The following is a 72,089-nucleotide window of genomic DNA, read 5'->3' as shown; positions in this document are numbered from 1 at the left end:
GAGAAGGCCTGTAGCTCAGCATTCCCCAACATCTTCCAGCAGAGCTGGGAATACCCTTTGTCTGGAACCCAGGAGGGCTGCTACAAGTCGTCGTTATTCCTTTTCTTAAGAGACAATGGAGTGTACCTCCAGGGGTGAAGTCAAACAGCTGTGCTAGCAGCACCAAAGTGACAAGCCTGGGCAGTGTGTCTGGAGGTCCTGGGATGCCCAGGTGAGAAGACCTCCTTCTCTGCCTCGCTGATGTGGTCCAAAGGAAAGCAGAGCAATACATTTAGCACCGGCTTGGCTGCAGGAATCATACAAGGTGCCTTCCAACCATCTTAGGGACTCCACTCCAAATTTGTGTAGGGTTTACTCCTTAGCTTTTTCTTCTTCCGAATACATCCCGCAAGACAGCTCAGGTTTAGGATCAGGGTTTTCCTTCTCTTAAACGGGCTCCCTTCCCAGGTGGTGGAGCCCCACCTGCCCACTGCAAGGTAAGCAACACTCAATGAAATACAGCAATCTGATTAGTTATGAGGCAGCTTCCTATGCTCCTTCTTATCTTACTTAAAATGTTCCTATGCTGCTCTTCATTTAAATGATCCCAGAGCAGTTCACAGCACATGAACATAATGCAATAAAATCCACATAATAGTAGACTAGTTTCTTCACACTCACGCATCTCTCACTATCCTCCATCCAGGCTAGCAAGAAGCCTTCTCATAGTTCAAGGAGACTTTCCAGCTAGGCAGAAAACTGTATGGACCTGTGAGGGGTTGGGCCCTGGGGAGAGTCCCACGGGCCAGGAAGAGAGGCCTGGGGAGCCACATTTGGCCCAGGTGCTTGGCATTCCCCATCCTAGCTTTGCATGTTTACCTCGGTAGGCCAGCCAAATGCGCAGTTAGCAGGAAGGCATTTCCACAGGAGGTGTTGGCAGCAGCAGGTATGGCAGCCGTGTGCAGCATGGCAAGGGGGCACATGGCCTTGTGAAGCCCCACACATATTTTTTTCAATGCATGAAAGGCAAAGTCATGTAAACTATAATAGGCTGTTCCTGAAACTTCCTACCGATTGGTAAGGAGAAGTGAAACAATATTTTAATCACAAAAGACAAGGTCAAAAATTGTTTTTTGTAGGGAGAGTAACAAAAAGGGCTTTATGCTTTGATAACCAAATCCAAGCGTGTTAATGAAGGATCTAAAATCACAACAATGTAAAATGGAAATGATACACTTCCTCTTGATGAATGGGCAAGAGCAAGACCCACCCCAGCTTATGGAGACATTAACGTTTTCTCCAGCATTAACACAAGAGACTCTTGTTTGCAAGCTACTGGAAAAAGGAGGCATCATTTAATGTCTGTCAGCGTGCGTCACACTCCACCGCTAACATCTCTATCCAGATGAAATGGTGTCGAAGGCTGACATAACATTTACACTTGTTCATGCCAAATTGTTTTATTTCACGCTACAGAAAAAGGAGCTGCTTTGGGATAACATTGGACTGACATTTGCATGCAATCAAATGCACACTTGGCAGGCAGGCTGAGTCAGAGCGCCAAGAGAAAGTGTCTCCTTAACAGAAGGAACGCTTGCAGAGCAGAGGCATGTGGGAACCCATGGACACCAGCAGGCTAACGTGGTTCACTTGCCTTAGGGCTGGTTTTGGGTTCAAGGTGGGCTCTAGGCAAGTGTTGTCTGCTGACTACTCCCAAGATCTTCTTCATCATCATAATCATTATTTACTTGTACCCCGCTCATCTGACTAGGCTGGCCCAGCCACTCTGGGCAGCTTCCAACAGAATGTAAAAGAACACATGGTGCGTCAGACATTAAAAGCTTCCAGATACAGGGCTGCCTTCAGATGTCTATGGAAGGTCATCTAATTGGTTATTTCTTTGACATCAGATGGGAGGGTGTTGCACAAAGTGAGAGGGCATTCTACTGGTGTCCTCCTGACATCAGTGCCCCATCACAGGCATACAGGAGCTCTGGAATCTGACACGCACCATTTTAGATCTACCACAATGCCAACTGGTCCTGGTTTTGTCCCCACCCTCCTCCCTGCTGAGTTCTACAAGGGCCAATACTGAGACTAAGGAGGAAGAAGCTGACCAGCTGCTAGGCTGGTTGTAAGGAATAAGACAGGTAGGTGAAAGCTGGCTGAGAGCAGACTGAGGTTAGTGGAGCAGCGCCCCATTTTCCCTAATGGACCAGCCTCCACTCTCTAACAGTGAAGTCTTTTGAACCTTTCTGTGACCTCATAGTAGCTCAGCCAATGGCCGTATAGAAATACTAATGAAGGTAAATGAGGAGTGTGGGGGTGTCCAGGGGACCCTGTTCTGAGTTTTCTAAGGAAAGAGTGGGATGTAACAACTATCATCATCATCAATGGAAGAGTGTACACCACAGAAATAACCAGGGCCACCTATAGACCAAACAGCAAAACAGAGTAAGAGCATTTCTTCAACTTTTGAATACTTGCAGACCATTTCACAATCTGCTGCATGAATTATCCCCATCAGATAAGACAAAAAAATTACAGACTAGGTTCAAAAAAATCTATATTTATTCATGCAAATTGAACTGTTTATACCATTTGTTTTGGCTGTTGCTGAGACAGTTAACTTATGAAACATATCTTTGAGCTCAGTGTTGCCTCCCTCACCTCCCAGCCTGGTGCTGGAAACAGTTCCCTGGGTCATCTGCCTCTAAATCTGGCCCTATTGACAACCCCTTCAGACGGATTGATATTTTTGGAATAAGCCTCCCTCATAATCTAGAACATGGGTTCTCAGATATTTGGAGCCTGGAGTCACCTTTGCAAATCTAAGAAACTGTTGTGGGCACCACAAAACACCCATTTCACAGATGAAAAATAGGTCATGCTCAGAACACACACACCCCAAATAAAGCTGGCAACACACACCATAAACATACACACAACAGGCAATCTCCCAACCAAATGGCAAAATGCAACAACAATAACAAAAGCCCACCAACAATTTTAAAGCATTAAAGATGGTATGGCAAGGAGGCCTTGGCAGGCACCAAGGAGGAGATGGTGGTACCCATGGATGCCATGTTGAGAACCCCAGAGCCATCATCCCTTGCAGCAATTTGATGGATTCAAAAATCAAGGGAAACTTTTGTAATTTTTGCAGATTATGAGCTAAGCCTCCAGGATAGTAGCGCTGCTCACTACTCTGACCTCTGACCAGCTAAGAGCCATCTGCTGTTTAAGTGGATTGTTGGGTGAAGGCCAGTCTCCTTCACACCTTGCACCATCCAGCCCTGAAGTGCTGGAGCTCAGGGACTCACCTCAGTGCTGACCTCCTGACTATAAAATCAGAAGCAGAGATTCAAGGTGGAGCAGAGATCAAAGTGCTGTTTCCTGTGTTTTGCCATGGTGGAGTGGGGAGGGGGAAATATTTTCAGTCACTCCCCAAAACCCTTGCTGAATTATTTTCTCTGTTCTTACAGGGCGGGGGGGGGAGAGAAGAAGCCAAAAACATGCCTGCATTTCTTTAATAGGGGATACCATGCCACAGAGACAAGCAGAAAAGGATAAATCAGCAAGAAAAATAAACCAGTAGGCAATTTTTCAAATATATCTGGACATAATCAGCAAACCCAGGAGTTCTTGGATGAGACCCAGTGTATAACTGTTAGATATTATAGGCAGTGGAAGCTGGAATTGAAAATTAAACTGTTGATACCATAATGCCTTTATACACATCTATCATGTGACCAATATTCTAGAGTTGGAAACAGTTCAGAAAAGGACAATGTAAATGATCAAAGGAATGGAGCAACTTCTCTTTGGGACTTTTCATCATCATCATCATCATCATCATCATCATTTATTACCCCGCCCATCTGACTGGGTCTCCCCAGCAACTCTGGGCGGCTTCCAACCAAATATTAAAAACAATACAACAATTTCAGTGTAGAGCAAAAGCAAGTAAGTAGCAACATGACAGAGGTTTATAGAATTCTGCAAAAGTGGAAAAAGTGAGTAGTGAAAAGTTCTTTTTCCTTGCTCAGAAGACTAGAACTCAGGGCCTTCCAATGAAGCTGAATGTTGGAAGATTCAGGACCAATAAAATAAAATATTTCTTCATGCAGCGCGTGGCTAAAGTATGGAATTCATTACCACCAGAGACAGGTTGAGTGGCTTTAAAAGAGGATTGGACAAGTTCATGGAGGATAATCCTATCAGTGGCTACTAACCCCGATAGCTATGTTCTACTGAAATCACAGTCAGGCACAGGGCTATTGTCTTGCTTGCAAGCTTCCCTTTGGCACCTGGTTGGCCACTGTGAGAATAGGATACTGGACTAGATGGCCACTGCCTTGATCCAGCAGGCTCTTCTTCTGTTCTTGTGGGATGCCCAGAACTAGACACACAGTGTGCTTTGTTTGAGAGGCATGGCTTGTGTTTTCAGCTAGAGGACACAAAAGCATTGTAAGATACTCTACTGAAGGAGTTACCAGATAAGTTGATTGTGTCATCTGAGCCTAAGCTGTAATAAAAAAAAGTTACATAGAGCTGGAACGCATTTTTCATCTAATGCAGTTAAATTTTATACCATTTGCATCTCTTGGTTGTATCCATTGGCAGTTCTTCTGCCACACAGATAGCATTATTGAATATTTGCAACACTTTCTGTTTTTGCTGGTCTTGTAAACGTTCTTCTCTGAGATGCCAAAAGTAAGCTACTTTCTCACCTTGGCAAAGTATTGGGGAGATGCATCAATCAAGTGGTCAGGAAACACTAACAAAGACAACCTTGACTGACCCTGAAACAAATAAGGTATTGCTCTTATCGAGGGGGAAATTCCGTTTGAAAGTGGAATGACATCACAGCCTCCCCACTGGGTATTCTGTATCTAGAAACCAAGAGATTTAAAGCTCCAAACCTTTGCCAGCTTTGCTGTGAGTAAGTCCATTGAACTCTATGAAATTTACTCATACGTACACAAGAACTCCATTAGTTAAATACTCAGACATCAGAGGTTTTATCAGCATTAGGTTTTGTCAACCTAATGTAATCTGTAATCCTTAGCTGGTTAAAATTATAGGTGGAGAGTTGTATCCAATTTTTGTTTGTTGTTGTTGTTGTTGTTGTTGTTGTTGTTGTTGTTGTTGTTGTATTATCTGTACCCTACCCATCTGACTGGGTTCCCCCAGCCACTCTGAGCAGCTTCCAACAAATATAAAAGCATAATAAAACATCAAATATTAAAAACTTCCCAATACAGGACTACCTTCAGATGTTGTATGGTTGTTTTTTTTAATCTTCTTGGCATCTGAAGGGAGGGCATTCCACAGGGAGGGCGCCACTACTGGGAAGGTCCTCTGCCTGGTTCCCTGTAACCTCACTTCTCGCAGTGAGGGAACAGCCAGAAGGCCCTTAATGCTGGACCTCAGTGTCCAGGCTGAATGATGGGGGTGGAGATGCTACTTCAGTACATGCAAGTGCATTTGTTCCTTGCTCTTGAATCTTCTCCCTAATTGTCCATACAAGATCCACAGGACAGGGACCTTTATCTTGCTTATGTCGCTCTGCCATGTGCCAAGTACATTTGATGATATTGTTACATGCCACCCTCACCACCACAGTGGTGCCAGATTCCAGGGGTTCCAGGTGCTTACCCAGGGTCTATGTTTCCTTTGGAAATGAGGCACAGTGGACTGAGGTGTCTTTATAATATAGGGTTGTATTTACACATATATACAACCTTAGTCTAGGTGGACGGAGTGCAGAGCATTCACATGCTAAGAGGGTCTGGCCTTTTCCATAAGGGCAGCTTTGGATTCAAAGGCAGCGCAAAAGCCATGCTCTTTGTCTCTTTGTTACCACTTGCCCCAGCCAGCCCACCAGGTCTTCAGCCCTCTTCAGCCTCCCCACTTTGCCTGGCAGTCTTTGCCCTCCTTGATGGGCCATCACTGGCCTTTCTTCTCCCAATGACTCCCATTGAGCAGGCTTGGCTTGTTAGCATAACTAAATCCAGGGGGCTTGGCACAGTTTAATCAAACCTTGATTAATTCTATCATTTACTAAATCCAGGAATTATGGGGAGGATCTGGCACCTCGGAGTTTAAGAGATCACTGCCCCCCACCAACTTTATAAACAATGCTCCATCTGGAACCAAATTTAGGACTGTGTGGGTGCTTCTCCTGCACGGGTTGCCACAGGGTACCATAACTATGACATCGTGCACATGCAGAACAGAAGGTGGGAGGTGGGGGTGCCAAATTTTGAGCTCACACAGAGCACTGCTGAAATTTGAAAGACCAAGTCTGCCCTTTCCAAATAGACACTTATAACAACTGCACTTTCTCTCAAAGCACTGATAACAGTTAAAGTAAGAGGAAGTGCCTGGACAGAGATAAGTTTAAGGAGTTTTTCACTGCCTGGTTGGGCAATCTGGCCAGGTGCTGAAAGAACTGGGCAAATGAAATAACCAGGTGAGAGTCTCCTTATTTATTATTTCAATCCTCAACTGCCTCCTTCTCAAAACACGAAGAAGCAAAGAGACCGCAAGCAGCTCACTGAAAACCTGGGCTGCCTTCCAGACACCCTGGTATATCAAACTTCTCACCAACCATTAGTGTTTCCTTTCCTCCCTGCTGGGCATGTAGTAAACAAACGTGAGGTTATCAGTATCTGTGAACCAGCATGATAACCCTAATCTTTTTTCTAGTGACTCAGTGGCTACACATCCAAAGTTTGGTTTATTTAAGGTGTTGCTACATAAAAGGGGTGCATTTTATATAGTTTTGTTCCAAAATCATAAAAAGTAAATAATTAAAATATTAGCTGTCTTAAAATTTTGAAACAGAGTTCCAAAACATGCCAAGAAATATACAACAGACCGATTCCTTTATATAATTTCCCCACTCAGTAAAATAAAGGGTTGTAGCCACTGCAAGTCCTACTCAGAGTAGATGCTTTGAAGTTAGCGAACATGGCTAACTTAGGTTTATGAAGTTCACTGGGTTTGCTCAGAGAAGAACTTAGTTGGATGCAACTGGAAATTTGCTGCTGTCAATAGCTTCAACTTCTACAAACCCACCAACAGGAACAGAATGTGGTCTTTCAAATTTCAGCGGGGCCTGTGCAAGGCCAAAATCCAGTGCCCACACCTCACCTCTTGCCTTCCATCCCACTCAATTCACTGTATCATGGTTGCAACGCCCTGCCGTGTCCCCTAGGCTCAGTGCCCAGTGCAGCAGCAGCAGCAGCCACGTTGCCCTAAACCTGCCTCTGCCACTAAGACACGAAGGACCTGCCTTCTCTGTTATAGACCTGCACAGTCAACTTTCGTAGACACATAGAATCATAGTGTGGCTGGGACCCCAAGGATCATCTAGTCCAACTGCTGCAGTGCAGAAATCCTGCCCACGGCCATCCCTGGGGTGGGGGGTGGGGGGCACTGGAGCCACCAACCTTCTGGTTAACAGCCAGGTGCACAGACCCATTGCTCCCCCTGAGGTCTTCATCTGAGATACCTAGAGCTGTGCCAAAATTTATGGGGGGGGGGAATCTTCATGACACTTCTGAGAAATATTGGGGAAGGGGTTCATTTATGATGTACCACCATGGGATGGCAAGGCTCCCTTGCTCTACCACTTTCCATGTGGCTGAAGAAAGCAGCAGCAGAGGGACTTCTTTTTTTGAGGATGGGGGTGGGGTGTTGTAAGGGCAAGTTGTGGCAAACTGAACTTAAAACTGGAACAATTAGAAACTGAGAAAAACTGAAATTGACATATCCATCCATCCCCAGCTGTGAAATGCTGCCTTCATGTCCTGCTTACAGGCTTCCTCAAGATATCAGGTTACCACTATGGGAGACAAGATGCTCACCTAGATGGACCTTTGGTCTAATTTAACAGGGCTCTTCTTGTGCTCTTATAGCCCTCCTGTAAAAGAGAAGAACAACCACCAGAAATTATTGAGAAGTTTTTGGCATCTGTCTGTACAAGAGACAATGGAGTGCACCTCCAGTGTTGAAGTTAAACCACAAGAGAATCTGCTGTGGCTGTAGAGACTGGTGTTTTTGCATCACCCAAGTGACTTCCCCGAGGTGCAAGCCTGGGCCATATATCTGGAGTTCCTGGGCTGCCCAGACAGCATCTCGGCCCGCTCTCAACCTCGATGATGGGGTCCAAAGGAAAGCAGAACAATACATTTGGCACTGGCTTGGCTACAGGAGTTGCCAGAAGGAGGCTTACAATGTGCCAATGCAGCCGTCTGGATTGTGTAGGATTTACTCCTGAGCCTATTCTTCTCCTGAAGATGTCCCACAAGGCAGTGGGATGAGGCCAAAGAGTTTAGAATTCCATGTGCAAGGCACCACTATGGGGAAGGAGACTTTCATGCGCCCTTACACCATGTATCCTACCTCATTCCATGACGATAGGGACCACCATCCCTAGTGGATGAGGGCCTCATCCACTGACTTTAAAGCTGGAAATCTGGGGATATGAAGAAGGGACTGGAGAAAAGGTATGGCTAACTGGCTGAAGTTTGTACCAGGAGTACATCATGCAGCAATGTTGCAGGTTCCACAGTATTTATTGATGTGGATATAAGAGGGGGGAAATGCGGCCATTTATATTTCTGTGTACCCTGTGGAGCAGGGAGAGGAGGACCTGAGGTTTTCCAGCTGCTTTTGGATTCCAGCTCCCTTCAGCCCCAGCCAGCATGGCCAACACTCAGAGATGATGGGAGTTATAATCTAACAACAGCTTGGGGTTCTTAGGTTCCTCACCCTACTGTAGAGCAGTGATTGTTGGAAACCAGGATGGTATAGGAGACATCTTGTCTGATTCTAGTCAGACTTGATGCAAGGCAGTTTTGAGAGTTTTCTCATGGGAAAAGCTGTTATCAACTTCTGGTCTAAGCTAATAGCCACACTGAGCAGGTTATGCTGGCAACCAAGCTAAAGAGTGTTTGTCCCTCTCAGATGGACATATTTCTGTACCTCCAGAGCTGACAACTCACTTAGGTTGCACAAACAAAAATCCACTCAGGGAAAATATTCAGGGGCCCAACAGGAAGAATGAACTTGGTCCAATTTTTTTTTCAATGAAAACAAACCCATCTCACAAAAATCAGCATAAGATTCCTGTTCAAAGCCTGCTGTGTACCCGTCAGGGCTGCCCAGTTGTTGACTGTCCTTGTGACTCCTGCAACTTTAGTACAGTTTGTTTTGTAGAGATTAACAGATCGTATTAGCTACCTCCATGCCAAGAAAAACATCCTTGCTAGGGTGGCAATGTGTCCTACTTTACGGAGGACAGTCCTCTCTCTGAAGATGTTCTCTACAAGACTGGTTTAAAGATAAAGAACCCTAAGAAGGGAAGCAGGTGTAACCTTGAAGTTATCAATAGTGAAAACCTGCCCAGCGGAGTGGGCCAACATGCTGCTCGACTGATCACAGTCTTCCCACTAGGGTGAGATGTTTTTCTATTTAAATTATAGCAATTATTGCTGACTTTAGAACTCCCAGCCCCGTGCCACCCCACAAAATTTGATGGGTTGCTCTCTTGGAACAGTCCAATACAGCTGCTGCTCTGGAAAGTAAGGGAAAGCAATTCCTTCCCAACTTTATGTTTGCTTATTTACTTAACAAGATGTATACACCACTTACTGGAACAAAATTCCTCTAAGTGGGTTTACAAGACACTCTAAAATATTAATTTAAAATGTCAATAAAAACAGCAAGCCTTAAAAGAAAGTTCATAGAATCAGAGTTGGAAGGGACCCCGAGGGTCATCTAGTCTAACCCCCTGCAATGCAGGAATCTCAGCTAAAGCATCCATGGCAGGTGGCCACCCAATTTCTGCTTTAAAACCTCCAGTGAAGGAGATGCCACAGCCTCCTTATATTAAAGAATATAAATACAGTGGTACCTCGGGATGCGAACAGGATCTGTTCTGGAGCCCTTTTCACATCCCAAAGCGAACGCAACCCATGTCCGCACGTGCGCGGGTCGCAATTTGGCGTTTCTGTGCATGCACGTGACTTCATTTTGATGGTCTGCGCATGCGCGCGGAGCGAAACCCGGAAGTAACGTGCTCCATTACTTCCAGGTTGCTGTGGAGTGCAACCTGAAAATGCCTAATCTGAAGCGTATTCATCCTGAGGTATGAGTGTACATAAAACAAAAGTTGTAATTTAAAAACACTCAAACTTGCAAAATCACACGCCTGGGCTTGCCAGAGGGAAAAGCATTTAGAGCAGGTGCTGAAAACAAAATAATGAAGGCTTCTGCCTAACATCAGTGACCAGGGAGTTCCAAAGTATAGATGCTGCCACACTAAAAAAAAAAAAAGAATTGATTTCTTGCAAGTTGGGAATGAACATTCTGTGCTCGTGGCAATTCTTCAAGCAAACTGGTCTCAAGCTGTTGGAGGCTATATCCACCACTAGTAACACTTTGAATCTGATCCAACAACAGATCAGTGGCCAGTGCAGATCCCTGAACATGTTATATGCGGACAGGTTCTTGAGGCAGCGGCAGCAGACTAGGCATTCCTTGCAGGCCAGATCTGCTGCCCCTGTGGATCCTGCGCCATCTCAGGCAGTCGCCTCATCTTGCCTCATGGGTGGGCCAGCCTTTTCACTTGCTTGTGGAAGAGGGAAACTTTGGAAGGAACTTTTAATGAGGACCATTTTGGAACTCATTTGGAAGGGCACATCTCAACGGTTTTACAGTCTGCATTTCCACGCTTTGCTTTGCCGCATATTTTGTGATTTTAAATCTGTGTTGGGGTTCTCTTACCAAAGAGCGCGTGCCCCAAACTTGGATTTTGGTATCCAGAAATTCTCTTACTTTTATCTTTTTCTCAAAGCAACAGTAACAAGAGCTGTTGAAAGTCGTATTTTCCCCAGAGGCATTATGGGAAATTAAAAGGGGCACCCCTCAGTGGAACTACACTATGGCGTCACTGTGAGATACTGACAGGTTCGAGGCCTGTCTTGGATTTGTGGTGTGCCAGTTAATAAGAAGCAAGGGCTGTATGTCTGCAGCCATGGGTTGGCCCAGAGGAGACAACAGCTCCTCTCCCTTCTCCAGTGCCCTGAAGGGGGGTATTTTGTTCCCTGAGCTTGAGCCAGATTCTGCCTCTGTTCACACACTCCATTGTGGAGCCTCTGCTTTTATTTGACTAGCTAACAGGATTCTTCCCCTCCCTTTTGAATGGCCTTTGGTTGGGTATTGACAAGATGTCAAAAGCTTCTTGTCCTTTATTTGTGCCAGTGAAAAGAGGAATTACCAGGAGTATTTATCTAATAAAATATCTTTCACCAGGGGACCGTTCCATTGTATTTGCAAAGCAGGCCTCAAGGTCCTAATCAGCTTTTACACATACCTTGTTGAAAACGATACATAGAAAAAGGATGTATAACCTTGAGACTTTAACAAAGGAGATTTAAGTTCTGTGAGGGTGCAGCTGCTCAGCCATCAGCCTGTTGGCAGAAGGACCACTTAGGGCGTTTGGCCTTGTGGCTTAAGAAACAAGATGGCGTCATCTGGATGTCAGCTTCTTCCACACTGAAGAGAAGAAACGGAAAATAAGAGTTACCACCCAATTTCTATTTTTTAATGCTTTTATTCAGTTGTGCATTTATAGCAAAAAGCACCACAGTCCACCTCCTGCCACTCACCCCACTGAGGAAGAACCCGTGTATTTTACAAATTAGGTTGCGCTACAGTCGTCCATGTGGAGATGGAGCCTGCTACCTTGTTGCATTACCAGGCAGGAAAATAATAAAAGGACACCATATTTCCATAAAATTGTTAAGAGTCTTGAGTTTGACTAAAATCAGAGCAGTATTGCCAGGTTGGGATTTACCAGAACTTGATGTGGCATCATTAGGCACAGTGAAGACTGGTGACCCCTGGACCTGGTGGGGTGTCCAAGGGGGCTACTGGAGACAAGGGTTAGTCATAGCAAACTGCATGATTGATTGACTGTCCTGTCCAAAGCTGTGATTAGTCACAGAGGAAATGGAGAGAAAAGCCTCCAGAGAGTCTCTGAAGGATAGGAAATTTAATAACATGACCGTGGGGAACACAGAAGTACTGGGATGCAGGGCTGGTTTTTGGAGGTACAGAAAAAATGCTGGTAGGGCTCTGTCACATCAGGTGTCTTCTAAAATTCAGATAGTTGTTTATTTCCTTGACATCTGATGGGAGGATATTCCACAGGGAGGGCGCCACTACCTAGAAGGCCCTCTGCCTGATTCCCTTTAACGTCACTTCTTGCAGGGAGGGAACGGCCAGAAGGCCCTCAGAGCTGGACCTCAGTGTCTGGGCTGAGTGATGGGGGTAGAGACACTCCTCCAGATCGAAGCCATTTAGGGCTTTAAAGGTCAGCACCAACACTTTGAACTGGGAGCTTTCCCTGGTGAGGTAATTTTAGATTCTGGACTTAATGGTCTTACATTGCTCCCTCTTTGGATGCTAAGGTATATTACTTCCCTTTCCTCAAAATGTGGGAAGCCAGTCCAGCTGCTTTGGGCAGCCCTCCTGCTCCTTCTGGGGGTGTTCCAAGGGCCAGACATAGAGGCCAGGGACTGCCTTTGGCCTCTGTGCCTGCTGTAAGCCCCTCTGCCACCACAGGCCACCCCTGATCCCAGTGTTTCTGAGTTTTCCCTGAAAGGAAAACTGGGCAGAGTGGTGGTGGGGAAGTCATGTATGCCCAGACGCCAAGAAAGTATCAGAAGGCCTGGCCTGATCCTGTGCCTTTAACTCAGGGTGGTTAGACCCTAATTCCTTCACCACAGGATCTGCTTTCATTCTTCTTCTTCTTCTTCTTCTTCTTCTTCTTCTTCTTCTTCTTCTTCTTCTTCTTCTTCTTTAAAATGTTTCATATCCAATACAGATACCAAATGGGATAAAATTCCCTGTTTAGAATGCTTTTCTTGAAAGAGGAAAGTCTTCAACAGACACTGGAAATACAACAGAGATGCAGCCTGTCTGATATGTAGCAAGAGCAGGGATGTCAATTTCAATTCTCTCATTTTCCCAATCTTAAATTCAGGTTTCCGCATTTTTTAATTCTCATGAAAATCATCAGCATTTTTGTGCTGGTGGGTAGTAAAATGAACACATTTTCTTATGCAGTTTTGAGTAATGTACACATTTTTGCAAGCAGCTTCTCATAAAATAATGCATTTCTGCATGCAATTTTCACGAATATATTCATAACATATGCAATTTTGTAAACATTGGTTGAAGAACTGCATCACAAAATTTGAAGAACGCGAATTTCACAGAATGGCTGTCTCTTGGTTCACTTATTGTTTATATTGCATAGATATATTGTGTAGATAGGTAGGAAATAATTGAAATAACATTACTCTACTAGAGTTAACACAATTGATTTATTAATTGTTTTGTAATCTTGATGCAGCTTTGCTTAAAGTATGTGCACACCTTTCATATCTGACCAGGGATGGATTTCTGGTCAGTGTCACTTGTGAATTTGTTCATAAATCAATTCCATCATTTTTCTGCATTAATTCTTCTTACTGTTTTTAACTTGCCTCTCTTGAAGGAGGCCAGGGCAGCAAATCTGCAGAAGTAAATCAGGGAAATTGCACAAAAATGTGTATATCATAAAATTATAAAACTGTAGAGTTTGAAGGGACCCCTGAGGGCCACCTAGTCCAATGCCTGCAATGCAGGAACCCTTCCCGCAGCCATCCCGGGGTGGGCTCAAATCCCCAGCCTTCTGGTGAGACATGCTGATTCATTGTACCACATTTAGCACATACTATTTAAATACTGATCACCAAAGAATTGATGCTTTTGAATTATGGTGCTGGAGGAGACTCTTGAGAGTCTCATGGACTGCAAGAAGATCAAACCTCTCCATTCTGAAGGAAGTCAGCCCTGAGTGCTCACTGGAAGGACAGATCCTGAAGCTGAGGCTCCAATACTTTTGCCACCTCATGAGAAGAGAAGACTCCCTGGAAAAGACCCTGATGTTGGGAAAGATGGAGGGCACAAGGAGAAGGGGACGACGGAGGGCGAGATGGTGGGACAGTGTTCTCAAAGCTACCAGCATGAGTTTGACCAAACTGCGGGAGGCAGTGGAAGACAGGAGTGCCTGGCGTGCTCTGGTCCATGGAGTCATGAAGAGTTGGACACAACTAAAAAACAAAAATTTAAATGTACTTATTGTACCTCAAAGTATAATATGAAAATGAGTGCTAAATTTGTGCAATGTTCCACTATACTTCTGGAAGTGGGTTTTTATTTATGTGAAAGCTCAAGTATAATGTGGAAATTATCAGTTAAGAAATGTCATGAAAATGCAATAAACTGTTGTGTGAATACAGCCCAGGACAGTTCCGATCAGGATCCACAGAAATTGTATTTCTCAAGCATGCCTATATCAGACACACAGGAATAAGTGCAAAATAGCTGATAAGAATAAACCCATTGTCTTTGTTTTCACACAGTAGAGCAAAATCTGGTTTACGTACAGTGCCTTTGTCCAGATTGCCCCACTAGTTTCCCATTTTCTTCCTAGCAGAAATCTGAATGGACTTTGTGGACAAATAAATATATTGTCATTCTTTTCCTTTTTCATTTGCAGAACAAAGCCCCAGGTGTGGCTAAAAAAAAGCTCCCCTATACTTTATGCAGTATCTTGTCATCCAAAGTAAACACAGGCTTTAATGACATTGTCAGGGAAGAGAGGTGAGATATTTGCCTCTGAAGCAGCAATAATATTTGATTGAGAAACAAAGCATCAAGTAAACGAGATAATAATCGCATGCGGTGAACAAATACTGCCCAGATCCTGGATTAAAGGACGTGACAAAAGTCATCCAATTCCAACTGATAGAACTTTGGCAGCCAGAGCTGGACACAAAATTGGGGGGAGGTGGGGGACTTTTCGTAAACCAGTACAGCATGTAGTTATTTGATCTGTCATGAGCTGGTGACAGGCATTTTGCACAACAATCCAGAGGATTGCACAAATCTTGTTTCAATTCAAAGCAAACCACAAACCAGATTATTCTTCATTCTCTTGCACAGATCCCCACCATTCATTCATTGAACAACATCCATGCAAGAAAATGGTGACAATCTAGCTTCTGTTTTGCTCCGGATTTGTACCTAATACTGGAGTTTAGGTCTAAGTAGTTGTAAAACTGCAATGCTTAAGTGTCTGCAGTATCTTTCCAAACAGGCGCACCACCTTGACCCCGGGGTGCCCGGGGCATGCTGACGTCACCACAGCATGCGCATGTGATGTTGGCACACCCTGCAGCATGTGCGTGCCATGGCTTAGAACTTGAACATGTGTGGGTTCCCACAGCCCCGCGTAGGGTGGTGGAAGCCCCAAAGAGACCAGAGATGCAGTGGGGCTTTGGTTACGCTGCTCAGTCTCCCCGCCTAACAGCTGATATGTGGGGCTGTGCAGCAGCAGCAGATGCTTTACCACACATCCTCCAGCCTCCTGCCGTGCCAGAACTTCAATTCTAGTTGTGGATATTTTTGGATACAGTATTTTTTGTATGGATTGAAGAGAGCACGGCAGAAAGGGCATTTAAAGGGTGCTTAGAGGGGGCTCCCCATTTTATGCCTTTTTACTTATGTGTGCAGGATCCCGGAACGTAACCCTTGCGTATGGGGAGGTGCCTATATGTAAAACTTGAAATTTAGTCATTTTCTTTTATTTAGAAGCCCCAAACTGTAGCTTGCTTAATTTGTGCATAAATTTGGGGCTGCAGCTTGGATCCAGTATTAAATGCGCAAACACTTTCCTGTATATGTGCAGTGCTCCCGCTTCATGGAGATGCATTTCTGAGCAGGGGGTGGGCAGAACATGCTCAGAGGTCACCTTTAAGAACAGGGAACTGAATTATCTGAGGACAGGGGACAGGTATTCCTTCTCTCTGACAGTTGACGTGAACTGCCAGCACCCATAGTATCAGTCATCTTTTTCACATGGAATATTCTCATAAGCAAGGGAACAAAACAAATGAAGTCAATGTGTTGCCCTCCAGATGGATTGGACTACACTTCCCCTGACTATTAGTCATGCTTGCTGGGGCTGATAGGAGTTGTAGGGCCCCATCTTGGTTTTTGCTAAAATGGAGCTTGAATGGGGATTGGGCCAGAGATTGCTTCTCACTTTGCCCGTTCCAGACTTTGGGAAGCATTTTATAAGTGGACTTCTTTGCTGGTCCTCTAACATACACACCTGCATGCCAGCTAAAAAGGTGCCCTGGGATTGTGATGTCCCGCAATCTGGATTAGCCTGGTTTGCTTGACTGATGTGTTTACCTACAGGAGATGGAGCAATAACGTGTTTCTTATGCTTGATAAAATGTCCTGAATAAGTTTATATTTTGGATTTCATCATCGAATAAATATTTAAACACCCTCTTCCCTCTTTGTCATAAATGTGTGTGCTTTTCTGAAAGGTGAGAGATGTATGAGAACGCAGTAAGAGCTACTGATCTGAAGATCTTAGGGGCGAGTAGTTGTGTGTGTCTATTTTATCTGAATGTGTAATCTTCATTATGCGTAGATGTATTGGCACAGCACTTAGAAGGTTAGTCTACTGTTTACCAACTCAGGGACAAACTAGGCATGATTTGAGGTGGCCCAACCTGGAGAAGCTGCTAAACCTGCAGCACCCATGGCATATGGGGGGGGGGTGCATTTTCAGTCCAAAGGCCACATTCCCTTCTGGCAGTCTACAAGGGGCCACAGGCCAGCAGGGGGCGGGGCAAGAGGCAAAAATGGGCAGAGAAGGGAATGCAAGCCAGATGGTCAGCAGCCCCCAGATCTCTCCCTCGTGACCTGCACAGGTAAGAGCTCCACCGTATTGTGCAAGGAGCTTGCACTGCCATGCACTATTCACTCTGCCCCTGCAACCCAACTCAAGAGCAGCGTGGGGTGATAAAAAAAAGTAAAGGACCCCTGACAGTTAAGTCCAGCCGCAGACGACTCTGGGGTTGCAGCACTCATCTCGCTTTACTGGCTGAGGGAGCCGAGGTTTGTCCATGGACAGTTTTTCCGGGTCATTACTAAGCCGCTTCTGGCGAACCAGAGCAGCACATGGAAACGCCGTTTACCTTCCTGCCAGAGTGGTACCTATTTATCTACTTGCACTTTGACATGCTTTCGAACTGCTAGGTTGGCAGGAGCTGGGACTGAGCAATGGGAACTCACCCCATCGCGGGGATTCGAACTGCTGACCTTCTGATCGTGACAGGCATATTGAAAGAGTACATGACAGAGCCAAACCATATGAATCACAGTTCCAGCAGGTGTAAGAAATTGTACTTTCCCTGCAATGACATGTCCAAAGATATCAAGGGGTTTTTTGGCTTTGGACAAGGCAGCCCCAAGGCAGTTTTCACCAGCTTGGTGCCCACCAGCTATTTTGGACTCTTCCTGCCATTAGCACAAGGCAGCCTTCTTTGGGGGGAGCAGGGAGGCTGGTCCATCAGCGCAAATGGGACATTTCTGCGGCCACCCCCTGCAGGCATTCTTACCTATACACAGAGCAGTGGGTGGCTCTGCCTATCAGCTTCCTTCTCCTCCTCAGTTTTGTGCTTATAGAACTTTGTCCGCTGGAGGATGGAGTATACAAATTTAATACATAATAATAAAATAAATAAATAAATAAGGCCAGTGCTTCCATGAGAGAAGATGAAGCAATGTGCTTCAGGTGACGGATTCAACCCCCATCCCTGCCTTACACCACTGCCAGCCTCGCCATGAGTGCAGCTGCGGTGGCAATGCAGGCATGGCAGCAAAGGCAGGGAGGGGCCCCAGATCGGCGGGTGGGGTGTTGCTTTGCCTACCGCAGCAAAACATCCTGGGCTGCCCCAGGGTAAACCTATGATTAAGAGTCAATCCACACCACACATTGAAAGCACATTCAATGTACATGACTCCCCGCAAAGAATCCCAAGAACTGCGATTTCCCCCTCACAGAGCTACAGTTTCCAGAATTGTTGTGGGAGGGAGTCATGTGTTTTAAATATGTATCAAATGTGCTTTCAAGGGTGTGGATCTGCCCCATGTTGTCTCGGCCTGCTGCCCCCCCCCTTTCCTCCTGCCCTACCAGTCCTCTTGGGCACCAGTCACCAACTGTGGGGATAGTAAAGCTGAAAATGTTATCTGCGGAACACACTCGGGGGGGGGGGGGGTCCTCAACCCAGCTGCTGATCCATCTCTGTGCCTCTTCACCGAGAGAAGCAACTCTGACATCAAAATATTCACATAGGTAAAGCAAGGGCCCCTGGTCACAAACCACAGAGACAACCGTTTATTGTTGACTTAGTGCTGCTCATGCAGGCAATCTTTGCACAGCATCTACAACTCTTCCTCATGAAAAAGCCATCTCAACCCAAACTGAAATCAATGGAAAATGTAAGGAGCCATGTTATAGATTGGTTACAATGCCATCAGTTACATGAAATATTTAAATTAGATAGAATTTTTTTTGAACCAAAGCTCACAATTCGAAAAAGAACTTCTACAAAACAAAGAGAAACTTTTGTCTAAAATGTATAATCAGTTATTAGAATGGGAAACAAAAGACGAGCTTGTTAAAGCCTCAATGACACACTGGGCAATAGATAGAGGACACAATATAGATTTTTGGGAAAACTCTGGAAAACTGACTTGAATTTTACAGCATGTTATTCTTTGAAGGAGAACTATCTGAAAATGATTCACAGATGGTATTTAATTCTTGAGTAGGCTTGCTAAGATCTACAAGACAGAATCAGATAAGTTGACAGAATATGCACAACTTGCAGACTTAACATATAGAATAAGAAAACAAGAAGAACATACGTTTATAGAAGATTGGAAAACATTTATTGAATATATGGAAAATAATTGTGTAGAGCTGAAAACACTGGCAGCATTAAGATAAATTCAACAGTGTAAATAAGTTTTGATGGATGCAATAATGGAATACTGATTGGTGTAGTTTTTGCAGAGATTTGTGATATGTAAAATGAACCATGGAAAGAAGGGAAGTCATTGAAATATTAAGGATGTAAAATGAGTATTAAAAATTGTAAAACAGAAAATTTAATTTATAAATTGTGTGTGTGTGCCATCTCATTTTATTTCCCCACTTAATCCAGATTTACCATTTCCCTGGAAAATCGAGTAAGCTTTTAAAAAAATGGGTGGCATTTTGATATAGAGGATGGCATGCAAGTGCTGTAAAAACTTGCTGGCATAAGGAAGACAAAGTACCCAATGAAATGCCATGTAGAATTAGCCAGAGTCTCACATCTGTATCCCCAAAGGAGCGTCTCCACCTGCATGGTTCAGCTGAGATCCAGCTCCAAGAGCCTTTTGGCAAAAAGTGAGGTTACGGGGGACCAGGTGGAGGCCTCCTCGGCAGTGGCGCCTTACCGGTAGAACGTCCTCCCTTCAGATATCAAACAGATAACCAACTATACAACTTTCCAAAGGCATCTGAAGGCAGCCCTGTCTCGGGAAGTTTCTAATGTTTGATGTTTTGTTCCTTTATATTTTGTTGAAAGCCACCCAGAGTGGCTGGAGCAACACAGTCAGATGGGTGGGGTGTAAGTAATAAACCACCACCACCACCTTGGCCTTTCAGCAAGCACCAAAACAAAAGTACAAGAAATGTTCATTGCCGATCTAATGCCCAATTTGTTCTAATGAGACAACTCTATGGGGGAGAAGAGAACTAAAATTGGGAGCAAGTGTTTTCCAGATTTCAGTAATGCAGTGAATATTTAAAAATTCTCTCAATTCTGGCATATCTATGCTGCAGATTTAAACCAGTTTGAAACATGTTTATCTGTGTTTCTTTCAAAGAACCACAGGAATTGCGGTTTGTGAAGGGTACTGAGATGTCTGTGGTAGAGACCCCCAAATTCCTATGATTTCCTGCTTCAGAGCCCCTTCGGCTATGCTATCTGGGAAGCTTACAGTTCAACATGCCATATGGAGCTTAGGGATGGTGGTGAAATTTGGTTTTGTCTGCATTTCATTGTGAACCTGCTTCATTTCCACTTCTTGAAGCAACAGGTGTCTTGATCCTCTGTGTGCCTGTTGTACCACAGAGGGCTTTTACAAACCATTGATCCAATCCATTAAGACAACCACGCCATCAAATTCCCATACGGCTTGCCTGCCAAGGTACAATTAGTTTATACTGTTGTATCTGTATATACCAGTAGCATTAATGTGGTATACTCATTTATCATATTCTCTTTGCTGCAGCTTATCCTTAATCTTTGTAAATACGAATCTGTATCAACAGGAAATCTTCAGAGACAGCGTCCCCAGTGTGTACTCTCAGAATCACTATAAAAACAGTGTGAAGAGATCAGCCAAAGGCAGAAGAGTGCTTAAGGAGTAAGGCAGAAATTGGCTAGAAAAAGGCAATTGTCTTGCAGTAATTGCTCACATGCTGTACTGTAACTTTTTGTACTTTTATTTTGCCTTCAGTAGAATCATGTGGATTAGCTTTTCCTGGACTTCAGACAACAGATGGAGAGGAACAGGAAAAGGGTTGCATGTCTGAATTCACTCTCACCTCCCCATGAAGAAAACTACAAAATTTATTTTTTAACATGGCACATCGCCCTTTTAAAGATACTGAAAGGGGAGCCAGCATAGGATTTGCATTCCAAGGCAAAATTATCAGATCGTAAAGAACTGTAAAGAAAGAAAAATAATGATTACACCCTGCCACCTTTTGGCAGAATGCAAAAAAGTTTGCTTTCTTTGTATGCATGAACATTAAGATTTTAATTTTTGTATTTGAACTTTGGAAAAGAGAAACTGTCCCTCCTCCAGCCCGTTAGAAACCCCATATTTCAGTTTCTGAAACCCCACCATCTGCTTCTACAGTTTTAAATCTACTTGCACTGTCTCATGTGCTAGAGACATTATTTCATAAAATAACACAGGCTAAGTTTTGTACTGAGCACTGAATTCTGTACATTTATGAGTTTCTTATCAACTATCAGATCATGAAATCCTTTCCTAGGGTCATGGAGGGGGCCTGTGTCTTTCCATCACCCATCTCCAAATACACAGGGTATGTATTTCTACATATAGTGTGCATTATAACATAGCACTGGGGCCTGCAAATGGTACCCACGGACACCATCAGACAACTTTTCCAAGCCCAACATGAGCCACTGCCACTCCCAATTTATATTTTTTTATTTGTTGGGAAGGTATCTGTTTTTTGGCTGTGTTTTATTTGTTGGGGGGGGGTGTTCTACCTGCTGCTGTGGGTGGGGAGTCTCAGCGATCACCAAATTTTCTTCTGTAAAACAGTTGTTTTGTGGTGCTTCCACATGCAGAAAAAAGATAAGAGCCGCTTTGCACACCCATCTGTGATGCCGAAGTCAACAGGTATGCAGAAGATGTACCTCTGAACACATATTTGTGTGCTTACAACACATTTTAAGGCACATGTCTTCACTTTGATGTGAGTACCAGGTTTGTACAGGTGAAACTCGAAAAATTAGAATATCGTGGAAAAGTTCATTTATTTCAGTAATTCAACTTAAAAGGTGAAATGAGATAGACTCATGATATGCAAAGCGAGATATGTCAAGCCTTTATCTGTTATAATTGTGATGATCAGAGGACACCCAGGTTCAAACCCACCCCATCCCCAGCCATGAAGCTCAACGAGTAATTTTGGGTCAGTCATTCACTGAGCCTGCTCTACTGCACAGGGATGTGGGGAAAATGAAATGAAGGAACAGAACCATGTAACACCGCCCTGGGATCCTTGGAGGCAGGTGGGATGAAATATAATTAACCTATTGCAGAATTCTGCCCCACAGACAACTTGAGTATAAGTTCCTAGTTACCATTTACCTCCCCCCCCCCCAAAAAAAAGAATCAAACACAAAATGCATGCAGATGGAAATCAGATCAAATACTTTTATTTCTTAAGCTCCAGTGTTTTAACTGTAGCAGCATTTCTCAGAAAAACAACTTTCTCCTCTGTTAAATATATACATATACATATATGTAGAAACATTCTTTTAAAAAGTAGACATTGGTAAATACATAAAAAGGCAATTTTAGAAGAACAAAATATCAATTTTTAAAAATCCACCCTTGTTTTTTAAAAAATAAATGTGCGTTTATAGCATGCAAAGCAGCAATGTGTGCACTTGTCTGCTTTGTTTCTTAAAGACCTTTCAAAAAACTTTAGCTGCTAGAATATTTTAATTTCTTAAGCCAAGGCATGGCATAGCTGAAGATGGCTTTAGAGCAGAGGTGGGGAGCGAGTCCCCCCCCCCCCGATGTCATCAGGCTCCCCATGCCCATCAGCCTCAGCCACCATTAGCAATGGTCAGGAATGATGGCAGGTGTGGTCTGTAATCCCCGGAGAACACATTTCCTACTCTGCTTTAGAAGGGGAGCTCCAGTCCCAGCCACTGGTCATTAATGAGTATTCAGATTTTTTTGTTTTTTAAAAAATGAAGACTGCACTCAGAGACCATCCCACTGGTGGCTGTCAGAACCTTCCCCAGCTGCTTCACAGATTAGCTTCTGAGAAGCCAGCCTAGTTCATGGTGACATCCTAGCCTCTGATCTAGATTGCAAGGAAATCAAATAGGGGAGACCAGTCTTTAAATGTGAGCTTGTCCCCAATTGTGTGCACAGTGGTTGGTGAGGTTTAAAGCAGGAAACATGATGGTGAGACTCCTGAACCCAGCCCTCCCCATTCTACCCCTAAAACACACACACACCTTCTTACAGAATTACAATCTGGCTAGGGGAAATGACCTCAGGAGCCAGACTGCTGGTGTGCACATCCAGGGCTGGAACATAGCCAGACGGATGGTCCAGCAAGCCCCCCCCCCCCTGCCTCTTTTGTAGCTTGAATCATAGTCCCAATAGAATACAAAATACTAGCCAGCAGAGCTTTGGGCTGGGTCAGTTATATTTGGTTGGTTTTAGACTGTTACTGTCCTTAAGGTCACAGGCATGTATTAACGGCAGCAGCATAAGGGACACGGCTACAGATCTCCCTCCCGCAGCAACTTCTGTCTTCTCAGGCATGCATTCTGCAACATTAGCAAGCAGAGATGCTGCTGTGAACTGGATCCCTGATTGGCTAGCTTGTGCTGCTTCATTTTCAGCCACACCATTAGTCAATGCGTCAGCTGATTCCAAACTGCTTTTCCCAGAGGCCTATTTTCCAACTCGACTAAGAGATTGCTTCACACTTTCTTGTGATAGAGGGTTTTGTGCATAAGTTTTTTAAAAATGTGCAGTGATTAAGCAGGCATGTGGCATAACCAACATGCTACAGACCCTTGCAGCATGTTCATGTAGTGGAAGACTTGTGGTTATCCACCGGTTGCTTGGGCAAAAGCAACTCTGATCTACGAACAGAAAGTTGGGTTCAAAAAAAGCTATGTCACTAGTTCTGTGCACAGTTCATCCAAGGCAAGCCCTGTCCAAACATACACATCCAACAAACTTCTGAAAAGGAGGGATTTTCAAAAGGCATTGAGCAGGGCAGGTGAGGGTGCATCCCTACTATTCAAAGGGGGAAACCATTGGCCATGAATACTTGCCCTAGTCCTGAGCATTCTGCTGAACCCATCTCTGGGCTGTAGCACTTCAGAATGTAAGAGGGAGGTTTACATTAGATATCAAGTGTGGTGGAACCTCCAGATGTTGTTGCACTAAAACTCCCATCATTCCCATCTAGAATGGGCACTGGTAGAGTTAACAGGAGCGGGAGTCCAATATCTGGAGGGCTACAGGTTCCCCACCTGTGTCTGTACAAAAATTCTATTGGCAAAGAAATCTAGACTGTACGGGAACCTAGCCTAGTCTTCTGCCTGACATGCTGGGACAGATGTAGAAATCAATTTTAAATTTCAGTCCTCAAGACCAAGGTTATTGCTAAACTCTCCTGTGGTTTGTATGACACTCTGGAATGTCTTTTCCCTCTACATTCCAAAGGCTGAAAATGCTACATACACACTGTTAAGAGAATGAAAAATAATCCTATTGATTTTGCAACCTTATGTCCATTTTCAGTTGAACAAACAGGCAACTAGCCATGATGCACACATATTCGTCTTCCATCAGTAGTTGCTATAATAATTCTGTTTTCCCCAGTCAAGTAATGCACTAACCCTGCTTTTAGCCAACGTGCCTCTAGCTCTCATACATCACCAAAAAGGCAACAGCAAAGATTATTCCCCAACAATAGGAAGTTACTCAAGGGCCAAGTTACTAAATGTATGCTGGGACTGCTGTCTGCATTTATATCCAAGTGATCAGTGCCTGTATTCAGAAGGGCAATGAAAATCAGCATGCAAGTATATTGCAGAAGAACATTTGACTGAAGGTATTGAGTGGTACCTTTAAAAAAATCCTTCAGCTTCCTGGAAATCATTCAGTGAGAAGTATTATCAGAATGGTTTTAAAACTTAGTGCAAGCTTGACAACAAATTCAATATTTACTCAGGGTAGAAGCATTGTAGTTAATGGACATGTTTAGCTGAGGTTCATTAATTTCACTGGGTCTATTCTGTGTAGGATACAGTGGAATACCACCTAAAACCTCCTTCTGCTCCAAACATATATGCTAAGAAAGCCGAGAAGCAAGAGACACAGGATTTTGAAAATGCTGAAGTAGTGATTCAAGAGGTGTTTTACAAATTCAACTGTGCACCTCTACAATCAATATTTGACCACCAGGAACAGAATCCTCTTTTTGCCAGGGAATACAAACACACACACATGGAAGAGAGAAACCCACCTAAATCAAAATAAATGCCACAGCAGGGTGAGGGGAGATCAAAATTTGTCTGATATAACCATCAAATGGCAGGATGCCATTTTCAGACTGGTTATCCCTCCACAGGAAGACCTTAGGACACCTTCAGAATGCAGATGATCACCCCTGTCAAGTAAAGGGCAATTCCAGGTGTAGTGCTTTGGCCAGTGACCACGGCAAGTTCTAGGGCAGACCTCCGTGTTGCGCCCAACCCTGAAGACGACACTTGTGTCAGTTACTCCTCGACTGCCCATCCCAGTAGGAACACTTCCCCCAAGTGGTGAGATCAGGCGCCTGTGATGTGTGGACATACAATCACAACATGGTAAAGGTGACCCTACTGACCATGTCAGGATGAGGTGGGGAGATGGAGGGGAAATTTACATGGGGTGCTCTTTCAAGAACCAGCCCTATCATGCACACCCTCCTGTAGTTCTGCCACAAATATATTATAAACAGCGCTTTTTTGTGACAGTACTGACCGGTATGGAGTACCATCACCTTTCCCCCCCCTGCCCATGGCAGCCATTTTGTACTGAAACTCATGGTTCTTTTTAAAGATATGAGTACTGGCACCTTTTGGGTCTTTTCTGCACTCTCCCCCCCCCCCCCCCCGCACAAAAAAGCACTGATTAGAAAGATTTGGGATGGCGGCAAAAGGTAGCAGCCAATATGCAAATGAGCAGCAGCAGCTCTAAGCCCACCATAACCCACCAAAGAAAGAAAAGGAACCTCTGAGGTATTTTTGTTTCACTTCTCGCTGCTGAGGAAGCAGACTGGAATAATCTGAAGCAGTTGTGCATTAGTATTTATAATTAAAGTGATCAGGTTGAGCTTTGGCACTTTCAAGCACAAAAGCAACCATCTACAACCCATAGACTTGGAGCAGCCTTCATCCTCATGGCGCCCACCAGGTGTATGGAACTACCATTCCCATCAGGCTGATCTGCAGCCAGTCCACCAAGTGCATTGAGATTACTACGAAATAGCTGCTACTTATAAATAACTATTATTTATAAAGTGTATAGACCCAGGCACTTTGGAAGAGGCAGTCCGTTACAATTATTTCTTATATATTGTTCAGTTAAATCCAACAGGATTTCTTCTTCTTTTTTAAGTACCGTATTGACCCAAATATAAGCCGCACCTGCAAATAAGCCACACCTTTAAAATTCAAAGAGGGAAAAGAAGAAAAGACAATACCTGAATATAAGCCGCTCCCTTAAAGTTCTGCAGGCACTCACACCTGTAAATGGCAAATGTAGAAGAAAATCCTACGGGTACCATTCCCCCACGCTCCAGGGATGCTTCCTGGCGGCGGGGGGGGGGGGGGAGCTGTGCTGCTTTGCCGGCGGCCTCCCCCCCTTCCCCCTGATGGCTTGGGGGAGGCTTGGGAGCCGCAGTCGGGATGGGTACCATTGTCCCACACCCCCGACAGCCCTCGTGGTGGCATCGGGGGGGGGGCGCTCTCTCCATTCCGGCCCTGGAAGGCAAGGCAGGGCCACGGACCTAGCACAGCTGTTTCAGCAGCGATGTCGTAAAAGCCAACTTCTATAAGGTTGCAAATTTAAGCCACACTTTCTTTTCATGGTTGGAATTGGGGGGGGAAGTGTGGCTTATATTTGGGCCAATACGGTATCTTGCTTTAGAATTGTACATTTTCCACATACAGGGATGTGTAGCACACAACAAACGGGACCATCCAGTTGCAATCCTTATTTGCTAACTATAAATATAAAATAAAAATACAGTGGTACCTCGAGTTACAAACACCTCAGGTTACAAATGCTTCACGTTATAAACTCCGCTCACCTGGAAGAGTTACCTCGAGTTGAGAACTTTGCCCCAGGATGAGAATGGAAATCGTGTGCCAGCGATGCAGCGGCAGCAAGAGGCCTCATTAGCAAAAGCACGCCTCTAGTTAAGAACAGTTTCAGGTCAAGAACGGACCTCTGGAACGAATTAAGTTCGTAACTAGAGGTACCACTGTAAACTGTACTCTTTGTATGGACACAACATTTCTGGGACAGCACAAAAGTTGTACATGTTCATAAAAAAGCAGACAGAAACCTATCACAAGTGCTAGAACTAACTCTACATACCTTCATTTGTACAAGCCAGAGGGCCAAGAGCAACATCACTGCTCTCTCTTTGGGGGGGAGTGAAGTTTGTCTCTGCCTCTGCAAAGGCTTTTTGGTTCAGAGGCATTATAACTGTACCGCAACAAAGAGCTGCCTTTTCTTGTCAGTCTTTTTTGCCTTTTCCTTTTTTAAAAAACAAAAACTAAGCAGTGATTCAAGGCAAGTTTTCCTAAGGAAATGTAAACTGATGCTCCACCCCTCAGCACACTTGCAGGAGTGAAATTTGCAAACACACACACACACACACACAACTGCAAAAGGTCTTGGACAGGCACAGGGGTCTTAGTGGGGAAAAGTCACACAACACCTGTTCAGAAACGGAGATGCAATTTGGTTTTAAAGTACCATCAGAGGCATTTAAGGGTTTGCTAAAACACAGTTTTATGCAAAACTACGTACTCTTGGTCTTCTACTCGGTATTGGTCAAAACTGGTTGAAGTTTCCAGAAGTGCCTACCGATCCCAATACATTAAAAGGAAAATGACTCACATAAGGCAGCTTCTTAAGATTTCAAAGTCCTATGCCTCTTTGAGTATCCAGTTTCAGGAGAATTTAAGGAGCTGTTTAAGGATTGAGAATTCTTTACAACTATGAGACTGGACAAGAAGCGATGATCAAAGCCATTCTGGTTTAAGAGGGGATGATGCTATTCACAATTTTTCAAAATAGTGCAGAAGCCTCTTCTGACACACACACAAAAAGAACTCTTGTTCAGCTGCTAAACTCTTAAAAGCCACCCAACTCACTGATATAGAAAAATAAAAGGATAAACATTATCCATCAATTTCTATCGTATAATTTCTCTATATAGAACTTTGTTCAGCTAAAAGGCTCAATCTTTTACATTTTCAAAGAGGGGAAAGTCCAATCCACAAGAACTCTCTTTGCCCCTCAGGGGCAGCCCTCAAAAGCACTTCAAGGCAGAAACAAGTAGGCCTTGTAGAACCCTGTACAAACTGGTCACAGTTATAACCTCCAAATAAAACTATAAATACTTGTTCAAGCCAAACAATCCTTGCACAATATGGTTAAACAAAAGCAGGGGGGAAGGTACAGAATCAATTTCTCTAGCATCTAAGAAAGAAAAAAAAAACACACACACACACACGCACACAGCAGACCCCAGGGGTGAATCTACCAGAAACCTTTACACAGTCACATAAAGAGCCCTGGAGAATTCCTGCACCCCCACAAAGGGACTCTGCCGTCTCAGAGGTTCTGGGTTGCAGCTGCAGCACCAGGACATGTCAGCACGGCGTCCCTTTCTCCAGTTCACGCTTTGTAAGTGCATATTTGAAGAATTCATACACAGACCAGGAAATGGCAGTTGAAGGCATCTGGTATATCACCCTTGCCTGGACCCCCTTAAAATACCCAGCGATGCCCCCCAGCTGGTACACTGTCCTAAAGGCATTGGCCATTCCGGAGAGATGTCCGCTAACGTTCACAGAACTCAACACCACGTTTTCTTGCGTGTTGAGGAGAGTCTTGCAGACATCCAGGGGAGTCGTGGCGGCAGCCGCCACAGCCCCAGCCACAGCCCCCGATATGATGTGCGTGCTTGGATTGTACTGCCGGCAGGGGTTGATCTTCTCCTGCATGAACTCATAGGTCATGAAGTGAATGGCTTGGAAGGGGATGTTCATGGTGAGCTGGGTGCTGTAGCTCCGGTAGAAAGCGCCCATCCCCTCCGTCCGATGCACCGTCCGGATGCACTCCAGGACCGTCTTGTACGGAGAGTTGTACATCTGCATGCGCTGCTTCACCACTGGCTCCGTGGGCAGGAAGGCACAGCGAGGTGTTGGGTGTGCCCCGAGCAGGGAAACAAAAGAAATAAGAAAAGCCAAATTAGATGCAATTCACAGATTTCGGAGCTGTGTACCAACCAATAACAGAATAGTAAATAACGGCCATTGTAATTTCCCAGATAATATATTTGAGTAAGACAAAGTCCCAAAAGTTTAATTTCAGAATTACAAGATCTGAAAAGTTTAAAATTTTAAACTTACAAAGCCAAATACACTAAAGTATCTGGCAGATGAAATATCAATCACCCAATCAACTGTCAAGTTTAAAGTAGCTTTCATTTGGATTCTCAAGGCTGTCAAGCGGGGACATTTGTCAGTCACAAAAGTGTCTGTATCACACAGAGGCCACATTCAGACCTTACCTTTACAGCACTATGGTGCCACCTTAAACAGTCATGGCTTCCCCCAACAAATGCTGGATGCTGAAAGCTTTTAGGAGACCCCTATTCCCCTCACAGAGCTATCATTTCCAGCATGGTTTGGCAATCAATGCCTCTTCACAGGGAACTCTGAGAACTGTACCTCTGTGAGGGTAATAGGGACTATCTACTGGCACCCCTAACAAACTACAGCTGCCAGAATTCTTGGATGGAAGCCGTGGCTGTTTAAAGTGGCATCTTAAAAGCATGGCATGATGGGAGCTGGAGTTGCCCTTTCTGAAACAAAACTAATGTAATTGCTCTGAATGTACCGTTTCAATTTCCAGGTGACCCTCACAGAAATTTGGGAGTCATTTGCCAGCCAGCACTGACAATGCTGAGCTGCCTGTGTCTCCCAATCTGCAACATTTCATTTACTTATTTGACTCCATTTGTGAATAGTTTCCCATAAAAACTCTTGGGGGGAGGGAATCAACAATAAAAGAATTTAAAATGAAAAAACAATTCAAAGCACTATGTAGGTCTTATGGGTTCCTGGCAATTTTAATTCTCCTTTCCTCCTCTCAACACCACGGAACCATTGATAGGCGAGGGCATTACCTTCAGCTGGATTCATAACACCATCATGGAGTAGGGTAGCTAAGCTCCCAGCCATTCCTGCACAAACATACAAAAAAGACAAGTCCCCTTTCACAAATCAATCCTCAACAATCCACCTTTCCTTTTGCACCCAAATGAGCTCTTGAATGCACAATACATAATCACCCTTATTTATGCAACATCATCAGGAATCACATTGCTCCTTTTAAAAAGAAAAAGAAAAACAGCCCCCACAACACTTTTATATAAAAAAGCCACAGTAGAAATATGAAAGCATTCACCATGTGAAAAGGATCTAGTACATATGAAAAGGATCTTGGAGTCTTGGTTGACCACAAACTTGACATGAGCCAACAGTGTGACACGGCAGCTAAAAAAGCCAATGCAATTCTGGGCTGCATCAATAGGAGTATAGCATCTAGATCAAGGGAAGTAATAGTGCCACTGTATTCTGCTCTGGTCAGACCTCACCTGGAGTACTATGTCCAGTTCTGGGCACCACAGTTCAAGAAGGACACTGACAAACTGGAACGTGTCCAGAGGAGGGCAACCAAAATGGTCAAAGGCCTGGAAACGATGCCTTATGAGGAACGGCTAAGGGAGCTGGGCATGTTTAGCCTGGAGAAGAGGAGGTTAAGGGGTGATATGATAGCCATGTTCAAATATATAAAAGGATGTCATATAGAGGAGGGAGAAAGGTTGTTTTCTGCTGCTCCAGAGAAGCGGACACGGTGCAATGGATCCAAACTACAAGAAAGAAGATTCCACCTAAACATTAGGAAGAATTTCCTGACAGTAAGAGCTGTTTGACAGTGGAATTTGCTGCCAAGGAGTGTGGTGGAGTCTCCTTCTTTGGAGGTCTTTAAGCAGAGGCTTGACAACCATATGTCAGGAGTGCTCTGATGGTGTTTCCTGCTTGGCAGGGGGTTGGACTCGATGGCCCTTGTGGTCTATTCCAACTCTATGATTCTATGATTTGCAAAAATACAGCGCCATCTGGGGGAAGAATGGTTCTTCTTTGGCAGTTCCTTTCCTTCTTATGAAATTCATCTGTGCAATTGTGCAAAGCAAGTCTGTGTTTTAAACTGTCTACCTGCCCATACTGACTTCCAGGTATACCTACCTATGACGAAGTTGTTATGGAAAAGTCAGCGGGGGGGGGGGGGGGGGGCAACCGCAATCTCAAACCAAAACACAAGAAGATAAACCTCAAAAGATACTCAACAAAAGACGCATTCTTATTTGCACTCCCAATTTGCATTTCTGAATTAAGTCTTAACATATTTCAAATATGATACTGGATACGTAAAACATAACATTATTAAGATTATGTACAGCCATGACATGCTATTTAAAACAGAACACCGTTGTTTTTTAAGTTTTTAATCCCTCCATTATTCTTCTGTGGCTATGGCATCATGTTGTCATTCTGAGCAAGGGAAATATGCTAAGTGCTGCTCCCTTCAAACAATCCTTAAATGTGAGGGGGAAGGCAGGGGACAAATAAATATATAATTATAATGTTGGGGTATGAGAGAGATTCCCCAGCACCGAGAAGACACAGTTCATTAGGTTGTGCCTGGTCACACAGCCAGCAATAGCTGACATGCCCCTGAAATGGCCATGGGCAACTTTGTACCTGAGGAGACACTGGGTTGCATCCAAAGAGGGTCCTGTTCAGAGTAGACCTACTGAAATTAATACACAAAGCTGACTTGGGTCCATTCATTTTAATGGGCCTACTCTAAGTTAGTTGAAAGCGACCCACTGTCTGCATCTGCTACATGCACTGGATTCTTTAAAACTGATTTCTGCATATTAAATAATATTTCAGAGGCACACTTTATATATATATATATATTTAAAAAACACCCTGCATAATACTATACACATTGACTTTGTACATTCAGGGGGTTGTATCTTAGATCACCAAGCCTGAAATACTGACTGCATTTAAATTTGATGTTTTTCTACATTAATCCATTAATCTGTGGTTACAAAGCCAGGCAGGTGCAAATTCAGAGAGTGAAGAATTTATTCCATGGGTTATTACTATAGTTCCTTCAAGAGTGGGAATATCAGCACAGGCCCCAAATAAAACCTCCCAAAAGAAAGGTCAGATACCTCTAGATACTGGGGGACAAAGCAAGAACAAAGGCATCTGGCTGCCTAGACCAGAACGTAAGCTTCTGAAGATGACAGCCAAGAGAGGGAGGCAGGCAGGCAGACAAAGAGAATCGGGACCTTCTCCGCTTGGACTGCTCCTCCAACCAACTTTATGCTATAGATCACTTGTTTTAGAATTCTAAGCCACCTTGGCAACAGAGGCTGATTCCTTAGGGCAGAGGTTTTCAACCTTTGTGAGTCCATGGCTCCCTTGACCAACTACATTCTTTCTGCGGCTCCCCTGTGGGGCTCAGGAGCCCAGTTAGGTCCCCCCTTGACTGCAGAGCTGGCAGCCTCTCACCCTTTTTCAAACATTGTCCCTTGTGGAGTCCTCTCCTCCTCTCCTCTTTCTTTGGGAGTCCTCTGAGCAGTTGCAGCAGCCGCCCCGGTCTCTGAGCTGCCTGCCCCACCCCAAAGAGAGGTGCCTCCTCATACTGCCCCACAGGCCAGCCCCAGAAGCACCATTCGCCTGGGAAGCTTGTAGCCAGAGCTACAGCCACAAACAGCTGTGCAAGCCTTTGGGAGGCAGAGACGCAAGAGGGCATCAGAGGAGGGAGGGAAGGAAAGAGGGACAGAGGCCAGTGTTGCCCAGGGCAGCCCTGACCATCATTCAAGGCACCCCAGGGTGCCACGGCACACAGGTTGGAATCCACTGTCTTAGGGTGAACAGGGAACTGCCCCACCAACCCGTCTGCCGTCAGCCAGCCCCCAACTAGCCTGCCTTTCTACTTGCAACCAGTCTAAGGGGTGGTAACTGCTTCCTATGGCCCCAACCAGAGTTGCTCAGGGTCAAATGCTTCTCCAACATCTAACTTTTAGAGGCCCTGGAGCACTACATAACTTCTGTATTCTTCATACACGAGACTCTAACACTGCTGATGACTGTGGAAAACAGACAAGGAGTTGAATGCAGCAAGAGAGCGCTTAGGTGGCCACCGGCGGAGTCTTCCCAGCGTCTTTTTTCCAGAAGCAGAAATGCAGGCGGAAGATGCCAGAGCGCAAGAAAAAAGTACACCATTTGAGAGGCAAGGGACCAGGATGGCCCCCTGGGCTGGTTATGTCAATATACCGTTGGCCAGGTGGCTGTTCCCTCCGTGGCGAATAATGTCACTGAAACTCCGTTTCATTTTCTCATAGCAGGCAAAGTACAGGGCATGCGCTGGGCCTGCTCCCACCACAGTCACGTTGATCCCTCGCAAGGGTCTCCAGAAGCCTTCCGTCTGGATCATCTTCTTCAGGGCCTCAAACACACTTCTGTACTGGGCTTTGGGGTCGGGCTGCAAACTCTGCATCCGGGTCTAGAAAGAAAGAATTGAAGAAGCATGAGGAAAGCAGCCCTTGATGGCCCCCAGGATTAAGTTGAGGGCACCAGGTTCTGCCATTGAGCTTTTTTATCTAATCTAATCTAATCTAAACATTTTTGCACTCAAGTGCCACAAAGGCAGCCACACCGATAAAACAAAGCCATTACACTCAGCAGCAAAACCAAACAGAATAAAACTACTCAACTGACAGTGCATTTGAAAGGAAAAGCACTAACTAGTCCACTTGAAAGAGGATTGCAGCAAAGATTGCCATCTCTAGCTACCTTCCCAGTTAAACACAACATGCCTGGGTGAATAAGAAAGGTTTTGCCTGGTGCCTAAAAACAGCCAGTGACTGTGCCAGGCATGAACTCCTGGGGGGAGCATTCCCCAAACAGGAAGCAATCACGGAACAGGTCCCTTATTGAGTTGGCATATGAAGCTGGGACTCAGACAATGTCCAGGTTGGTTCATGTGGGATGAGGCAGTCCTGGAGGAGCTATGAACTCCTAATCTGTGGAGACCCGTTTTAAAAACGAACAAATAAGCCAAGGAACCTTACACACAGGCTCCAACAGCACACCAGCAGGGGGCGCTATAACTCAGCCAAACAGGATAGCACTCTCTCCCCACAAAACCCAGACCCTGAGAACTTTATTGCTGTTACTCTCAATACAACAGAAGCTGCGAACGAGAACTGTATGTACTTGTCTCGCATGTCTCAGTAATGAGCACCCACTTTAAACAAGAGTAGAAATGAGTAGGAAAAAGCAAGAGCCTTCTGTGGTTTCAGAGACACATTATTCTGGACCCATCGTGCAAAAGCCAATTTTAATTTGTGCTGTAAAGATAATCATGCTGGGAAACGGTTTGGGGTAGAAGCAGCACAAGATCAAGTACCAGGGCTAAGTGACAAACTATAAATTAACATCATCAGATCTAGTTGGCACAGATATGAAATTGTTGCTCCTCCAACAAAATGTGCAATCTTCACTCAAACTACCCTCTTGTAAGACAGCAAACATGGCACCATTTTAAAAAAGGAATCTGGGGGAGCTCGGAAGTTTCAGATCCTTTAACTTGGCTTCTGTCCAGGTAAACTGGCCGAAAGCTTGGCACTAAAGCTGGAATCATGAAAATGAAGAGAAGGCTTTGGCAAGGAAGAATCAGCACGACTTCCAAACAGGAAGCTTATCCTACCTAGCATTCGTTGAGGCCACACCTTGATGAAAGCAAAAGATAAAAACCCCACGGCCCGCCTAATTACTATATATGAATTTTGGAAAAGACTGAAATATTATGAGAATTGAAATTTGTATTCCCCCCGCCTACTTATATTGAACACATTTTGGGGGGGAACCCTGACACCCCCACCCAAGTATTTATATATGCCTACCTGGTTGAGAAACACCTATCTAAAATCAAGGATTGCTACAGAGGAGCTTATCCCAACCTACACTCTGCACACACCCCAGAATTACATTATTATTATTATCAGTATTGTCATCATTTTGCTCAGCAGGTGGCAGTGCACTGAGCACAGAACACAGAGAAAAAGCAAGTCTGGGTGCTGACTGCATGTATCATGCACCAGTTACTGTCAGAGTAGGACCTGGGAGACCAGTGTCCAAATCCCCACTCAGCCGTGAAGCTCACTGGGTGCCCTTGCGCCAGTTGGTCACTCTCTGCCTAGCCTACAGGGAATAAATGAGGAGGGGGAGAAGCATGTAGGCCACCTTGAGCTCCTTGGAGAAAAAGCTGCAGTGTAAATTAGCCCCAGAGAGCAAAAACAAATCCTTGTATTGTATTGTATTGTGGCATCCACAGTGACTCAGCAATCAAAGCTATTGTTCTGGAGTGTCCTCTCTGTCCAGGCCTGAGCTCAAACATATGAAAATAATTGTGAGATTACAGCTAGCACACAAGCTAAGCCTGAAGTGTGATGCAGCTGCAAAAGGCAACAGGCACATGTGGTTCAAAGTAAAAAGAACCACATTTCCAAGCCATGAGAATCAATGGTGTCACTTTATTCCGCACTAGCTACACCTCCTCTGGCACACGATGTATCCCTCTGGTGCCACACTTTCTAAAAAAGTATAATCCGGGGTGTCCAACCTGAGGCCCTTGAGTTGTTTCTGAACTTCAACTTCCACCAGCCCAGCCGTCGTAGCCAGGGATGATGGGAGTTGTGGTTCAGCATTACCTGGAGAGCTACAGGTTCCCCATTTCTGAAACAGAGAAAGTGGAAAGGGTTCAGGAAGAAGACCATGAAGATGGTCAGAGGTATAAAAATAAGTCCTTAGATTGTGGAGGGTGGAAACATGATAGAACTCTTCAAATCCTCCAACAGCGATCACACAGAAGAGGACACATCCGCACCATACATTTAAAGCACATCCACACCACTTTAACAGTTCATTTATCAAGGAGCTACAGTTTGCAGCAGCCTACAAACTACAGTTCCCAGGATTCTTTGAGGGAAAGCCATTCTCAAGTCCACCCACCTCACCCAACAACCCTATGATTCAAACGCTAATTATCGCATTAGTGCTTTTTGGAATCTGTGTCAAGCACATGATCACGACATTGAGCATCTCAGGACAGCGAGACTCTGGGATGCAATTCAAGCTACTTGGCTGGAAGGAAGAACCAACGCTGCCAGGGCAGACTGGACTTGTCCCAACAGCCTAATGTCAGCCTGAGCAATGCAGATCTCTGTCATTCTGTGCAAATGCTCATTAGCTCTCGCTTCCCTGCTCATTAAACATGTCTGAAAATGTACCTCCTCTCAAAGCTTACAAGTTTTGTGTGCAAGTGCTAATGATGTTCCACCAAGGTACAGCCAAAAGGTATACTGTCAGGCTATGCCATGGTCTCAGGTGCTCCAGCTCTTTAGTGGCAAAGCTAGGAACTCACTAGCCAGCCAAGAAATCTCCACCTTGCTGTTTTAATTGCTTAAGGCAATGCTTAATAGTCACCTGGATTGTTTCTACTGGTTCAGGCCTGGGCTGTTTAAGTTGCCGTGAAATCAAAGCGGAGGCCCAGCAAGTCTACTCAAGCCCCACGGAGCTGCTTGCTTGTGTCTCTCCTTTGAAGAACGGCATTCCAACCTGGAGCACAAAACCACTCTGAGCGGCAGGACACCATCTCTCGCTCTGCAGTCTCACAGCTCTGCCTCAGCGAGGAGGGGGGGTTCCCACCACTTTGCCACTGTCAACAGCAAGGTGCAAATCCAGGCTTCCTTACTAACACAAGTACAGCAAATCCCACTTCAACACAACCACCTATTTTCAAGGATGAAAAAGGGATGCAATTCTAATCCCAGAAGATTGTCTCATTTGCTGCAAAGAAAAATGCAAGAGAAGAATTACAGCGGATAAACACCAATTTGCCAGCTGCCAAAAAACTTGAGATTGGCCAATCATGTGATGAACACATAACCAGCCTTGGCACAGCCTTCCTAGAAGCAATTAAAGGAACTGTGTACTTATATCACATTTGCATGTATTTATGTATTTATTCATTTATTCCATTTATCTCCCAACCTGCCTCCCAAAGGGGCTTGGGACAGCAATCTGGAAAGCAGACAAAAGCCATACCGATGACAATGTGCTTCTCCAAGTCAATTTCAAGCAGTACTTTTTTTAGGGGGTACTTTAGGGTACACAGCACTGACACCTCTTTTTTGGTTGCTGTTAAAAAGTGTGGCACTTACTGTAACAACTTCTATTGTCTATTGTATGAGGCAAACATGCTTGTCATTAATGCCTCCCAAAGCAGGCAAAGTAGTTTTAGGAGACTGATCTTGAAGATCTTACACACACTCTTATATTATTAATAATTGCTTGATAATAATATTGCAGAAAATAGATAGAATCTATAATGTTAGTTTCAGGTGTTGAGATGCTCCTGAAAGGTCAGACTTCTGCTCTAGGCTTTCCATGTCTTCCCCTGCCCTGTAGAATCCCTGTTGAGATATAAAGAGTGGGACACACTCTTTATACTTCCTGGAAACAACTGAAGATGTTTTTGTTTCCAGATGTTTTTGTTTTGCTTTTCCTAACATACGTGAAACCAACGTTATTATGGCACTTGTAAAAAAGGCTGCAGCCGGGGAGCAGCACTGGAACCCCCGGAGAGCCAGTGCCTGCCAGAAAAGTCAATCCTGAGCTACAAGGTCCAATTGCCTGACTCTAGACAAGCTCCTATGGGGACCCACCTAGGGTCATATTGTCAAAGGAAAGAAAGAGACAAGGAAAGAAAGTTGTGCATCTCAAGGACACAAAAAATAACACCCATCTTTAATAAGCACATTTGCATACCCTGAAGTGCTCCAAACATTGGTCTGGAGACTGCCCTTTTAGATAAAATAGAAAGTGAAGCCACGATTACCAGGTTTATCACGGCCTGACAGATATAAAGGCAACAACAGAATTATGTAAGATGTCTTAAGGCCGGTTTTTTGGGGGAGGAGGTCCAGTCCGAGAATGAATTTATTTTGAGGATCTGTGAGTGTTGGGCTTTGCTTCCTTTTACACTCACAACAAAAACTTGTTAAATGAGCCCGTCATACAAAGCCAGATCACTTTCGAGGGATAGCTGGTCCAAGGGATAAATGCAAAGGGGGAAATGGAGCAGGGACATTTTTGAAATATTTGAGCACCACACCCAGTTTAGTCACAAGGAGGTTTATGTAAAATGAATCCTTCAGCTTGTTTACACTATTACAAAAGACACCCCTGTCTGCAAGACAGATCTGAAAATGTAGGCAGATATCAGAGCCTGCTGTTCCTGCTATATACACAAACACTTCTCAGGCATACACAGCTGCCTAGATCAGGCAAAAAGTCTACTGAGCCCAGCATTTTGTTTTGTTATGAATTACAAGTGGAACCCGGAGCAAGATGCTGAGGTGCGGAGGGCTCTAGTTCAGGGTTCCAGCCAGCCATGCCATTCCTGGATTTTCTGTTCTCCACCCCGCCCCCGCCCCCCCAATTTCAATATTTAGTGCACTGAATATACTCAGTCCTCACTGGGTTCTCTTTTGAGGGGCAGGGGGTCTCGCCCCACCCTCTGCAAGGAATGCTGTCTATCTGCAAATCATAGAGTGCCTGAAAGCCCCCAGATACCTCCTTCTTGCGTGCAAACTGTGCCATTAGAGGTGTATGGGGCAGGAGCGGGGAATCTCTAGTCATGAGGCCATTTCTCACCCACCAGCCCCACACATGTGATGTTACCCCCGATAGATAGGATCCACTTTGGAAGAGAGAATTTGCTGTTACTACTGCAGAGGATGGTTTTGCCCTTCAAAATGACCCCTGCCCCCAACCAAGACAGCTTGACAGATATAAACACAAGCCATTTTTTAAAGAACTGCACATTAAAACTGCTCAAGAACACCCAAATGGAGCTTGCAGACCCCACTATGGTCTAAGGACAACAGTTTGAAAATATATTGCCAAGGGTGCTCTGTCACTGAGCTACAGTCCTGGCTTTTGTATCAGAAAGATGAGCATGGAAGTTGTTAAAATGAATGAACACCCAGCTCTCTGTGCAGGGTGTTGCAGGGACTGCATTTGACAAATTACAACATTTCTGGCAAGTCCATTCACTTGCAAAACATACTTTCTGCTTTGAAGGGAACTGTGACACTTAGCAGCCTTGCTCAGCTGCTCTGATTTCATCACACGTAACCCATATGATTGCAAGCCTTCATAGCCATAGGCGGAGGGTTTTTTAAGCTTTTAGGACGAAAGTGATTCTCAACTTCATGCCCGATTTCAATACAATTATGGGATAAGAGAATGCAGACCAACAGACACTGGAAGAGCATAAAGCCCAGCTGTGCCTTTCTGCAGTGAAAATGTCACTCATCAGTGTTAGAAACTCAGCTATATAAGCCAGGTGCCAAATGGCTCCTTAAACCAAGGTTACAGTCGCCAAAACAGATTGTCTAGTTGCCACTTTGGGGCCAGACAGCTAAGTCTTGTTTTTCAAATGACTGACTGTCACCTGGCTTGTTCAGATGACAATCTGGAGCTAGGTTAAGAACTCTGAGAACTTAAGGAAGAAAAGTCACTTTATCCACATATTTATTGGCTGATTCCTACCTCTTTTTGTTAATGGTGGCATGCAGTGCTATTTTTCTAGAAGAAGTGGTGCCAGAACTCACCTTTAATGCGTCCCTCATCCTCTTAGAATAGCAATGGTGCCTACCTGAGAGGTGCTGGAACTCACCTGAGAGATGCCAAAACTGAGTTCCAGGGAGTTCCAGCTGAAAAAAGCCCTAGGTATGGACCATTCATAATATAAGAATATTCTTCATAACTGCAAGCAGGGCACGGAGTAAGTGAAGTACAAGCTACAACAATTAACTATAACGTTGTTCAGCGCTCCTGTTCCGGATGCACAGAAAAAGCATTTTGGTTCCTGAAATTCATTCTGATTGTGCATATAAAATATAACTGACATAATTCTACAGGATGTGGTATTAGTGTGTGAAAACTGTCCAGATCCAAGGAGCCCCAGGCATGCACCTCTAGATGGTGGGGATATCAGACAACATCCTGGCACCCGGGCATCTTCACTTGGTCACAAGGGGCTAATAATTTCAAACACTCCTTCAAGGCGTATAGTACAAAACGCCCCTGGGTGAAGAACAAAGAAGAGTGCCTGGGAAATAACATCAAGGGGTTACCTGTTAATACTGGCTTGGTAAGGAATCACATTGGTGCACACTCTTGCAAACAAGCTTTCTGCACGCAAGGGGGTGGGAAGGGTTTTCCACTCATCTTGGGCAAGCCATTCTTTGGCAATGGAAACAAAATCCTGACAGTTCCCATTTGCACACACTCTCCAGCCGCTTGAATCAGCACCAAAAAAATATCTCTCCAAGCTGAGCATCATATGAACATCTGAAATGGCCTTACACTCAGACCACGAGTCCACCCAGCCCAGGACTTCCTGGTATTATAAAATTAATTTTGTAAAGAAATGCACAGCATCCCACTCCTTACAGTGGCCAACCAGATGCCTCAACGGTGAACCGACAAATAGGGCATGAACAGAACAGCATTCTGCCACTGATGCTCCCATGCAGTAACCTTTATTCGCAGGAAGGCCACCCTTGATCTTGATGGCAAGATATAGCTATCATGGCTGGTTGGCTTTGGCAGCCTCATCCTCCACAGCAAGAACCCTCGACGAAGATCATCACATGAGATAAACCCGGAAGGGCTGTAGATATCTTGTAAAGGCCCTGGCTTGCATCCCATGCTGATCATACTCAGACCCACTGAAATTTGCAGACATGGCTAACCTAGGTCCAAGTATTCAATGGGTCTCCTCTTGGGTAGATGGGGCTCCTCAACCTGGGAAGGTGGCCCATTTAGAAGAAAAACTCTGGTCCTAAATCTCCACTGCCTTGTGGAACACCTTCAGGAGAAGAAAGGCTAAGGGGCAAACCCTACACAAATCTGGAATGGAGTCCCTCAGATGGTTGGTTGGCACCTTGTACTCCTCCTTCCAGCAACTCCTGCACTGACTGCTACTCCTCACTGTCTCAGGTAAAGATACCTTTTTATGTCCCTCGCAAGGCATCCAATCCATTGGATCTCCACAGTTCCTGTCCAACAGCTCTGGAATTTTATGCCTCTGTTTAGATCAGGGTTTCCCAAACTTCTGAGTTCACTGATCCCTTTATGAGCTTATAAAGTCATTATTAACTGCAACCCAAATTCTTGGGAATGTAAATGAAATACAATCAAGAAAAATCAATATATAACCAACATTTATCTATCAATCACCATTCCCAAGAATCATAAAATGTTTTTTTAAAGGAATATTGTTGCACTGTGGAATCATCTTATTAAATTTAGAAGTTCCTCAATGGCAACAGAAATGCACTCTATACATGCCCATGCCCATATTTCTGGGGCTCATAGTTCCTGATTAAATTTTTCACTCTGTACCTCATAAACGCCTTTTCTAACCCTAGGCCTCCCACCCTCTTCACAGACCCAAAACCCCAGGGAGAGGGGAGGGGAATATCTACCTGGAAACACTGGTTTAGATTGCAACCCACACTGTTATTACGCCCATGAATCCAAGATCTGTGCTACCCCATCAGATTTATCAGTTCAGAAGCCAACATGAAGCATATGCAGGGCCAGCCCAAGATATTTCGCTGCTTCAGGTGAGGAACAAGGTAGTAGTAGTAGTAGTAGTAGTAGTAGTAATTTATTTATACCCCACCCATCTGGCTGTGTTTCCCCAGCCTCTCTGGGTGGCTCCCAACAGAATATTAAAAATGGAATAAAACATCACACGTTAAAAACTTCCCTAAACAGGGCTGCATTCAGATGTCTTCTAAAAGTCAGATAGTAGTTTATTTCCTTGACATCTGATGGGAGGGTGTTACACAGGGCAGGCGCCACTACTGAGAAGGCCCTCTGCCTGGTTCCCTGTAACTTGGCTTCTCACAGTGAGGGAACCGCCAGAAGGCCCTCGGCGCTGGACCTCAGTGTCCGGGTAGAATGATGGGGGTGGAGACGCTCCTTTAGGTCTACTGGGCCGAGGCCATTTAGGGCTTTAAAGGTCAGCACCAACACTTTGAATTGTGCTCGGAAACATACTGGGAGACAATGTAGGCCTTTAAGGACCGGTGTTATATGGTACCTCCCACTCCTTGGCTTACATGTTCAGAAGCAGACTGGACTAGCAATCATGGCAATTTTGGCCACCACAAATGAGAGCAGTAGGCAAGTTTGGAGGGTGCATAGCACATACAGCCATCATTCCACTACCTTGCTGCCACTTCCTGCCCTCCTGCCCAGCATCTGATGCCTGAAGGAGCTGACTCCCTCTGCCTAATGGTAGTACTGGCCTTGGACAGGCCTCAAAAATAAAAAAGCATCTGGAATCTACATTGCAGTAGCAAAGCACATATGACTAAGATCCATGAACGCTGGCCCTGACATGCCTGTCTATGGAGAGATGCCACTAAAATGCTATTCTAGTAAAATGCGACCATAAAAATCCCTTTTAATGGTGAACTTTAGTTTCCATTTATGTAGCTTCCTGCAGACTATTTTGAGACATTGCATTCTGAGATTTACATTCCTACCACAAAGCTGCACTGGAAAACAAAATATGTCACAAGGCTTTGGTATTGAATCCTCTCTGGCTATGTCAATAAAAGCTAAAATAAAGATGCCTTGCAAGTGTGGACCATGAAGCAGAATCAGTAGCAGCTTGTGCTTGCCCAAGAATGGGAAATGCATGCAACTGCAGCCTGTGTGAAAACGGGGCTAGAGGGAAGCGCTGTATTTTAGGAATCCAAGCAGTTATGCTCCTTGGACATTCTTCATACTGGAGTACCGGTAGTGATAACCATGTACTTTTAGTGCCCAGTGCAGAGGGCAGTCAGTGCCTCCAAAATGTGGGGATGCTACAAGTCCCACTCATCCTGACAAGCCAATCCTCCACATCTGGGCTGTTGCTCAGTGATGGAGTAGGTGCTTTGCATATAGAAGGTTACAGAGTCAATCCTTGGCAAACCCAGGGATGAGCTTTGCCCTCTTCGATCCAACAGCCCTTCAGGAAGTCATGGTACTTCTGCATCTTTGAACTTCTCCACAGCAGGAAGGCGCTCAGCCAACATGGCTGCTCCCATCACTGCACCGCCTGGGAAGGAGAAGTCCCACCTACTGGCTATTAAAGTGCAGCCAGCTCTTAAAGTGCTGAAAGGAAATAGGGCAAGCCAGAGCAAGCAAAATAAGTCCCAGCTTTCTAGCTGACTACACATTATTAACAGTTAATAAGCCTTCTGCAGGGCGGGCACCCAAATTTGAACACAAACTCATTAAAAAGAAGAAGTCCCAGCACCTAGAGAGATGTGAAGGCCCAGTGGGGGGTGGGGACAGAATAATGGGGAGGAGGTCCCCAATTTTCCCATTTTTCTTCCAGGCCTTCACATATCTAGGAATACAACCCTCAAGTTAAGCCAACTGCTGATGACTGAAAGATAAAGTAATTGAGATTTTCTTTAGACATTAATGGAGCAGCATTCCGGAGGAAGAGAAATTTTGGGTGCAACCCGCAAGACAAAGACACTTGTACAAAATAACTTGCAGAAGCCTCCCTTTGTTTTTCTCTCTTTTGAGAATGGAGATCCCAGCAGCTGCCCTAACTCCAGAGGAAGGATCCTCATTCCAGTCTTACAAATGAGGCAGCTGCCCTCAAAAAGCCTCATCAGCAGAACTAATGACACACAGAGATAAGGACGAGTCCTGATCCCAGCACTGGTTTAGCTTTTACTGTGAATCCACATCAGATTTTTTTTCTTAACTTACTGTGCGCTGCCCAAATAATCACCATTATGAGGCAACTAATAAATAAACAGCTTAAAGGAGGCAACCCTGAACAAGAGGGCTCCACCAGTTTTGGCTGGTGTGACTTACTGGGCAAGCAAAATTTATGGTCTCACCCAACTCCTCCTTTCGGGTAGTCTTGTTCATTTGCACAATGCTTCTGCAAGGCTGTCTCAGTAACTCCACTCTCCCTAGAAGAGTCCAGCAGGGCATGTAGGTAGGAAGGGAAGAGAACTCACCACCAGAGATGTGGGGAGGAGGGCTTTGCAAAGTAAAAGCGCTTCTGCTTTGTAATTCCTTAGTTAACAATGAATGGATACCAAGTGCAAATGAAGCGTTAGGCAAACTTGGCCACTTCAACCTATCACCTTGCCGACAAACGTCCTCGGGTTAAGTACTTAATTCGTTCCGGAGGTCTGTTCTTAACCTGAAACTGTTCTTAACCTGAAGCACCACTTTAGCTAATGGGGCCTCCTGCTGCCGCCACGCCACTAGAGCAAGATTTCTGTTCTCATCCTGAAGCAAAGTACTTAACCTGAAGCACTATTTCTGGGTTAGCAGAGTGTGTAACCTGAAGCGTATGTAACCTGAAGTGTATGTAACCTGAAGCATAATCATGGCATAATGGAAAAGGAGGGAAGGAATGACAAGTCTGCATGGTCCCTACCCACAAAAGCACTGTTTGGTCCAAAAACGCTTGCCAGCTGACATCTGGCACAGTCAAATGCTGCTGGAAAGAAAATCTCCCCAAGTATACTGCCAGGTATGCACACAGGTCTCCAGCTGTCAAACAGGAGAGGGCAGAAATTTATGAAGGCAAGACTGAAGGTTGTGCAAAGCTCACGTGAGGCACACTTGCTCAGCATCCAAACACCATTCCTAATCAGCAGCATCTCTGGAAAACAAGGGTCTCTTTCTGCAATTCCCCAGAAACACCTGTATAGAAAACATGTAGATTTCAAGCATCCCACAAGGGAAACTGCTGCAAAATAAGTACCACAGGGATCCTCTTCACAAAAAAGCAATTTTATTTCATTTACATATAGTCCCATTCTTCCAAGCTCAGAGCAGCTTGCAAGTGTGGAGGCATCGCTTGCAACTACTGACAGACCAACACCGCCCCCCCAACACACACTTTTTAAAATATGTGTTGTGCATCCTTTCCAGCATCTTAGCCCCTGCTCTTCTTCACTGCAGATGCCTCTGTCCCAAGCATTGAGACATCCAGCATTTCCCATGTTTTGTATATGCAGGGCACAGGATTCACCCCCAGCGACACACTCCGCAGCAAAGCACCCACTGCTAGTGTATGGGGCCCTGTAGGCGCTGCTACTCTACACTGTTATTGTTTCCTGTTCACCTGCCCAAGAGAAGAGAAGAAGAGCCCTCTTGGAACAAGCCCAAAGCTCATCTAGTCAGGTATCTTACTCTCACAGCAGCCAGCCAGATGCCCATGGGAAGCCCGTAAGCAGGAGCCAAGCACGACAGGACTCTCCTCACCTGTGAGTCTCAGCAGCAGCAGCAGCAGCCATTCACATGCCTTCCATTCTTAGAAGCATAGAATTGTAGAGAAGGAGGGTCTCCTAGTCCAACCCTCTGCAATGCAGGAATCTTTTGCCCAACTTGGGGCTCAAACCCACAACCCTGAGATTAACAGTCTCCTGCTCTCCCAGCTATCCTGCATAGCAGTGCAAGTTGAGCCCAGGAAGGGAAAGAGAGATGGGGGTAAGCAAATGGACAGTTGTCACAGTGGAGGGGAGAACGTGGGCCAAACTCAGGGCTTCACAACCAAGGGCTCCCCTCTATAACCTCAAACAGATGCCATCTTTTTAAAAAAAGACTCCAGGAAAGCGAAACATTTGAAGGAGCAATCTACCTGCCTTCACGCAAGTAAAAGAGAAGAAGCATCTTTGAGCAAGGTCACAACTCAGTGGCAGAGTTCCAAGCTCAATCTGTGGCATCTCCAGAAAGGGCTGGCAAAGACGCCCTGCCCAAAATCCTGTAGAGCTGCTGCCAGTCAGTGTAGACAATACTGAGCTAGATGGACCAATGGTCTGACTCAGTATAAGGCAGCTTCCTCTGCCCCCAAAGCCACACATTCATGTAAATAAGATTCAATGCGAAGAGCAGCAGACCACAACCACCACCGCAAAATGATTAAGACCCATCAGGAAAAGGCAGAGCTTCTCCGAAGCTTGGAAGGAATCCTCCCCAGAATCACTGCTCTGCAGAAGGAGGAGACACAAGCCAAAGGAAAGTCTCCCTTTGGCAAGTGCAGCCAAAGTTTACCTTGGCAAAGCACAGATCTAGTATTCCTTCACTTTCCATTTGCAAGCAAGCAGCCATGGCAATTGCACACACTCTGTGTTCCGAGAGGCCTGCCATTAAAGGTTAGTCAACGCGTCCACACTCAGAGCGCTCCGAATGCTCAGTCATCTTTCCCAGCAGTGAAACAAGGTTACGTAGGCAGGGAGGGAGAAGCATGCCTGGGCCAGAAAATGCAAGCTTCCCTTGCAATTGTGCAACCGACTGGCAGGAAACATTTGGTTCTGGCCCATGTTAAGAAGAGAAAACGAAAGCTTTCTATTGACACATGTCAACACAATTCACTCCCCTCTTTCCTGTTTAAATTTAGATTGCACACTCCTTGGGGCAGAGGCCTATCTTTTTACACTTGCGTAAATACTGGGAAATGTCACATTGACACAATAATAAACACTTTCATTGAACTCTGAACTTTCCCCCTCTCTTCTTGGATGAGAAGCACAGGCTCAATGCAAGCACAGCTCATCCTCCACTAGGCCAAGTACTCCCTAGCCCTGCTATGGCTCAGTCTGGAGCTGAAAAAGTCACACCAGGAAGCCCAAGAGGACCAGACTATTCACCCACCATTCCTCCCTTCCACTCAATCCACAGATATATAAACATTTGAAATATAAAATCATTTTATCACTGTTCATTTTCTAAAACTTTCAAGGTTGCTTATGACAGCCTTGTAACTTTTCATGGGCTTTTTAAAACTGTTTATTAACTGTTATTTATTACATTTATAGTCTTCCTTTCCACCAATGAGCTTGAGCCTAGTAGCAGCTTGAATCTCCAGACTCGTTAATGCAGGATACTACCCTCTTAGTAGCAGACTAATAATAGTAATGATCCCTTCTGCCAAGCAGGCTGGCAGAGGAGGGTTGGAGCTGAGGGGTGGGTTTGCCATCCTCCATGGCCAGCACAGAAGTGGATTCATGGAGTAAGAGGCAGAGAGATCTGCTCCTCCTCTGCCGGACCACCCACTCGCCTGCATGGAATTCCTAGTCGCCTGTGGCCACTGGGTGAGTAACAAACACAAGGGGTACAATGCAATCAATCAAGATAAAAAGCAGAGGATGAGACAGCTTAAACAGTACTAAGAACACATCACTGATAGGATTTTAAATAGCTCGGGAAAATAAAAAGGGGGGTTGTTTTGTTACCAGCACCTAAAAGATAACGTTGAAGGGCATTCTGTACCTGGACTCCTGGCAAGGCAGACTCATACCCTGTCAGAATGAGTTTGCTTTGCCACTGACAAGAAGATGCACACGGACAAAGGGAGACCTTTGAGTCAACAGGGGCTAAAACTGATCCACAAGCAACTAAGTTAAGGAATTTCCAGCACTGCTAGCCCATCTGACTGAAATTTCCTCCCTACCCAAAATGCAGTAAGCAGATCATGGGCAAGTCCCTCCACACTCCAGAAAACAAAATAAATCCTTTGACCATTCTTAAGGAAATGATTTTGTTGAGAAAAAAGAACGCCCACAGATAAAATGCAGCAGGCATGTTTTTTGGTGCAAGAGCTTCTAGGATCCATCATGTCCATATTGCACAAACAGAATAAGGTCTTTGTGCCAGGCACTTTCCTGGGTCCTATTGAAGACAGCAAGACTTATTCTCATGGACGGTACATGTACACAGGGTTCTGCTCTGAGCTGCATGGTATCCTTCGCCCAAGACCATGACAAGGTGACCCGTCACCTTTAGGAGACTCGCAGGGACCTGGGCCAGACAGCAAGCAGCTGCTCATGCACAGCCATCATCACCGCAGGCATCCAGCCCTGTGTGCCTGGTTAGCAGCACACAATAGCCACACAGCGGCCAAAAGGCAGGCGGAAGGGAAATATGGGCCAATAGCCTGCTTAACGTGAACAGAACAAACTGACAGCCAAGATAGAGGTTTTTAGGAACAACCCTATTCCTGTCACTGTAGTTTGTTTTAAACCGTTTTCAGTATTGTAGTTTTTTAATTGCTGCAAACTGCCTTGGGACCTTATGGTGAAGAGAAGGAAAAGTATCAGATTAACAACCAACAACACCAAACTCACCAGCCATCACCTGAGCCACTCATCACATAATGGCACCACCTCAAGACATAATTCATTCTTTATGTGCAGGCAATTGCATACTTCAGTGCTCAATTGCTCATAGACACACATGCTGCAGAGTCAAATGTGCCAGGAGCGATCAAAACCAGTTTTTTAATCAGTGCATGCATAATGTCACAACACCAGGTTGTGCTTTGGTATCCTTACACACATGTGCAGAAGTGATCTGCACACCAGGGGAGGGGACTGGACTGGGGGGAGACAGAAGGCATGAATGTGCCCATCAGCTGTGGCAAAGTTCAGGTAAGTTGGAGCCCTAAAGACTGGAGAGAAATTTGCATAGGGAGAATTTCATAATCCCTGTGCATAAAGGCCCAGAGCAACCTTCAGGACGGTAGACTCTTCCTGTTATGCCGATTACGCAAGAGAGCAAGCTTCCACAACAGCTGCCTGAATGAATGCCCTCATTTGAGGCAGCAGTTTGAAAGGCACTTTGACCAGGAAGACCAAGATATCACTGCCAAAGTAAGGCTGTGATGCAACTTAGGACTTTTGCTCTTACAGTTTCAAAGTTATTTAGTTCCAGTGGTTGGCAGCAGAGGAAGGGAAGGGAAGGGCAGAGAGGAGAGAAAATGCTGCTTTCAGTTTCTCACAGTCTCGTCGGGATTTTCAGTAAAGGGGGAAAAACATTTTTTGAAACATTGAGGAAAAGTCCAAAGTAGTGGACAAACCCCAAGAAGTGTCTTAACTCTTTCATAATCCTATCTATTTGCCCAGCATCACAATGGAGTTATGGGAGTGCCAGATCAACAAATTTCTAGCCCTCAAATGTACAATGTTTGATTTTTTAAAAAACAACAGTTGTTGTTTTCTACATCTCCAACCACTCAACTTCCTGCCCTTTCTGGAAATCCTCACATATCATCCATGGAACTCCTGCATGTGAAAGCAGATCTGGAAAAGGATCTATAATGCATGCAAAGTTCACCACCTCAAAAAGAGAGATCCGCTACAGATACAGTACATGTAAATATCCTGCTTGGTGTTCTAATCGAGAAACCCTATTTCATCTCCTCCGAGTTTCTGGTTCTCCATCACCTCCAGCAAAACAAGGTCACAGAGAGTGCCAAGGAACAACGTTTAGAAAAGTGCTCGTCTAGCAGGCACACCCTGAGTCGGAGGATACAGCAAGCATTCATAGAGCATTTTTCAAGTGTCCCTCACACAATACATTGTTGGAGGCATCATAAGAATAGCACATGGTAGGTCTATATTATTATTCTCTTATGGTGCACAGGAGGAGCAAGGTTTGCCCAGCATGTTCACAGCAGAACATGGATTTTTGAACCACTCCACATGTGAAGGGAATAGGGGTCTTCTAATGACTCTCAGCACCCTTAACCAACTATAGTACCCAGGATGCTTTTGGGGAAGCATAGATGTATGAGTATTATGCTGCTTTAAATGGCTGGTGTGGATGTGGCAACAACTTAGTCTCTGACCCACTACACCAAACCAGGGATGAAATGGGAGACTGTGCCCCCTTTGGGCTATCTTCCACAGTGTTGGGCCCTCCAGATGGTCAGAAATAATGAGAATTGCAGCCCAATCTGGAGGGGCACAGTGTTCCTCATCCCCCAATTAAAAGTTCCTAAAACAGAGTTTTCCCAACTTTTCATGTTGGTGACACACTTTTTAGACATGCATCATTTCACAACACACTAATTTAGTTTTACTAGCTACCCGGCAGGCTGCCCGCTCCCTTTCCAGCCCCAGGAGGAGCACAGGGAGTTTTCGTGTGACGCACCTACACACTGCAGCTGACACACTAAAGTATCGCGACACACAGTTTGGAAAGCTCTGTCCTAGAAACTCAGTCTGAAAGTTGTCATCCTCTCATTTTAGGGAGGTTTAGTTTTAGATTTCAAAAAGAGATTTTTCAAAAACTAGAGCCAATAGAAGGCCTTGATTCACACCACTGGCTCTCCTGCTACACATCGCATAAGATAAGCAGAGCCGTTTTTCATCCAAAAAAACAGGAAGTGCTCGTAAGCCATGCGGAGCAACTTTGTGTACACTTAATTCTGCCAAGCTCTGGCAACACACTCTGGAAAAGCATGCCAAAGCACACTTTTGAATAACTGCCTGCTGGATTAGAGCAGCGCAGCCAGGGAGGGATGCAAAAGCTCCTCTTTAGCTACTTAATCATCATAAAGCCAATTTTGCTGGAAGCAGGAGAGCAGAAACGGGAAGAGAACCAAACCTCCCCCAGTTACCATACTTTTCTGTATATAACACGCCCCCTATTTTGGGGGACTCAAAATTAAGAAAATGGGGAGGGGGGGTAGACAATGCCGCTCATGCGTGTCAACAAAGCAAACTATCCTCTGTCCCATTGCCGAAAAAAGCAGCAAATCACCCGCCCAATTGCCGCAGCAACAGCCAATCAACATCAGCTCTTGCAGCAGCCACCAATAACAATCTCCAACCCACAGCAGCAACCAATCCCACGGCCCCACAATGCACTACCCATGTATAAGACGACCTCAAATTTTGAACATGTTTTTGGAATAAAAAACCATGGTCTTATACACGGAAAAGTATGGTATGTCATTTCAGAAGGCCACGTGCAACCTGCGACAGAGAAGGAATAAGAGCATTTCACCCTGCGGTCTTTCAGTGGTCCTGTGCAACCTCTTAAACATGCAGAAGACACACTAAGTCCTGATTAAACATGATGGGCAAGCAAGCAAAAACTTAGCCAAGCAGCATTCCATGAAGCCAGCGCCTCATTCAAACGGACTGCAGCAATGCAATGCTTGCCCAAGCTACAAGTCCCAGGCCGGCTGCTAACACTGCCCACTGCTGCTGCCGTCCTTGGTCTCTGAGCTGCCCCCCCCCCCCTCCAAAGAGAGGTGCCTCCTCACACTGCCCCACAGGGGCCTGGGAAGCACCCCCTGGCCAGCCCCAGAGGCACCATTCGCTGTGCAAGCCTTTGGGAGGCAGAGACGTGAGAGGGCATCAGAGGAGGGAGGGAAGGAAAGAGGGACAGAGGCAGGTGTTGCCTGCAGCACCCCTGACCATCTTTCATGGCACCCCAGAGCATCCTGGAGCCCCTCTCCTGCACCTACTCCCGGCTGGTAGATTGGAGGATCCTAGCAAAACAAAACAAATAGGTCACACAAGTCTGAAATTCACACACACAGCATCACGTTCGAGATTTGGGCCTAAAAGCCAATCTACAATATGTGGATCAGATCACCCTTGGTCCACCACTGACAAGCACTGTACCTGCAAAATGAAGAACACAATACTAAATGAAGGACAGAGCTTTCGTTCCCTCTTCTGCCAGACCCTGGCAATCCAATAAGATTTATGGGTTTATTTACAAAGTTGTGTGGATACAATGTCCAATCTGCAGAGATCCCCACTGGAAAGACTGGACAGAAAATATTTTAATTTTCATTGAAGTCCCACGAATATTGAGGTCCCTGTAATAATATGAATGATGTACCGTAATAGGTACATCATTCATATTATTACAGGGACCTCAATATTGCGCTGGCTCCCGGCCTCTAGAGTGAGATGAGTGCACAACCCTAGAGTCGGACACGACTGGCCTTTGGGCAGGGGTACCTTTACCTTTTACCGTAATAGGTGGCTGACAAGGCAGATGTTGTTCTTCAGCACTTGTGGTGGAACTGGAAGGCCTGAACACAGAACAACCATCTCTCCCAGCAACCCCCAAATTAAAAGTTGATAGCCAACTAAGTCAAACTTAAGTTTCTTAACTCAACTGATTTCAATATGTCTACTGTAATTTGAGTAACATTGGGTATCACGTGTAGAAGTCATAGGACTTCTGAGAACCATGAATTTGGCTTCTGCTGTGTTGCTTCCTGGATCCTTCAACCCTGTGAAGTGAACTCCACAGCCGTAGGCATAATTTTTTTAAAGCAGATTTTCCAACTGCACAAGTTCCCAAAAGCAATATGAACATGAAGCATCCTGGACTGCTTGCTTACATTCTGTATGGGGGGGGGGGGTTTCTCCCCAGGAATCAATATCTTTTAACCACTATACAGAAACAGTTCAATAATGATTCTGCCTAAGTTCAGACACCAAAACAAGGAGCCTATGAAGGTATTTATAACAAAGTGTCACCTGCCGCTGAAGGTGAAAAAGAGACATGCCTGGCCCCCAAGAGTAGTGTGTTTTAATACGATATGGACAGTGTTAAGTATAGAATCTGAGCACATTCTACCTTAACAAAATTTGTTTACCTGCTGACCCTGATGATACCTGTAATTTAAGCGCTAGATAAACACACACACTGAATGTATCTAGCTTCCTGCCCCAACCCAATTTTTTCCTCCAAAGTGGATATTATCAACTTTTCAACTGCACATACAAAAATTCCTACTCCACATTTTGTCTGTAAATGCACACTAAACAAAAACTAGGCCAGAGGATTTGAAACTTTTCGTCTCCCATGCACAGACTCAGTTGAGAAATTTGCCATTTGCTGCAGGAAGAGAAGAGCTCAGGACCATCGCCAAATGGCAGAGGACATACTTTTTGTCCAGAGGGCTCCTGTTCAGCCACAGCACCTCCCAAGTTTTCTAGGAATGCAATTCAAGCCCCCTGCAGCCTTGAAGAACCAGGTCACAGCCACACCATGCATTTATACCACTCTTATACCACTTTAATAGTCTCCCCCCAAAGAATCCTGGGAACTGAAGTTTGTTAATGGTGCTGGGAATGGTAGCTCTCTTAGGGGTCTCCTAACAACTCTTGGCACCCTTAAGAAATTCAGTTTATAGGCTCCGTTAAGGGTGCTGTGAGTTCTTAGAAGACTCCTCAGAGAACTATGATTCCCAGTAACCTTAACAAACCACATTTCCCAAGATTCTTTTGGGGAAGACATGACTACTGAAGTATAAATATGCTTTAAATGTACTGTGTGGGTGTGACCCCAGTCAACACAGAAATCAGCTTCAAGGTATAAGGCTCTAGGGGGCCAGGGATGGAAAGAACAGGGGATAAATTGGACATGGGTTACCTGTGGCTCACAAATGCTACTGGGGTACAAATTGTATCAGCCTCAACAAGCATGGTCCATAGTCACAGCTGCTGGAGTTGTAGCCCAACCACTTCCGGGGGGACAAAGGTTTCTCATCCCAATGAGAGATAGAGAGACCAAAGCCCAGAGTGGGGAGGAGCTGTCCAAACAGGGAGAGGGGTAAGGAAGATAAGGGAACCCCTTAAGAAAGCTCTCTTGGCATGGGCAGCAGAGTTCGACTCCACCAAAAACTATAGTTGTTGTGATGGTCAACTGACAGCTGCCAAACATTCCATGAAACCACGAGGCTTCAAGACCTGGTCTACTTAGCATAACTGCCTTAAAAAACTGACGTTTTATTTTTCTCTTTTTTGTTATGTTTTTAACTGTAGGTTGCCCCTGGGTGTTCAGGTGTATGTATATGTCACTATTTTACAATTAACATGAAATTTATTTGTTTTTGCAATTAGCACAGATCAGCTTTCACCAATTACTGCTATACATTGAACGGCAAAGTGTTCAGCACATATCCACATTTTCAAGTTCACCAAGCTGAGATTTATCACGTAATTTAATGCAAATAAGACTCTCCCTGTCCCTCCACCTCCCTTGTTTCTTTAACATGTTTTACAACACTCTAAACCTTTAAGTCTGCCAAATCACCACCTTGGAAGAATTAAAAGGAGAGCTCAAAGATGGTTTCATAAGCCAGCTGACGTAGTTCTTCAAAGGAAGCATCTTCCTTCAGTCGTAGAGGAAATTATTTTAAGTTCCTTATCCATAAAAGAGTGAAGAAAGGGGACCCGTCACCAAACTCAGAAGTCTCCACTTCCTCCTACATGTGATATACAACTCCCTAAACCACCTGCTGAACTCTAACCATTTGTTAGCTAAGCAATGACCGTCATTATGTAGCTCACCCCAAATCTGCCTGGCAGTGTCCACATTCTGTATTCTCCTACCATACTGCCAGGGAATAAGGATGGGGGGGGGGGGGCGGGATGTCAAATTCATTTCATATTTAAAGGCACACCTACATAACGTGTACTTTCCAAAATAATTCATGAACTGAAACTCAGTCATCCTTCCAAATTCTGCTCCAAATTCTGCAATGCAATTTGCTAGCCAGGAATGTGTACAAAAATGCATATACTAGTGTGCAGAAAAAAAGCACAAAAATGCATTATATCAGGGAAACATGCTTTTCAAAAATGTGTGCATTAGGCAACACTGCATACAAATATATGCATATTAGGAGAAATTTGCACTAAAATTCTGGTGGATTTTCATGAGAACATAAAATAAAATTCACAAACTGATATAGAAATGTGGACAGCTGAACTTAAGAATGGAATAATAAGAAACTGTGAGATGCTGAAATTGACATAGTCCCTCACCCCCACCCCCCCGGACTGGGCTTTGGAGTGGGACTCCATTTCTCCTATTCCACTGGGCTTTGAACTGGGGAGGGGGGTCTCATCACCTAACAATATGGAAGAACCCCAACCCAAATTCTCTAGCATGCATAACGATCCTGATAAAAGGTCTATGACAAATTCTAGATTATGTCAAGCCAAGAACTCTTAACTGGGCATTTGGCTGATTAACATTCTATGGCTTTTTAATGTGTTTGTGGGAGGGAGGTTATTGGTTTATTTTTGTTTTATTATGTATTTTGTATTCTCATTTTGTATTTTTATAATGTGAACCACCCTGGAATCTTTAGATGAAGGGCGGTATGCAAATTTTAATACTAATAGTAATAATAATCCTTCAAGAGTCTATAAAAATGTAAAGGCATGAAAATGTTCTTACCATCATCCGCTTCTTAAACAGCAGTCTCAAATCCAAATGAGTAGAGCCGTTGAATGATAGTTTTCAAAAACTATGCTCACTTACATCTGACATATTTAGAAAAGTCCTGCCATCCTCCAGCATTCCCTGCTGCAAGCAATATAACCAACCAAGGACCATCCACAGCTCCGTGGCAGAGCATCTGCCTTGTGTGCAGGAGGTCCCAGTTCCAATTCTCCGCATCTCCGGGCCAGACTAGGAAAGGCGCTTGCCTGAGACCCTGGAGAGCAGGTGCCAATTACGGTAAACAATACTGAGCTAGAGGGACCAATAGTCAGTAGAAGGCGGCTTCCTGCATTCCTGTATGTTTTGGATGTTAAGATTACACTGCATTATACCAAGAAAAATATAAGTGCATTTGTTGAGCCCACTCAATGCAGGGAGATGGGGAGTAAGAAGCTATGTACAATTTGGTATAGAATCCTGCCCTATGTTTTGGAGGTGGTACACCAGAGGGGACTATCTATCAACAGCAAGCTTCAAATTTCTGGGAATGAACAATGAAGACAATTCTTTTTTTCAAATAATAGTACCGGCCCAGTCTGCATGACAACCTTGTTACCTGCTTCTCTACTTCATTCTAAATGTGTTGGGGAAAGCTACACTTGGCTCCGGGGTTTGGGAAAGGCGTTCTGCCCATGTTCAGTGCTGCCCTTTATTAAAAGGGTGTGCAAGTGTGTCTCTTTTTTTTACTTCACCTACCCCACTGCTCCCACTTCAAACAGCTCCTACAAGTTCATGATCGTCACCTGTGGCTCACCTGCACCTGCCACCTTCAGCAAAGGATTACACAGAGATGACTGAACCACCACCAAACCAGTCATTACTGCTTATTTACCAGCATTTTTCTCACACGCAAAAGAATTTAATGTGTTTAATCCACTTTACAAAGGGGTCCAACAGGTTAGCTCCTCGTTGCACAAGCTTGAGTATTATTAACTTGACACTTGGAAGAGGAAAGCAGGCAATTTGTTTTATAACAGTGGAAGCTACAATAGGACAATACAAGATGGACTCTGACCTCAAAACGCCAAGGCTACATCCCAGGTTATGCCACTTGCTCCTTCAGCACCGTTCCATCACCAAACGCTCTGCAGGGCTGGCCGACCCATGAGGCAAGGTGAGGCAACTGCCTCAGACAGCAGGATCTACAGGGGCAGCAGATCCCGATGTAGATCTTTATTGCCCCCTTGTTCCCAATGTAGATCTCCACTCATTGTTTCACGGTGCCATTTTGTGTTTCACCTCAGGTACCAAAATGTCTTGAGCCAGCCCTGCTTTCTGCCCTGGCTCTGTGCCCAGCCCTAAACTACCATAGCCACCCTCCAACTCAGAAATACCACCTCTCTCAGGTAGGAGCTGAGCCAATCAGATCCCGGGTACCTAATCACTAGATGCCCAGGCACTCTCAGCTGGGGGGCCTATCCCCAAGACCCTAAAATATTTCTTTGACTATCTCCTTAAATACTGACGCTGGGTTCTAGGAATCTGAAATATTTCCCCAACTCTGATTAGAAGCATCATTCCTTCAAGTAAAGAGTTGAGAATATTAAAGAGTTCAATCAAACGAGGGGCAGATATACATGCTCTGTGGAAGATGAAATGGCGGTGTGAAAACCAATGTTCCTTGAAGTACCATGGGAAACATATGAAGATGTTTTAAAGATGTGTACAGGATTCCCACTGCTGCAGCAGATGCCAGAGCAATAGCATGAAGATAGGAAGCTGCCTTATACCAAGTCAGACCAGACCAGACCAATAATGTCTACACTGACTGGCAGAGGCTCTCCAGGGTTCTTCCCCAGGGATTGAATCTGGGACCTTCTGCGTGCAAAGCTCACACTCGCTTTTTGAGCTGCGGCCTTCCTCGGTTCACAGAGCAGGCACATTTGCTGTGCCCCATGTATAGCAGACAGGAGACAGCTACTCCCAAGTCAAGCCTTGAAAAATTTCCTGGCATTCAAGATTGAACTTAGCAAAACTTGAGATCAGGGAATCGCCACCCGGCCACAAGAACAACCGAGGGAGGGAAGCCAGCCACCCAACTGCATTTTCCCTCATTCTTGAGCAACACACGAATTCCTGCTCCAAACCAGAGTGTGCTTCGCAAGGCAAGCAAGTAGCACATTGCCACATTTTTGTTAATGAGAGTTGTAACGTCAGGCACACGCCCATGCTGTTACCAGACAACCCTGCTGCCAGACTGCTTTTGCAATCAAGTGAGTGGCAGAAAGCATTAGCCTATTATACTAAATATTGCTAGAGAACGTAGAATGATAGCATCTTCAAATATCTAAAGGGCTGTTACATGGAAGAGGAAGCAAGCTTGTTTTCTCCTGCTCTGGAGGGGAGGACTTGAACCAATGGCTTCAAGTTACAAGAAAGGAGATTCCGACTAAACTTCAGGAAGAACTTTCTGACAGTAAGAGCTGTTCAACGGTGGAACGGTCTAGATGACCCTTGGTGGTTCCTTCTAAATCCACAGTTCTATGATTCAATGAATGTGTGTTTGCAAATGAGACTAAACCTGATCAATGAGGGGTGGAAAGAGTGGCTCTTTTTTTTTGTTAAGGCAACGTTAACATTAGTCTGAGTTCTATAGGCTGCAATCCTATGCATACTTACTTCCAGCTAAGTTTTGCTGGATATAATGGGACTGGATTCTGAACAAATATGCTTAGGATTGCACTGGCAATTGATTTTAACAATGAACATACACGTATACAGTGGTACCTCAGGTTACATACGCTTCAGGTTACAGACTCTGCTAACCCAGAAATAGTGCTTCAGGATGAGAACAGAAATTGCACTCCGGCGGCGCGGCAACAGCAGGAGGCCCCATTAGCTAAAGTGGTGCTTCAGGTTAAGAACAGTTTCAGGTTAAGTACGGACCTCCAGAACAAATTAAGTCCTTAACCTGAGGTACCACTGTATGTCAAGAAATTGGATAATGCAGTCTTGCTGGCAGATGGGCAGGGGAACTCCATGATGCCTCTTCGGCAATAATGCCAAAATGGTCACCAGAGCTCACTTCTGAATACTCCTCCGAAGTGCCTGGTAAGAGCCAACCACCAACTGAAATGACAGGAGGGAAAGCAGTTCACCTGTTCATCTAGGAAGGTGGTGCAGTCATCTCCAAGTAACAGAACGCAGGAGAAGGGCTGCTAAACTGAGAATGGGGGAAAGGAGACAAGACTTTTACTCCAGATTGAAGATTACCTAGAAATTTAATATTTAGCAGCAGGAGAACACCAAGTGCTGCAGCCACCATTCCTCCTACTGTATTCTCACTAACATGAATTAGGCACATTCCCTCCTTAATCCTGACTGTGATAACATAACGATTATTCACGGGGTTAACAGTGCCCAGTGCATTGGGCTAAGAACTGGAGAAACTAGCAGTGGTGTGCAGTGAGGACGATTGGGGGCGGGGGTCGCACACATCCCTCCCTAAGCTGGACAGAAGCTTCCTGGGCTTTGGGAAGGAAGAGCCAGGCTTTAATACTCTAATTTACTAGGCACATTTGGGGGACTAGCCTAGTCCCCCTGGTCCACTGACTGGTTAAGAGGGGTGCTCTCTGCCAATGATTCACTGCACAGAACATCAGCATCTCTTAGGCTGCGTACGCGACATATATCTTAAAGCACACACTCCCCTAGTAAAATATATTTTTTAAATCCTGGGAACTGTAGTTTGTTAAGGGTGCCAGGAATTGTAGTAAACTCCAGTTCCTGAGATTCAGGGTGGAGGAAGAATGTGCTTTGAATGTATATGCATCCTTAGTCTCAAGTCTAAGCACCATCTTTAGCAGAAACAGCATTTCCAGCTGCAGTGCTGAAGCACAATTATTATTAGACTGCATAAATATGCAGAGTGAGTGGATCCTATTTGTAAGTAGTGTAAAGATAAGAAATGGCAATTTGAGGATATGGGTGGCAGAGGGCAGCCAGCAAAACATGCCCCTCTTGGCTTAAGGGGGGGGGGGGGTTGTCAGTTGCGACTTTTACAGAGATGTTGCTTGTAAGAGCCTAGATGGCAGTGCCATGCTGCAGCGCAGCCCGACTTTTGCCCCCCCGTCTCGCTCTCCCGGAGTCAAAGGCGAAGGGGAGCGGCGCTCGGGAGCCACGCGAGGGCGAAGGAAACACATGGCAGCGGCTGCCACTCGGACGGCGGAGCCCCAGCAGCCCGAAAGGGGGCAGCGCGCCCCCTGCCCCGGGACGAGGGGTCTCCTCGCTCCCCCGCCGCGCGCCCTCCCGCCGGCTCACCTTGACGGAGTCCACGGGGTACATGACCGTGTGCTCCAGGATGCCGGCCACCGCCCCGGCCATCATGTGCGTGCCCAGGGTGGCGCTGGGGGGCAGGCTCTCGTACTCCTCCTCGCCGGGGCTCTCGACCTCCATCAGCAGCCCGGGACCCGCCGACGCCGAGCCGCCCGCCGCCCCAGCCGGGCTGCCGCTTCTGCCCCCGACGCCGCAGCTCAGCGCCATCCCAGCCCCAGCCCCAGCCAGGCGGCAGCTGCCGGGGAGAAGAGGGAGAGCGCGGAGGGAAGGAGGAGGAGGAGGGGAGAGAGGGAGGGAGGGAGGGGAGAAAGTTCACTTCTTCAAGTAACACCCCCGCCCCCCGGGCCCCCCCCCCGGCCCCGCGCCGGCCAATGGCTGCGCGCAAAAGCTGGCGAGCCATTGGCAAGGGCCGCCCCGCGCCGCAGCCTCCTGGCAGCCGCAATCCTGCAGGCGGGCGCCGTGACTCACAGGCCGGCCAGCAAATCCCCGGGAACAGAAAGAGCGAGGCTCTCGCCCACTGGGCGGGATCGGGTCCTGCCTTGTTCCCGCCCCGCTGCAAAGGGGAAAGCGAAGGGCTGTACTACTACTACTACTACTACTATTATTATTATTATTATTATTACTATGCCACGCTCAGAATGCAAGCCGGCACAGTCAAGTTGACTTGGGCTGCTGCTGGCTCCAAGGAAGACGGCTTCCGAAGGCTTGCCGACATAAAATAGAAGGTTCCTCTTCTCCAGAACGGGGAATGAGTGAAGGCGCGCGTGCCTGCAGTCTGCGGGCTTGCAACGCATGGCAGCTTTGCAAAGAACAGCGCCTTGTGATGACTTCACGGGGCCAACTCGTGAGCGCAGGCAGGGGCCCGCGGAGACTCCGTGTGGGGCTTGGGGTGCGTTACCCGCTTTACTACAAGGGTTTCCGCCGTGGCAATGAGGGAAACACATCCGCATGTAACAAAGTCTCCCGAGCTTGCGTTACCCAATCTGTTTTCAATGACACTCAGGACTTGGTGGATATGCTGCTAACTGGATTTCTCTTGGTAGCAGCACCTATAGTTATAGCCACATTTTGGAAGGTGCGAATGTAATGCTCGGTGCAAGAGAATATGACGTATCACCCTCCCAGAAAAATTGACTCCCAAATAAACACTGGCAAAAGGAACAAAGCAGGAGAATGATGGAGCTTCGTTTTGTTTACAAATTCTCCAGAAAACCAAAGACCCGATCCAAAGGTTTGTACTAACGTGGATCAACTCTACAATTCTATGATTCTACGAGTTTTATAGGTGTATACTGTTACAAGTTGTAGTGTGTGGTATATACAGGAATAAATACAGATTTTCATAATGTATTTTTGTGGATTTCTGGTGAAATAAATAAAATGAAAATAATAAAATGAAGAGGTATTATAAATATAATTTTAAAAAACATTCCAAAAAAGTCAGTAATAAACTTAAGATGCAAGATGAAGGTATTAAAGCAAGATGTTAAAGGGAAAGAAATAAAAACAACTCAGATATCTTAGGCAGTGTACACATGGCAGTTTAAAGTGGATTTGATCCACCCCATGTGTGCGTGTTTTCCATGCAACACTGTTCTCATCCAAGGGGCAACCTGCACTTTCCCATCATTTACTTTGCATTATCCCAAACCACTGAGAGTGATGTAAGAAAAAATTCAACATGCAATTCCATGTTATGCATCTGTGGACATATTGTGTGGGCAGGAATTTTTTTAACAGTGCCATCTATCACCACACCACCTCCTCTTGCCAAGGCTGCTGGTGGAGTCAGGAGGGAGGCAGCCACACTTTTAAATTTTATTTTTAACCCACCATTTTGTGGAAGTCTGGTAGGACTGCACAACAAAACAAGTCTGTGGAAATCCATGTGTCCGTGGCAGGTATCTCTTAGCTCAGCGCAGGCAATTAAAAAAGGAAAGTGCTAACCCTCATGCTTGTCGCTTCCCCCCCCCCCCTTGTTTTATTAAATTTGCTTAGTAACATAACATTATTATATATATTCTATAAAACAAAGAATACAGAACAAAATTCATTCATACTACAAATCCTAACTACATAACATTAATATATATGGTTTCTGAAAAAAAGGCTTACATAACAAAATCCATTCAAAATACCATCCGGTTTACCTTTTTTTTTTTTTTTTTTTTTTTTGCTTATTACTCTTTACTTTGTTATTTCCCAGTATTCCCGAAAATAACAAATCCCTATTAACTTCTATGTTTATTTGAAATAGTCCAGAAATTACCTTTATAATCTTTTGCCAATATTCCTTAACCAGATTACATTCCCACCACATGTGTGAATATAGTCCTTTTTCCTGACCACAATGCCAGCATTTGGGACTAAACCCTTTCACTATATACGCCATTTGTGCCGGAGTTCTATACCATTTTAATAAAAAAAAATCTACTTAATTCTTTATACTTTTCTATTTTAATATTGTTTATATTCTTCATCAATTCTTGAGCCGTGTTTGGATGGATCATACCTTCCTGCTCCCATTTAATCTGGATTATCCTTATCATTCTTTCTTTGTCGCTTATCATCAGTTTATATAACACCCCTGCTATCCCTTTCTCCGTTATTTGTCTTTTGTTCAGCACCATATCTATTTTCATTTCTGTCCTCTTCGTTTCCTCTACTCTTTCCGTTTTTATTAAATAGTTTTCCTATTTTTTCTAAAAACACTTTTTTTGTAATTAAATTCCCTTCTTCATCGAACATATCTTTTAATTTATAAAATCCCTGATCTTCTAATTTCTTCCACCAACCCGGTTCCCTTTGACCCTCCTGCATATATTTTAATGGCGTTCACCTTGAGTATGTTGGCATCCATTTTGTATTCCAATTCTTCTGAATTCCTAATGCAGTTTTCCTTGGTCCTATTGTCTTCTTAAAAGCCGTATTAATATCTCTATTAAATATCCCTTCTCCGTCATGCTTGTCCCTGTGGGTCAATTCGCAGCACAGATAATGTCAGGTGAGGGTTCAGAATGTGGTAAAAGCCCTTGTAGGCCTTGTTCATCCACACGGGCAAAGCTTTCTCTGCACTGTAGAGATGGAAGCAGAGCCTGCAGTCCATCGAAGAACCTTTGGCCCTCCATATGTTGCTGTCTCCAATTCCCATCACTTCTAGCCAGGATTGACAGTGGTCAGAGATGATGGGAGATGCATAGCCAGGGGGGCTGCTGCCCCCCATCAAGTAATAATAAATAATAATTTTTTATTTATACCCCGCCCTTCCCGGTTCAGAAAACTGGCCTCAGGGCCGCTAACAACAAATTTAAAACACTTAATTGTGATACAACAAAAAACAGCATAAAAGCGTGAATAACAATAAATTCGAAATTCGAAAATCAATTTAGGGGGGAAATCCAGCCAATAAACATTAGATGATCACCAGGGCTAGCTGGCTAAATTGGTCCTATTTGGGCCAGCGAGGAGACCAGGGGAGAATTAGCTGTGGGATCCCAGAGCGGGTGATCTTCAAAGAAGGGGAGGGGGAAGGAAGGGAAGGGGAATAAAAGATCAGGCTGAATTCAAATTAAAGGCCAGGCGGAATAGCTCTGTCTTACAGGCCCGACAGAAGGAAGTTAAATCCTGCAGGGCCCTAGTCTCATGGGACAGAGCATTCTACCAAGTCGGAGCCATCACTGAAAAGGCTCTGGTCCTGGTGGAGGATAGTCTGACTTCCTTAGGGCCCGGGACCTCTGAACTATGATTATTTATAGACCTTAAGGTCTTTTGCGGGGCATACCAGGAGAGGCGGTCTTGTAAATACAAGGGCCCTAAGCCACAAAGGGCTTTAAAGGTCAAAACCAGCACCTTAAACATGACCCTATACTCGACCGGGAGCCAGTGCAGCTGGACAAGCACTGGGTGAATATGCTCCCATGGCAGAGACCCCGTGAGGAGCCTCGCTGCAGCATTCTGTACCTGCTGGAGTTTCTGGGACAGCTTCAAGGGCAGCCCCGTGTAGAGCGAATTACAGTAGTCAAGCCTGGAGGTGACTGTCACATGGATCACTGTGGCCAGTTTGGGGCAGGAAAGGTAAGGGACCAACTGCTTAATGCGGCAAAGGTGGAAAAATGCAACTGACCAATCACATCAGTTCTGCCTCCCCTAACAAAGTCCTGCCCCCCCCCCAAAAAAAAATCCTGGCTACACTCATGGTTGCTGGGATAAGGATTTGAGCAAGGACTTGAGAGAGAGGTGGATCTTAGGCCTGACTGACACAGGTAGCCAGCCAAACGCAGTGGTGGGAGAATCTTGAGTAGAGAGAATAGACTCTATGGCTTCAGACAGCAGGCGGAGGGATCCTGTTTTGGGAAGCTCCCCCACATGAAAGCCTCCCTGCAAGTGAAAACAATGAAACTAGGAACCTTCCTTGCTGACGGCTGCATTCCCTCTGCAACCATCGGTTGAGGGGTGCATGCTGGCAGTAAGCAGGGCTGAAGCCAACTGTGAGCAGGACCAATTCCTAAAATGGGGGGTGCCTGAGTCAAAAATGAGGACCATGGTTTGGCCATCCCTGTCTTAGGACATCAGGGAGAAAAGTTCTGGCCTATCCTGCTCAATGTTGCAGCAGTTTCCTACCTGTGGGGAGTCATTCAAGGACAGGAGCATCATAAATGCATTTCCCCCCCCCCCCCACACACACATTCCACCTGCTGCCTCCAGAATCCTACCACCAAATCTCACTGTGGTCACTTCCACACTATACAGTGAAAGCACATGGCTTTCCCCAAAGAATATTGGAAACAGTAGTTTGTTAAGAATGCTGCGAACTGTAGCTCTATGAGGAGTAAACTACAGTTTCCAGATTTCTTTGCAGGAAGCCATGACGGGAATGTGATGTGCAGATGTAGAAGGGGCAGCTCCAGAAAAGCAAGGTGGGGGGGAATGGAGTCAAATAATGTTATTGAGGGATAAACAAGGCAATCCATGCCTTATAGGGTCGTGATATAACTGTGCCTGAAAGGTGGAAGAGCAAATGGGGCACTAAGAAATATTTCAGGGAGCTTCCATCAAAGTCATCCAGTCTGGTCTACTTAAGCAAAAGAAATCCTGGACCTGTGCCTGGAGAGCACAGCACAAAAGGAAGTGTGGATGAGTCCAATGTTGTTTAGAAAGGTCACCACGATTTTCTTGCATACTGAAGCTCTCACTGAATTGTCCTAAGACTGCGCTTCCTGCATTTCACTGCATTTCTTCCCTCTGCACCCATGTGCCTCCCAGCTGATGACAACAGTCCCAAGTGTATGATGCAGTGGTCTCTCACCCACAATTGTTCATGCCACAATAAATGTGTTGGTCTAGAATGTGCCACCAGGCTTATAAATCCACCCTGTGCATCAGGAATAGGGAATGTGTGGCCCTCACCATGTTGTTGGACTCCCAATGTCTATCAGCCCCAACTAGCATGGCCAGTGGTCAGGGATGATGAGAGCTGCAGTCCCCTCCTTGTTGTACATCCTATTTATGTCCACTGCCTGTGTGCCACTGATGTGGTTGTCCTTGCAGATGTGCTTGAACATCATGATGCTCCTCAAGCCTCCCCCCAATGCAATGGGCCTGCCTGATGCCAAATGTGCCTATTTCCTGGTCAAGTAGTTGCTTGCAATTATCTCCAAGTAGAACTGGACCTAGGCCAATATTTTGTGGTTGGGAACATGTAATAATTTCTCCCAGAGAGTGCTTTCATTAATATAGCAATTTCCCTGTGGAAGTATCACTGCACAAATGCTCACAAGCACCTACTGGATACTTCTTTTCCGGTATACTTCTTTAGACTCAGAGGACTTTTATAGAAGAAAGACAGTTTATAAATAAATAGATTTAAAACATATCTATCAGCAACCAGAATGGAACAACAGGGTGCAACCTGGGCTTTGAGATTAGGGAACCTGTGGCCCTCAAGTGTTGTGGGATGACAGATGCCTCTGAACTGTCACTAATTTGCAGGGAGGAGTCACTCACATGCCACAACATTAGGTTTGCACATTTGAAGTGGATTTTGTCAGGATTTTGTCATCCTAGGACAATAAATCCACTTAAACAAATCAATACGCAGACTTTTCATCATTTGGAAAATGGTGGGGAAATGCATTGAAAACTGTTAATGACTAACAGGAAAGCGTGTAAAACACTCCACGAGTCCAGAATGAATGCTCCTTGCTGTATAACCTCTCCACAAACGAATCAGAACAAATGCTCAATAAAGACCAGACATAGTCTAAACCAGCGTTACTCAACCGGGGGCCCCCCTGGCCCCCCCCCAGATATTCCAAGGGGGCCACAGGTGAAAATCATGTAAATAGAGGACCATGGGATGAGACTAGGGGGACACAGAGGGAAGTGAGAAGTGAAGAAAACAGAAAAGTGATCGAGAAAAGAAAACAGAAAAAAAGAAAACAGAGAAGTGAAGGAAAGAGAAAACCAAAGTAGAGTGAACAGAGAAGTGACCGTGCTTCCCAGTGGAAGGATCGCCACTGTGGCAACATCATTTTGCAGCAGGGTTAGTGGGATAAAGCTTTGGGATAAAAGCAAAAGTGTTTTTCATGGCATTTCCTACTTCGGATTTGGCAGAATCAGGTTTCAATCGTGTGAATTATTTACTCAGCCTAACGCGAAATGACTTTAACATACTGGACAGAGGTGATCTTCAGCTATCCAACAGAGCCAGATTTAAAAAGCTTGTTTCTGGTCATCAATCCCAAGGGTCACATTAATCAAGAAATACTTAAAGTATTTTTTTTTATGTAATTGCATTCTGTATAAATTATAAAAAATTGTAAATAAAACATGTTCTATTTACAAACAAAACATTTAAATAGCTGCCTTTCTACTGGTAGAACAGGGGCACCACAGGAAGGAAACGAGGTCAGAAGGGGGCCATGGTCAGAAAAAGGTTGAGAAACACTGGTCTAAACTCCACATGAGCTTTGTGCCAGCAAATCAGGGTGAATGCGCAATAAACAGGTGCTCTGGAAGGAACCCACAACTCCCCTTATCCTGACTGTTGGCGCTGCTGGTTGGGGATGAGGAGAGCTGAAGTCACAAGGAGGGTTTCAGGTCCACCATGCCTGTTCTATGGCATGATACAGGCACCTGTGATCCCAGTTCCTGGGTGCAAATAGCAGCTAGAAGGGACTGATTTATATCTGGAAATGGCACCAAGGGAAAAAATATGATTGTTCCCAATTCCCAAGCTAGTAAGGCTGCAGTTCTAACCCACTTAACTGGGACTAAGTAGGCTCCATGAAATTAAATAGGACTTGCTTCTGAGTAGATATGGCGAGGATTGCATTGTTAGTCTCGCTTAACTAGGTGGATAAGCCTCTTCCACTCTGACCTCCTTCAGCCTCCTTGTCCTAGCAAGCTGGCACACATTCACCAGTTTCCAAAAAGTACAGTTTGTTACTTTTCAACTGATTAGGAAAACTGAGCCAAGCTTATCTTAAGCTACTTTCTAAGGGTAGGAGGTGTGTACTGCCACTTCCCAACTTGGGTTATGTGCATACTGTCCGATAAAGAAGGTGCGGCCGGTTTTAAGCACCCAAGTGGGAGGAAACTTTTCTGAGAAATGAGACTAGCCCCTGTTATCTAGCAGATCCAGTAGGATCTCTTATCTTCGCTAAAATGCACCCTCCCTAGATGCAGCATGTGTGGGAGGCCACGCACACCCTTCCCTACGAATCAAGTGGTGGCCCATCATCTCATGGGAACCTAGGAAACATTGATCCATCTAGTTCATAAGGGCATAAGAAGAGGCTGCTGGGTCAGGCCAATGGCCCATCTAGTCTAGCATTCTGTTCTCCAGTGCTACTTTGTGGAAGCACCTCGGATGAGTGAATGCAACTGCAAACTGTGATCCTTCTTTCAAACCACCTTTAGCTCTCTTGCCAAGCTATTCATTACTCCTTCCATATGGGTGTATTTCCTTCCTTCCTTCCTTCCTTCCTGTCTTTAAATTATGAAGCAAAGAAAGAAAAAATAGAGGTGGCTCACTGAGTTTGGGGCACAACCCACCAACTGAACAGTCTTCTTTCTAGCCAGCTGTTTCTGCTGCAGAGCAGTAGACTGAAGATTGTTCCCCCAGATTCCAGAACTTTTCAGGCTGTTCCTTGAGCTCACCAGCCCTGCTAGATCTTCCTTTTTTTATATATAAGATATTTATTGGCATTTTCACAAATTTATATAACACAAAAGTCACAAAAATAAAAAGACAAAAATACATACAAAAAACCACATGTATAACTTCATTCCCTTATGTTCATAAAACTTACTTTCCCGACCTCCTCATACCTCTCCTTACTGCATTCCAATCTCTAATTAATTCTCTTCAACAAATCCTTCCCTTAATTTCTATTAAAGTTTTTGACCTTTCTTTTCATATTTACATAATGATTACTGCTAACAACCACTTAATTTTCAGAATCAACATCGTCTTAACATTCAGCAATTTTACAATATTTCTTAAGATAGTCTTTAAATTTCTTCCAATCTTCTTCCGCCGTCTCTTTTCCCTGGTCTCGGATTCTGCCGGTCATCTCTGCCAGTCCCATATAGTCTATAACTTTCATCTGCCATTCTTCCACGGTGGGTAGTTCTTCTGTCTTCCAATACTTTGCGATAAGTATTCTTGCTGCTGTTGTAGCATACATAAAAAATGTTCTATCCTTCTTTGACACCAATTGGCCGACCATACCCAGGAGAAAGGCCTCTGGTTTCTTCAGGAAGGTATATTTAAATACCTTTTTCATTTCATCTCCCAGAAAGCCTTAATCCTTGCAGCCCTGATAGATCTTCCAGAGGAAGCCAGGGATGGCACACCAGATGATGCCCAGGCAACCCCCACTCTTCTGTTGCAAATTATGGGTTCCTTCAGATGACCTGTTTATTCAGCATTCATCCTGATCTACTTGCACAAAGCTTTCACAGGGGTCAGGATATGACCTGTCTTCATTGAGCATTCATTCTGATTTGTTTGTGGGGAAGTTATGTGACCATGAGCATTCATCCTAAATTTATCCTGATTTGCTTGCAGAGTGTTTACATGTCTTCCCGTTAATCATTTGTTCATCCCATATTTTACAACACATTTCTTCATCCATTTACAAACCACAAATACTCTTTTTCTCTCTTTAAAATAGTGTGGATTTGTAGTGTATTGTTATGAGTAGGGGGGTGGGGCAGTAGGCTGAATACCTGAGTTCCCTTCTAATTATTGGAATAGCCAAGCTAGCTTCTCAGTGAGGTGATGGACCAATAAGGGAAACAAAGGAAGTGGCTCTGTGCACTCAACTCGCTGCTAGTTAGAAGGACAATGGCAGGATTGAGAGCAGAGAGTTGGAGTGATGTGAGCTAGAAGCAAGGCAGCTTCTTGTGGTGTTAATGCTGTGAGCCTCTCCATTGTAGGCTCAGGTTGTATCTATGTGTAAATAAACCACATCTCATAAAGGCACCACATTCTCCACTCTCCCTCACTCCAAAGGAAACACTGCAGCCTCGCACTGCTCAGAGACTGGGTTGGCTGCAGCGGTATATTATCAGATAGAACATTTAAATCAAGGGTGCCAACTGAAATAAAAGAAGGGGGCCCCAGGTAAGCCCTGTCCCGCATAACTGATCACAAGACATGGCACACACACAATTTGAATTGCAATGCCTATGAACTTGGGGGGGGGGGCGCTAATATTTTATTGGGCGACCGAAGGGACCTTGGCCCCTAGGAGTTGGCTCCTATGACTTTAATCCACTTTAAATTATGGCATGTGTTTGAGTCCTTCCTGCAAAATACTGCCTGGAGGCTCCCTTAAAAATATGAGACATGATAATGGAACCTTCTGCATAAAAGCATGCAGTCTACCACTGACCTATGATCACTCTCTTCTGAGCACCGGGGAAGGGGGGGGGGTCATTTGACATTTTCTCCACTCACTGCTTCTTGCTGCAACTCTCCCCTCCCCTTGCAAACTGTTTCTTCCTTCCCAGATACGTTTTTCCTCTCAGGAGCATGTGCAGTAGGGCACAATCAGCCATGTATGTCCATGTGTGGCTTGGGGCAGACTGCAGTGCAAGCCGTCTCTCTGCAACCCACAATTACCAGGATTCTTTGGGGGCAGCCACACGCTTTAAATGTATGACGTGGAGGTTATCCTAGTCTGGACATAAGAGATCTGTTTTACTTGATGGGGCTGTGATATTCTGGTGGTGGGTCTAAAGGTCCCTTGGCAACCTTATCCAAGGTGAACATTGTATAGCAGCCGGGTTGTCAGTTTTTAAACTAGTCTGTCACTGTAGCTCTGCCTTTAGCAGATTGAGATACAGGCATTCACAGGATGCCTGCTGATGTCTGAACAGTGTTGTCAGGTGACCTTTGACCATTGGCCAAGCTGGCCGGGGTTGATGGAAGTTGAAGTCCAATGACATCTGGTAAGCCACAGATTCCCCATCCCTGTGGTATAGTGCCTTGAATATCAAAGGGGATACAACTGGTCACAGTGATTTGAATACTGTACCCATTTCTAAGAGTCACCTAGGAATGATGCAAAAGAGACCAGGGCTCTTAGGCCTTCAGTAGTTGTGCAGAAGGAGGCATTTCAGCAGGTGCAGCTTGCAGGACAAGTTAGACCTGCTGGAATCTCCTCTCTTATGCCTCTATTAAAAGTTCAGAAATCCTGGCCTCTTTTGCATCTGGACAACCAACTGCAACCACCAGTGGCACTGACTCGAGCCCCACACTTTGAATGCCCAGTGCACTCGCCTCGCGCCTTGAAGTCATGATGCCGCAACGCAATGTGATGTCATAACGTCGTATCATGACACTGCAACAGCAACATGGTGGCTTGAGGCGCGTGAGCGTTCTGGCACCTCGCGCCTCACGGCAGCAACTGAACTGATCCCTGTGCCTCCGCTACAGCAGGGGGTATGGGCAGGGCACCCACAGAAAAATTGTGGGCAGAGGCAGAGCTAGCTGCTCTGGCACCCAGAGCGGCACACATGCTGTGCACCCACGGGAGGGGTTAGCCGCCCGCGGGGGCAGGACGAGCATCCCAGGGGGTGGGGCGAGTGTCCCATGGGGGCAGGGCGGTGGTGTCACCCCCCCCCCGATGACACCCAGAGCAGACTGCACCCACCGCGCCCCCCTTCCTCTGCCGGTGGCTGTGGGTGCCCAGGACCCCCTGAAGTTGGTGCCCCTGGCAGCCACCATCTATTGCCCTCCAGATATTGCTGGCCTACAAGTACTAAAACTTGTATTTGAGCAGGTGTAGCCCTGTCATCTTTTGCATTTGGCTGCCCAGCCTCCACATTCCCACTAAAAGGGCCTAGTCTTTCAGCACCCACCTTCGGGGCCCATTCATATGGGAATCGGCAAGTTCTAAGGAGATGTTTCTCAAGCATCTGGACTGTGGACGTCATTTGGAATGGCAACTTGAGATGTGCTGTGGCTCCTGGAGCTAGTCAGTGGATGGGCAGACTGGCTCTATCACCGTTAGGGAAACACTTCCAGCTTTTGTCTCTGGATTGGCAGTTTCCTGACCACAACAAGCTGCCTAACCAACTTCTTGCCTGCCCTATGGCCTTGGGAGTGTTAGTACGTAGGATTCGCTGGCTGGCTCACATCTGCTTGCTCATTTCATTCGCTTCCTGTAGGTTTTGTCCCTGAAGTTCCATGAGGACATAAACTCCGATTCAGTTCACTTTCCCTCGTGCAGAGCTTTCCTGGGACAGGGAGCGGCTCCACTTAGCAGTGTAATTATACCACCTTTTGTGTTTCTTCCTTGACCCAGTCTCTTCAGCAACTTGTCTTTCTGGTTTGGAGGGCCTCAGGTAACACAGGTGAAGCTGCGGTGTCAGTGATTGGTAGGCAGGAGAAAGCAGAAAGGCATGCAGAGCAAGTGACAATGCCCAGATTAATCGCACATGGCCTCTGCAGTGTGTAATGTACATGCACACCCTCCCGGAAGGGTGGGAGATGCAAAAAAGACCATCCTCCTGCATGTAAGAAGAGCCTGCTGGATCAGGCCAGTGGCCACCCTCATCCAGCATGCCATTCTCACATTGACCAGGCTGATGTCCATTATGGGAAGACCACAAGCAAGACTACTCCCATCACCCTGACCATTGTCCAAGCTGGCTGGGCTTGATGGAAGTTGAAGGCCAATGACATCTGGTAGGCCACAGATTCCCCATCCCTGTAATATAGTGTAGGTGCCTTGAATATCAAAGGGGATACAACTGGTCACAGTGATTTGAACTCTGTACCCATTTCTAAGAGTCACCTAGGAATGATGCAAAAGAGACCAGGGCCTTCAATAGTTGTGAAGAAGAAGGCATTTCAGCAGGTGCAGCTTGCAGGACAGGTTAGACCTGCTGAAATCTCCTCTCCTACGCCTCTATACAGAAATCCTGTCTCTTTTTGCATCTGGACACCCTTCTGCAACCACCACCTATAGCCCTCCAGATGTTGCTGGCCTAGAACTCCCAGTCCCAGCATCCTTGACCATTGGCCATGCTGGCTGGGACTGATGATAGTTGGAGTCCAACAGTATTGGGAGGGCTGTAGTGCCCAAGCTTGCAGTAGTGGCCATTCCTGGCCCTTTTACAGGACTCTGATTTGTAAACATAAACCAACAGGTGAAGCTTCATGACATGAAGCTAAATGTGATTGCCTACTAATTGCTGGAGATTAAACAGATATTGAACATGGCAGCTGATGGTATTTTGGGACAGTTAGGCAATTCTGTTTAAATTAAAATACTGGTTCGTAAACAAGCAGATATTAATACAGGCTTCCTCAACCTCGGCCCTCCAGATGTTTTGAGACTATAGTCATCATCCCTGACCACTGGTCCTGCCAGCTAGGGATCATGGGAGCTGTAGGCCAAAAACATCTGGAGGGCTGAGGTTGAGGAAGCCTGTGTT

At 45.3% G+C, this 72,089-nt stretch overlaps 1 protein-coding gene across 5 annotated transcripts; it reads right to left on the bottom strand.

The window, feature by feature from the left end:
• Positions 1-21,925: 21,925 nt before the first annotated feature.
• SLC25A37 (solute carrier family 25 member 37) lies at positions 21,926-59,431 on the bottom strand. 5 transcript variants are annotated; one of them, XM_028707904.2, is made up of 5 exons: positions 59,121-59,246; positions 57,959-58,023; positions 32,973-33,201; positions 29,738-29,794; positions 21,926-28,717 (listed from the first exon to the last, which is right to left on the bottom strand). In XM_028707904.2, exons 3-5 carry the CDS (start codon positions 33,193-33,195, stop codon positions 28,197-28,199), a joined length of 801 nt encoding a protein of 266 aa, XP_028563737.2. In that variant the 5' UTR covers positions 33,196-33,201; positions 57,959-58,023; positions 59,121-59,246; the 3' UTR covers positions 21,926-28,196. The 5 variants fall into 5 exon arrangements, with proteins under 5 accessions (XP_028563737.2, XP_028563733.2, XP_028563736.2 ...); XM_028707900.2 differs by lacking the exon at positions 57,959-58,023 and having other exon boundaries at positions 59,121-59,431; XM_028707903.2 differs by lacking the exons at positions 32,973-33,201; positions 57,959-58,023; positions 59,121-59,246 and adding an exon at positions 32,205-32,963.
• Between the last annotated feature and the right edge of the window lie 12,658 nt (positions 59,432-72,089).

Source organism: Podarcis muralis, chromosome 15 (genome assembly GCF_964188315.1).
Source record: "Podarcis muralis chromosome 15, rPodMur119.hap1.1, whole genome shotgun sequence".
Classification (NCBI taxonomy): Eukaryota; Metazoa; Chordata; class Lepidosauria; order Squamata; family Lacertidae; genus Podarcis; species Podarcis muralis.
The sequence above is the reverse complement of the archived record's forward strand: the minus strand, read 5'-3'. Positions and strand labels throughout refer to the sequence as shown.

Bases quoted from the DNA above. Each gene is read 5' to 3' on its own strand.
- SLC25A37 (XM_028707900.2), bottom strand. From the start codon at position 59,342: ATGGCGCTGAGCTGCGGCGTCGGGGGCAGAAGCGGCAGCCCGGCTGGG. The intron at 33,202-59,120 runs GTGAGCCGGCGG...CTTTCTTTCTAG, and splicing joins ACCCCGTGGACTCCGTCAAG to ACCCGGATGCAGAGTTTGCA. The intron at 29,795-32,972 runs GTATATTGACAT...ATGTTTGTGCAG, and splicing joins GAACAGCCACCTGGCCAACG to GAATGGCTGGGAGCTTAGCT.